Below are 60948 nucleotides of genomic sequence, written 5' to 3' on the forward strand. Positions count from 1 at the left end.
CTTTTTTCTCTTCAACACTCTCCTAAGGAGAGATTTACGAGGATTGGTGATACGGTTATATGGGGTGCCTCAAGCCTCAGAACTTAAAATTTTTAGAATAAGAAACTGGCAACAAGATGTTTTGTCCAGGGAGGAGTCTCTTGAATGGCCCAGCCCCTCTTAGGTAAAATAGACTGCTTGCAATGCCAGAACAAGCCCAGATGGTCCCTCTGTGCAAATTAGGAGAAAGCACACTCTCTAAGCAGCTTCAGACCTGCAGCAGAGTCTTGCTGTGGGGAGAGCGAGGGCTGAATTTCCGATCCCAGACATCCCCTCAGTCAGGCAGCTTTGCACAGTAGACAACCTATACAACAATTCACTGCGACCCTAAAATGCATGGTGGGTAGCAGCCCATTTTTCCAGGAAAAGAGTGTTCAGGATAATTATCTCTTTACCTGAAAAGAGGGTGCAGATTGTCTTTGAAGTCCCCTGGAGACCTAGACCAAAGGGAATGCTGGCATTACTTCCTGTTAGTTCCTAAGAGCCAACTGCTGATTTTTCAGGACTTGTAGAAGCTGGTTACTAAACATTAAAAAAAAAATTAAGTTATATAAACTTACAATGAAAATATACTGATAACAAATGTAATAAATACTCAAAATTCTTTCCTTTCTAGTTACTGACTTCATTTTCCTACCGACTATGCTTTTCACGTTATTACGTCTCTTGCATGTGTTTGGTGGGAGCACTGTACACCCATGTGCTACGGCCCTTCTTTTCTAAGCCAGTGCTCTGTGTCGTCACAGCAGTCTCTTGAAATCGGCACGGTGGGAGTATTTACACCCAGGAAATGGACAAACGCTATGCATCTGTCTTTCCCAACACCCACCGCCGATGGTTAAACATCAGCCAAAACACCACAGCCCTGACTGTGACCCAGTGGGACCCAGTGTTTCCAGAAACTCTCTGACATGTGGTACTGACTGAGGTCATCTTGTGAGAAATGACATCGAAATCTTCAAAGAAGAACTCACCGTGAGGAAAGGGAGGGAAGACTGGAATGGGGACCCAGGCTCAGCACAAGGTTTGGGGCTTCAGGGGAGGCTGGGCAATACCACATGGTCCCTGGGCCCAGTCACCCTGGGAACCATAGGGAATGTGGAACTTGAACAAACAAGGAGTGGAACCGTGGAGGCTGAATGTGGGATACCCCCATGGGAAGGGCGGGGTAGTACTTCAAAAGTATGTTTAGAGTAAAACCCAAACACCTTACTGTGGCCTGCGAGGTCCTGTTTCATTTGGGCCCTGAACACCCCACTGACCACCCCTTGCTCTGTCCTCCCTCATGAGACAGCATCAACCACTGGCTGTTCAGGGGTCCCTCGGCTACCCCTGTTCTTCTGTATGTCATCCCCACATGCTCTGTGCCCCAAACTCTTCCTGCTTAATGTATGGGTGGTTCTTCCCGTCCCTTAGTCTCTCCTGAGAGAGGCTTCCCCTGCTGCCCATGTAAAGAAATTTCCTGCTCCCTCCCTCCCAGCCCAGCCCCCATCACCACCCACCTCAGGCTCCAGTTTCTTTCTTTCATTTCTGGCTTTATAATCCGTACTCATTTTCTGATTGGGTTTGTATACTTGACAATTATTTGTCTCCCCACAAACTAGAAGAAGTACCATAAGGGCAGGATGAGATGTGAGGGGCTCACCCTGGGACCCTGACCACCCAGCACGTGCCTGGTCCATGGCAGGCTCTCGGTCCAGGCTCATTACATGATTGGAAATAGGAACTGGCCAGTTGTCCTTTAGCCCTTTGGACTTGAGAGCCTGAGTCCTGGTGAGGGGTGGGGCTGAAAAGAAATGACAAAGGGCTGTTGCCTCCAGTCTCCATCAGGCCCCAGAAGTCCAGGTTATGGAGTGCCACCTGTGCAGCAGGAGGAAGTGGAATGTGTGTCTGTTTGTGCATGTGCATGTGTGCAGGAGGGCATTTTGCCTATTTGATGGGATTGAGGCCCATGTAGGGTCCCAGCAACCCAAGCAGAAGAAATAGGAGAGTTAGAAGCCAGAAACGACTAAGAACGTGAGTGGCCAATGCCACTCCAAGAGGCTCATGGGAGCAGTGTCCCACCCTGGCCCTTGGGGTCCTGCCCTGGCCCACTCTGGAGAATACCCCAACACCTTCCTTTGCTAGGCCCCTCCCCCGGGTTGGGAAGTCTCTGGGGTCCAGGAGATGAGCCACTTGTGGTTTGGATACCCTTTTCTTGACCTAGCTCCAGGAACCTGAGACTTCAAAATGCCCTGCCCTGAGCCCTGAGTTGGCTTCCAAGGTTGCTGTGGGTCTCTTCACAGGGTCCATAGCAGGTTGTGAAAAGAAGTTGGCTGAGTGGGCCGAGTTGTCCTCATAGGACCCTCCCAGTTCAGGACAGAGACAGAAGCTGAAGAGATGTGCTGAACCCACACATTTTAGGGGTGGGCCTCCATGGGGAAGCCACTTGGAAGCTTCAGTGCTACTGAGAGGAATCTGTGGAGGGCCGAAGCTCCCAAAGTAAGTTGTGGGACACCCTTGTCTCCTGGGGTGGGGTCGGGGGACTTTCAGCTTCTTCTATGGTTCACCCAGGCCAGCTCCCCAGAATCTATTCACCCACAAAACCCAGGTGACTCGTTGTGAATGAGCAATAGTGTGGAGCCCAGTTAGGGCCTGGCACAGAATTTCATGGGGAATGGCTTGCCCTGACAGGATACACTCTCCTCTGTGCAGCCCTAGAGATGGGGTTCAGAGCCCCCCACCTACCTAAGCATCTGGGTGGCAGGAGCCGGTGTTCCTCCAGTGGCCCTGGAGGAAGGGGTTAGTAAAAGGAATAGACCTGTGCAGTGGAGAGATGGCGAGATAGTATTGCTCTCCTCTTTCCTTTCTTTCTATTTTATCCTGCCCTTTCCCTCTCTCTACAGGCCGGTGCTACCCTTGAGGCTGGGGACACAGGGAGAGGTCAGAGGGACCTGGGCAGGGTAGGTGTGTGTGGAAGGGAAAAAAAAAAAAAGACATTTCTGAGCTTCTTCCATAGGAGAGGAAGGGTGGGGCATGTCTAGGACAGACCAGATTTCAGGCAAGTACCTAGAAACTGGCTCCAGCTTGCAAGTGATGAGCAATATTGAGCAGCCACAGAAAGGAACCTTGATGTCTTGCTCAGCAAAATTTCAGACAAAAGCACTCATGGACCATGAGCTCGTCCAGCAAAGAGCACAGGCATTAGAAGCAAGACTTGGGTTGAATTCTGGCCCTGGGACTTTCTGTGGGTGAGCTTGAGTAAGTGACCTGGCTTCTCCATCTCATCAGCCTCTGTTTTTCCACCTGTGAAATAACATATTGCTTGTCTCTGCGTTAATTATGGCCATCAACAACCTCAAATTATTTGTTTTTAATAGATCTCTTTTCAGTCCATTGATTTGTTTTTTCTGTCCTTACCATGGGTTCAGATCTGAAGAACTGGTTGTTTTGTTTCTGGCTATAAAGGCAAAGATCATCTTTGGCAACAAATAGGTAAATACAAGTATGTTTTGTTACTGAGCTTGGTTCTAGAAAATAATTTTGTGTGTATTAAAGCTTGTAATGATGGCAATGACTATTAAGTAGATAAACCAGGATGTTGAAGACACTGATGCTTACATAACTTAATATGTCCATCACTGTTTTGTAGCCACTAAAAAGACAATTATGACATCTATCGTTAGACTGATTGGGTTGTTTGTTATATGTTGATCACACCACCAAATGGAGTGAATGGGATTGTGCAACTTAGTAGTGTTGGGCACAGATAATCAGCCGATGAATGATAACTGTAATTATTGGACCAAGGTGTCCAGGTTCTCTGGACAGAGCCCTCTATGTCTAGCAGCCACTAAAGTGATTTCCCAAAGCCCAGTAATGATTCTGTTTCCTATTTAAACATTTCCAGTGACTGCTGTTGCCCAAAGGACCAAACTCATGCTTGGCAGGCAGAACCATGGCTGATGTGGTTCAAACCTATTTTCAGCAGCTGCTTTGCCTGCCTGCGGGGGCCACTCCTTTCTTTCCACATATTTGTGTGCCAGGAGAATGAATTTCACCTCTTCTTGAACATATCCTGCCCACTCATGCTTCTCCAGCCTCTGCTTGTGCCCTTCTTCCTTTATTTTTCTGGAGAGCTTCTATGCATCCTTTAAAACCCGGCACATTTCTCTGATGACCAGTGATGATGAGCATTTTTTCATATGTTTGTTGGCCTCCTGTATGTCTTCTTTTGTAAAGTATCTGTTCATATCCTTCGCCCATTTTTGAATGGGCTTGTTTGTTTTTTTCTTGTAGATCTGCTTTAGTTCTTTGTAAATTCTGGATATCAGCCCCTTGTCAGATGGGTAGGCTGCAAAAATTTTTTCCCATTCTGTTGGTTGCCGATTCACTCTACTGACTGTTTCTTTTGCCATGCAGAAGCTGTGGAGTTTGATTAGGTCCCATTTGTCTATTTTGGCTTTTGTTGCCATTGCTTTTGTCATCAGAGAAATGCAAATCAAAACCACATTGAGATACCATCTCACACCAGTTAGAATGGCGATCATTAAAAAATCGGGAAACAACAGATGCTGGAGAGGATGCGGAGAAATAGGAACACTCTTACACTGTTGGTGGGAATGTAAATTAATTCAACCATTGTGGAAGACAGTGTGGCGATTCCTCAAGGACCTAAAAATAGAAATCCCATTTGACCCAGCAATCCCATTACTGGGTATATATCCAAAGGATTATAAATCATTCTACTATAAGGACACGTGCACACGAATGTTCATTGCAGCATTGTTTACAATAGCAAAGACCTGGAACCAACCCAAATGCCCAATGATGATAGACTGGATAGGGAAAATGTGGTACATATACACCATGGAATATTACGCAGCCATCAAAAACGATGAGTTCACATCCTTTGTAGGGACATGGATGAACCTGGAAACCATCATTCTCAGCAAACTGACACAAGAGCAGAAAATCAAACACCGTATATTCTCACTCATAGGCGGGTGTTGAACAATGAGAACATATGGACACAGGGAAGGGAGCACTACACACTGGGGTCTGTTGGGGGGAAATGGGGGAGGGGCGGGGGGTGGGGAGGTGGGAAGAGATAGCATGGGGAGAAATGACAGATACAGGTGAGGGGACGGAAGGCAGCAAACCACACTGCTATGTGTGTACCTATGCAACAATCTTGCATGTTCATCACATGTACCCCAAAAACCTAAAATGCAATAAAAAAAAAACCCGGCACAAATGCATCTCTGAGAAGCGTTCCCCAGTTTCCCATGCAGAGCTGTGTGTTCTCTCTTCTTGTTTATGGGTAGAGCCCTCTACCTGTTTGATAGAGTTTGATTGTAATTCCCATGTGTGGAGGAAGGGACCTGCTGGGAGGTGATTGGTTCGGGGTGGGGGGAGTTCCTCTATGCCGTTCTTATGATAGTGAGTGAGTTCTCACAAGATCTGATGGTTTAAAAGTGTGGCACTTCCTCCCACCCCCATCTCTCCTGCCACCATGTAAGATGGACTTTGCTTCCCCTTCACCTTCTGCCATGATTGTAAGTTTCCTGAGACCTCCCCAGCCAGGTGGAACTGTGAGTCAATTAAACCTGTTTCCTTTATAAATTCTCCAGTCTCAGGTCATTCTTCATAACAGTGTGAAATTGGACAAATACACTGCTCTTATAAATGCACTTACAGCAGTTTATTGATTAAAAGAGACATTATTGACCTGGGAATGAACTGCCCCAAGGAGATTCAGTGTTCTGCTTATCTTTGTATCCTCAGAGCACAGCACAGTGATTGGCAGATAGTAGAGAATTAAACAGATGAATGAATACAGACCCATTCCCATGTACTTCAAGTGATTTTTGCAAGAAAGGCAGTTAGTAGCACGATTTCTGATGTCAGCCAGCCCTGGATTCAAACGCTAATTGATATGGTTTGGCTCATTGTCCCTACCCAAATCTCATCATGAATTGTAATCAGCATGTGTTAATTGTAATCTCCAGGAGAGACCTGGTGGGAGGTGATTGGATCATAGGTTCAGTGTCCCCCATTCTGTTCTCATCATGGTGAGTGAGCTCTTATGAGATCTGATGGTTTTATAAGGGCATCTTCCCCCCTTCATTTACCACTCTCTCTCTCCTGCTGCCATGTAAGACGTGCCTCTTCCCTTTCCACCATGATTGTAAGTTTCCCTGAGGCCTCCCCAGCCCTGTGGAACTGTGAGTCATGTAAACCTCTTTTCTTTATAACTCGGGTATATCTTTATACAATGTGAAAATGGCACTTGTAAATGAATTTAGATAGGTTACTTAATGTGTCAGTTTCCTCAACTGATAATTGGGAGTAATATTAACCCCAGAGAGCTGTGGGGAGGATTAAGAATGAAATTGTGCTACTCAGTAGTGTCAGGCACAAATAATCAGCCTATAAATGTTAGCTATGATTATTGAGCCAAGGTGTCCAGGTTCTCTGGACAGATCCCTCTATGTCTAACAACATGTGGCTATGAGACTAAAGTCTTGGAAGACAGAATCTGTTGGTGTGAAGCCAGTTCACTTCAGAGGTAGACCATTGTCCTTGATCCTGTTGGCACTTTGCTCAGCCTAATTGTATTTGAAGATCGGAGGGAAGGCTCAAGTGGGTCAAATATCTAGAGAAGAAAACCCAATTAAACTAGGTAGCAGATTAGGGAATTTTATCCCTAGTTACATTTTACAAAGCAAGTGAATTGTTTCCTTATGACTAGCCTTGATTAGTGACCACTAAAAAATGTATGTTTGAATTTCACAAGTCGTATGTTTCCAAGACAAGAGCCCAAACTAATCAAGACAATCCTTGGAAAAGCACTTGATAGGGGCATACGCCACAACTTAAACAATGAGGCTTTGAAATTGAACACAATACACAGAAGGAAAATTAATAAATTGTTTAATTTTGTCTTCCCTGTACATCAGTCATTCAATCTCAATCTAGAGCATACATACCCTTGTGTGATGCATATTCTTCTAAATGTGCCATTAGAAATGCATCATTTTTTCATCAACTGCTGATATCATTTGTGTTTAGAAAGCATCCGGTTACCATGCTAAAGGAAAGTGAAGAGGCAGCCCAGATGCTTGCTAAGCCAGCGTTCAAGGTACCCTGCCCACGCATCTTGACATTGCTGCCCTTAACTTAAACAGCTTGGCCTGGCTGCGCTGCTTAGGCTGCCAAGAAAGTAATCCAGGACTCTTGAGGGTTTTTCGTGCGGGAGTGTCATTTGCAAGTTTGATTTGGAATGGGCTCTTGACAAAGGTGGTTCCATCCTGTGTTCCTGTTACCCTGGCTTGGCTCAATGCAAGAGGGCTACCAGCAGTTTCTGGAAGTCCCCGGAGGTGTCCGAGTGAACCATGTCAGAGAGAGACTTCTGATACTTCTCTTGGAACTTTGCTTTGATCCCCTGAAGGTCCACCTGTAGAAAAATAACAGCAATGGGGACAAGAACGTTTATGGTGTGTTCACAAACAGTGGATATTGTTCTATACACATTAGACTCATTTGCTCATTCATGCCTGAAAACAGCCCCTTGAGATAGTGCTATAATTATTTGCATTTTGTGATCAGGGAATGGAAGGCAGAGGTCAATTCCCCAAAGGTTGCAGAGATGTCCACGTGTGTGTGTGCATGTGTATTCCACTAAAACTTTTGAATTTCACACGGTTTCTATATGTTACAAAATATTATTTTTCTGTTGAGTTTCAACAGTTATTTGGAAACGAATCACCCCAACTAGCAAGACTGTACACAACCTGGCAGTGTGCCTGACTTGACCCCTGGTATAAAGTAAGAAAATTGTCAACACAGAGATGTGAAATTAAGCAATAAAGCGGTTTTCCACTCATACCCTAGTTGGCAAGGAAATTAGTACCAGTCAACACAATTCAAATCACTATCAACTTGCAGGATTTATTCTGAATCTAGTTCATTCAAAGCTTGAAAAACTTAGGTGCTGGAAGTGATGATAGGACTCAGGAGAGAAATGTATTCAAAGATTGCTCCGCCAAAAGACTCTTACAGCCTAGCAAAGGAGATGAGGCTTGTACCAGAAAAGATGTAATTCCAGGTAGAACATAATGGGATTCATAAAAGCAGCAGAGAACTCTTTTTAAACAGTAGTCTTCCTGCCTTTTCTTTTCTCTTCTCTTGTCTTTTCTCTTTTTCTTTTCTTTTCTTCTTTTCTGGCTTAGACCCTACCTTCTACTCCAGACCCAAAGAGCGTGGCTCAGGGATCTGATTCTTTCTTCTTCTGCTTCAGTTACAGGGCTGAGCTGACAGAGTGAGAGAAATGATCAGGACAGGAGAATGTACGGGAGTGAGGGAGGGTTTGCAGTGGATGCTGAGCAGGCAGCAGAGACTGCAGGAGGCAGGTGGTGTCTGTCTCTCCCCCAGCCTGTGTGTCCCCCTGCCCCACTGCTTGGCTCCTTGTCTCGTGCTGGGGGAGGGGCAGAAGGCAGGGGGTGGGTGGGGATGCGGTACACCAGGTCTCTGTTCTAGTGCCATGTGGCTTTAGATTAGGAAATCTGGCCAAACTACTCTATCTAGCTGGACCCGAAGCCTTCTGAGGGAACTGCCAACATGTTAGATGGCCTAGGACATGTGGTTAATTCTGAGCTGGGACGGAGGTTCTTGGAATAAAACACTCCGTGGTCGGAGTGATCATGAAACCCTCACAAGCCCTTTGGATGGATGCAATCTCTCTGGGAGTCTTTTGCAATCCTGGGTTTTCATTGTGTTCAACCTGCCCCTTTTGAGACCTTCAAAATCCCTCATCTCTCAGTGACTTTGGCTGGAGGTTGAGTTCCTAAGAAACAGAGGGACAGACAAGACAGAAGACCTGAAGGGAAAGGGAGGGAGAGGGGTTTGCAGTAATGGGAGAGAGAGGCAGAGGCATGGCAGGAGCAGAGCAGAGAGACCAGCAAAGGGGAAGGGGGTAGAGAGAGAGATGTGGCCTTCAATAGAAAAAGACAAGTCCTGGAGGAGGAGAAGGGAGGAAGGAGAAATTCCAGGAATAGAAGTAAAAATGCAAGAACCGTCTTGTTGCAAAGTTATATTTAAAAACAGTGTCAGATGTTAAGTATTACTTGTTAAGAAGCCATGGCTGAGAATTTGCCTTGGTCTCCCTCCCCCTTCACCTCCTCCTTCATTTAACAACATTTTTTTTTTTTGAGGGAAGATGTCTGTGGTTTTCAAGTGCTTACTTCCACTTCATTCCTTAAGGCTTCTCCTGCTGCTGATGAAATGCTGCTTCCCTTTATTTTGTACCTCCTCTGTCTGTGGCCCCATATCCCAAAGTGACTTTTTTTTTTTTTGAGACCAAGTCTTGCTCTGTTACCCAGACTGGAGTGCAGTGGCGCCGTCTCAGCTCACTGCAACCTCTGCCTTCTGGGTTCAAACAATTCTCATGCCTCAGCCTCCTGAGTAGCTGGGGCTACAGATGAGTGCCATCATGCCAAGCTAATTTTTGTAATTTTAGTAGCAACGGGGTTTCCCCCTGTTGGCCAGGCTGGTCTTGAACTCCTGACCTCAGGTGATCCACCCACCTTGGCCTCTCAAAGTGCTGGGATTACAGGAGTGAGCCACTGCACCCGGCCAGCTGTGATCCTGATGGCTGCTCCCAAGCTGTTGGCTCCTCCTCTCCTTTCTCTTTCTTATACACACACATTCTCCGAGGGCAAACACAAATTGGTTCTTAGGGGGTGAAAAAACCCTTAATATTTTTATGTATAAAGCACTGATATCCATATGGTATATAAACAGATTTATAGTCTTATCTCTGGCGTTAAAATTTCTTGGGTGGAAGGGATGGTAATGAGGAAACACATGTGTCTAAAAAGGCTCCTGAGAGGAGCAACAGTTTTTAAAAAGAGAGAACCATTGCTTTATGCTGATGTGTTTGCTGCTGCAGTGTGACCGTTAAGGAAAGGCCTAGCTCAGGAACTTGGAAATCTTTCTCTTATTGTTCCTGCTGCTGGCTGATCTCTTTCAAGTGTCTTTGTTTTGTCTTCCTTAACGTGGAGCAGTGTGTAGCTGCAGCCCCACAGAAATGCTCTACAAGGTCGCCTCTGCTTCCCTCCATGAGCTCTCCGGGGCCACAGAGGAAAAAAAAGAAGCAACGATCATTACTGTATTTTTATAAAAAGAAACAGATTGAAGTGGAGCACAACGTCTTCTACAAATTCTGGGAAAGCAAGGGCTGTCTCTGTTTTACTTTTTCTGTAAATAAGCCCTTAATAGAAACTATTTGTTGATGACATCAGCGGTGGAAAAAACAGAAGTTGCAGCAGCCTCTTTGGAGTGGGAGTGTGTCTTACCTCGGCCCTGGTCACGATTATACGAATCAATGTCTCCTCATCTGTCCCCACACCCTTCATCGACTTGTATAGACGTTCAGCAAAATAGCCCTCGCAGTCCCGGGCACATCTCACTAAACGGGATAAAGGAGAAGAGAAGGTGAGGCTTTCAAGTTTTGTGGAATGACATGGGGAACCTCCCCGCCGAATGTCACCTGGCTCCCCTTCAAGCTGACTGAATGGTGAGGCAGATTTGAAAGGCACTGACTTGACGTTGTTGTGAAATGAGGTTCGGAAGATTCCCTGGTCAGAGCCCCTGGAATCTTCAAGCAGAGCTCCTCCCCTGTGCCCCGAAGACCCTCCAGAGGAGAGCTGTGGCATCCTTGGGCCTTCCGAGCCACATCCATGATTCTCGTTATTTCCCAGCAGAAATAACTTTCCCTATCTACGTGAAATCTCTGGTGCTGTTGTAGGGTTCTGAAGGGAAACAGATTGGCCAGCAACCGTCTGGAATAAAACATCATCTTGACCGTGTGTCCAGCTGGACAGCCGCCTGCTCTCCTGCTCAACAGCCTCCCCACCCTTTGTTTTTCCTCACTGGGTTTTTTTTTTTAGTGAGCCTCATCTCTGAACCTTTTCCAGGTTCCCCACGATCTTTTGGTTTGCAGTCCGGGATGTGGACTTGATGAAATGTTTGATCCTTTTTAAAGATCACTTTCCTACGATGCTGCTATTTGCTCTTTCCTGGCCTCCCCTTGCCTTCCAGCTTTGATCTATCCACAGCTTAATGAAGTGTGGTCTGTATTTATCAAGCAGGTGATCGGGTGCCTTTCTTTTCCTGGGAATAAATCATTCCTTTCCCTCCTCCCAGGCTCATATGGATCCATCTTGACTAACAGGTTAGAGAAAAAAAGATTTGCTCTTTAGGCTGTTAACATTTCTCTAGAACACTTGATGATGTTAGTGATGAACAGTAAGTGATTATTTCAGCATAAATGTGGAATGTGCAACCCGACTATGTCCCATAATGGGGCTGCTGTTGTCTAGGGGACCGCCTGTGTGACTGACACTTATAAGCAGGGGAGAGGACAGGTGAGGGAAGCAGAGTCTAGGTTGGGGGCCAGTCTCCTGCTCCAGGCCATGTGGCAGCTGCCACAGTTACAATGGGAAAGAAAATCGCACTGGAAAAGAAAAGATGTCTGGCCTCTTTCTGCTGAGGACAACCCAGAAGCAGCTGGATTGGTGGTTCAGGGGGAACTTGTTTGCTACTTTTGGGGAGTGGCATATTGAGACTCACTGTGGTCCGCAGACAATCTGAGCTAATGAGCGCCACAAAGTTTTCCCAAAAATCTTCTTCCATGTAGCACAACTTAATGTGGGGATCACTGTCTGCCTAAAGTCACTGTGTTCTGCTCCTGCATAGGGTTCTTCTTCTTTAACATTTTTTCTACCTGATATTTTGGGAAGAAAACTCTCAACATTTCTCCTGTCTGGAATCTATGCATGGGAACAACCTCTGTTGTTAGCAGCAGCAGGAATCCCTCAAAAGGCTGGGCAGGGATAGCCAGAGAAGATGTGGAATAAAACACCTTCTGGGCGCAGTGGCTCACACCTGTAATCCCAGCACTTTGGGAGGTGGAGGTGGGTGGATCAAGAGGTTGGGAAATTGGGACCATCCTGGCAAACACGGTGAAACCCCGTCTATACTAAAAATACAAAAAATTAGCGGGGCATGGTGGTGCGTGCCTATAGTCCCAGCTACTTGGGAGGCTGAGGCAGGAGAATGGCTTGAACCCAGGAGGCAGAGGTTATGGTGAGCCAAGATTGTGCCACTGCACTCCAGCCTGGTGTCAGAGTGAGACTCTCTCTTAAAAAAAAAATGTGGCTTCCTGGGCTCCCTTCCTGGAGGTTCTCAAAGGGAACTTGGAGTGGGGCCCAGGAACCTGCATTGTAACAGGTGATTCTGAGGCAGGGGGTCCCTGGACCTCACTTTGAGAAATGCTGCTCCAGACGCTGCATGTGGTGTGAGTCATTTGGCCTCAGCCCCCTGCTCCTAGATGTTAGTCATAAACTGGCATAGCTATAAGTTAGCTGGGAGAGGGGTGGGAGGTGTCTAGAAAGTAGTCATGAAGCCGTATTCTGTTGTGTGGCTAATTCTCAAGGTCTTTTCTAATCACTTTGGCTTTCACTAGCACTGGGGCACAACCCACTCTGAGAGTGTGTGGTCCCCAAACCCAGGGACTTGGCTTTTCCTTCATCCGTACCCACTTTGCCCTTCATTTTTTTATCTTTAACTTTAGCCTAATCTGTTGATTTTTTGAACCCACCAGATTATAATTCACCATAAGCTTTAAGCTCCCTGAAGAGCAAGAACTGGTCTTATATACCTCTTATCCCCACACCCAGTGCAAACTCTGGGCCCAGGCAGGTGTTGGGTAAATGTTAAATCGCTGAGTAGTTGTAATACCATCTCCTGACTGTACTCTGGTGTTTTTCTGATTCTCCGCACTGCAAGTACAGCATAGCAAGGACGTAGAGCCTTAGAACCAGGCCATGAGGAGATCCTATTATCTACCTGAGACTCTTCTTAATTATGTCTAGTGTTCCATTATTGGAATGATAAGCATGTGGGGGTTATTTATATCCTACTGCTCAAGGTCATCACCAGGGTCTAATTTTTCACATATGTCTGCAGTTCAAAAAATTGGCATCAATGGGTTAAGGCCTTAAGTACAGTTACTTGAACCAGGGCTCCTATATATACCCAGTGTGGGTCGTGAGCAACACCAGGGATTTTTAGGCCTCGGGATATCACAGCAGAGGTCTTGTTTATTGAATGCAAAATGAGGATGGATTAAAAAAAATCAATTGCTGACATTGTTCAAAAAAAAAAAAAAAAAAAAAAACCCAAAGAAACCAAACAAAAGAGTTTGGCAACTGGAGCACATTTTTTAACTTCCAGGGCCGCTTATTCGGTCCTTCCTCTTCTGAGGACAGGTCTCTCCATTGCTTCTGCCATTTGGGATGCTGCCCTGGATTCCTCAGCACAGGAGCATGGACAATGGACAATGCCTTCATTCCAGGGCTTGCAGAAAGCAAAAAAGGAGCCTGCCAGACATAGCTCCATGCCCATCTCTCTGCTATTTCCTGCCTTTGGGCAACACCTGGAGAGGAGGTCCTGGGGTTTGGTTGGCACAATCAAGATCTGATCTCCATCCCATCTCTTTCCAAACAGAATTCATTCTTTGAAAACATTGAAAGGAACCCAATGGAAAAGGAAACCTATGAGCCTTCGGGCTGCCTGAAACTGGATAATGGTCCCAGGTTGTTGACAGGTTCCCTCAGGGACCCATGGTCTTAGTGGGTGATATGGTGTGGCTGCGTCCCCACCCAAATCTCATCTTAAATTATAGCTCCCACAATTCTCACATTTTGTGGAAGGGATCCAGTGGGAGATAATTCAGTCATGGGGGTGATTTCCCCTCATACCGTTCTCGTGGTAGTGAGTAAGTCTCACGAGATCTGATTATTTTATAAGGGGTTTCCCCTTTCGCTTTGGTCTTATTCTGCCTTGTCTGCCATCATGTAAGATGTGCCTTCTGTCTTCTGCCACGATTGTGAGGTCTCCCTAGTCACATGGAACTGTGAGTCCATTAAACCTCTTTTTCTTTATAAATTACCCCATCTTGGGTATGTCTTTATCAGCAGCATGAAAACGGACTAATACAGCGGGACTGCAATGGATGCTGTGGTGTGCCGCTCAGATGCCCTGTTCAGGATTGAGGTAGTCATTCACAGCTGAGTCTCTCCCCAGGAATCTCCCTCCAAGGGAGAAGCTGGCTTGCCCAAAGTTGCACATGTTCCCCTGGTACAGCCAGTGTCCCATGACTGGTTGATGTGGGATGCAAAAGCCTGGGCCCCTTGCTCCACTTTGGACATCCCAGCGTCAGAGCTTCCCGTGGGACCAGCAAAGCCCCTGTTGCAACTACGTCACAGTCACTCTCCCTCTTGCTCAGTGCTGCTTAGATGTGTTGACACCCAAAACCTATTGCCTCAAATCTTCTGACACACAAACCTCTGTCTGCATCTGGTTCCAGGCAGCCCAACCTCAGACAAGAATTCTCCTAACTTTACTTTACCAAGAGTCAAATAGGCCTTCTGCAAATCTCCTGATGTTTCTTCTTCAATGGCTTCTTCTATGTCTTTGCCAATGAGCTGCAGAGAAAGCCAAAATCAGCTGTTATTCCAGGTTTGCCTTTGACCTTGGTACTCTTGGGGTTGCTCCTCTATAAAAAGCACTAAATGTTTCCAGATTTAGTCCTGTGGCTTCAGGGAACTCCTATCGCGTCTCTTGCCTTGTAGGATTGGGGTGTTTGCCACCCATTAGAGAGTGGGCTCTCATTGCTGAGGATTCAGTCTGGATATGATTCCTAATGGACTTGACTCTAGTCAGTGCCACTCCCTCAACCTCAATTTCCTCATCTGTAAAATCGGAGAGTGGAGAGACAATTAATATGTCATAATCATAGACATTTTTTACACTGATGTGTGGGTTAGTTCCAATGTCTTCTTCACCCTTTCCAGTTTCAGTTTCCCTGGAGGCTGTGGTTATGATCATCTGACCTGCACCTCCAACCTCTCCCTTACTTCGGAACCAGGGACTTAGCCCCAGTTTGGGTGAAATAAGTAGGGAGGATGAAGTTCATGATAACAACTTGATCTAAAGTTCCCGATAGGGTGGGTCTGCAAGGGCTGGAAGCTGGGGTGGGGGTGGGGGTTGCTGACCACATCAAAATGCCACTTGTCTTCACTCTGGGGTAATTCTAAATGATGCTATATTCACCACTGGCTCACATATCGTTCTACACAGCATTACACATTAGGTTTCTTTCTAAATATTTACAGAAGCTGAAGCTCAGAGTAAATTGTGACTATCCTTAATACAAATACGGCCTGGGCCAAGCTCAGGGCAGGCACATAAAGAGAAAGGAGAATGCTTTGCTGGGTTTGGGGAAATGCAATTAAGCACCAGAAATACTGAAACTTCTTTCTCAGAAAATATCTTTTGAGCATATGACACAATCGATTCTATAAATAATTGGGGTCTTTGAGTATGCACCAGTGGAGTTTATGTGGTTTATTTTGAAAATACAGGTAAACAAAATGTTCTTTGTGATGTAAGCACAATATATGTGTGGGGGGAGGACCCGTGTCCAGATTTAATGAAGCCCTGCTGCTCGATCTCCTAGTCATTGTTTGCATATCTGGAGGCCTTGGTGTGTGGCAATAGAAACAAGATTAGAAGATTGGGGGAACTGTCCCTTACTTAGCTGCCCCTAGTCTTTCTTGGTTTTGATGTGGGAGTCATTATTTTGGGAGGGACGGGTATCCCTTTCCCAGAAACAAGGTTCTTGTTCTGTAGACTGAGATCATACTGCAAGAGAACATTTTGTTCACACAGGTCTTGTTTACTTTAAAAAAATCCTCACATTAAACCATTTTCCATTTCTATTGTTAATACCAGGCTAGAACAGGGATTTTAAATTTTCTGTAGAATCTCAGCCGACAAAACAAATGAAAGCAGAAAGCACAGCTGTGGTGGGAGGCAGGAGGTGGGCTCGTTTCCCTAGCCTTTGGTATCAATACCATGTTTTTGCCCTCACAGGTTTTTTTCCTTGCACAACTCCAGGAGGCGCTATTCATATACTCCAACAAGAAGGTACATGTCTGTCTGCTTCCTGTACCACCTCATTCCTGGTAGCTGCTGAGGCACCTCCACGGGACGCAATCTGAAACAATGGTCTGGCCCAAGCTCTTGGGACTGTACTTTGCATACTTCTTACTTTAGTGTCTAGAACATGATTCTTAGGGGCTCTTTGTATAGGAGCAGATTTTCTGATCTCAGTAGCAAAACACATTATGAGATTAGATTCCAAACAAGTCTCTAAGACTCTATTTAGACAGGTAGCAATGCCTGTCGGGAGGTTATTAGAAGAGCAGGAGAGACATTTCTTTCCTTAAAATTGGTTGCCCCAAATGGACGGCACCTGACGACAGAATCCTATGCACTCTGGCTTTGACTATAGCAGTTAGAGGCTGAAGCCTCTGGCATGGGCTGAGGAACATGTACAGGGGAGGAACAAGGGGCGAGGCACGTGGTGGGGAGGCAGCAAAGTGGGCTACGAGTGTGCGTACCTACCGTTTATACTGAGCCCTGTTCGGGGACTTGACTTTGGCTTTATAACTGTATGAGTCTTTCATATTTGGTAACACTGGGGACTGTAATAATCTTGCATGATGCAGCAGTTTGGGAAACTCCGTTGTTTGGCCTGGGATGGCTGGGAGTGTCAGAAGTTAAGACTCAGGCTTAGAGCAAAATAAATGGCAAAACCCTGAGTTTTTGTGCCAAAAATTAAAATTCAACTCTAAGCCAGGACCACTCAGGCCACATAAGAAACTCCAGATGCTGATCTCAGACTAGCATCTCTGTGCTTTTGATCAGAAGCCATCAGAAAACTCATAGAACCAGGGTCTAAGAGCAGACTGAACTCTAAAAACATCAGCAATAAATACCAAGATGAATGATGCTTGAGCAAGGCTTTTGAAATGGATGAATAGATAGCATTTTAGAGCTAGTTTCATGTAATGAATCATGAAATCCACAGATTACCTTATTTTACTTTTAAGCTTCTGCTCTGATTTATGACATTGTTTGTTCATCCAGGGAGACTCCTGACAATTGCTAATGTTTATTGAATGCCTGTTGCCTGCCAGGTACTAAGTGCTTATTTCTGTTAATTCATTTAATCCTTATTAACCCTATGAAGTAGGTACTATTATCCCTTTTTTCCAGTTTGGGTAACTGAGGCACAGAACCCTTAATAACTTGCACAAGAACCATACAGCTATAGCCTAAAGTGGATTTCTTAAATTGTAATATACATTAGAATCACCTGGAGCACCTGCTCTAACACAGATAGTAAGACCCCAGCCCCATGGAATCTGATTCAACAGATCTGATGGGGACAGAGAATTCTCATAACAAATTTTCAAGTGATGCTGATGCTGCTGTTTCAGGATCAACTTGGAGATACTAGCCTGGAGAGTGTACTTTCAGGTGGTCAGTTCATACACACACACATGCATGTACCCAGAAACTTCATCTGTGGTCTCCATAGTGTGGAAAGAGGATCTCAGTCATAGAGAAGTCCTCCAGCTCAGAGGCTACACAGCTCCAGGAACAAGAGACCAGGGGAGTGCAGGTCAGCTGTCTTTGATCATGACTCTGGGCATGATTTGAAAGCAGTGGGCCCTAAAGGCTTATATACAGTCATGATAAAATTTCAGAGCTTTATTGTCTTTTTATCTGCTGGCAACATGTAGGAAATGCAACTTGGAGTGAGGAGCGGCCAGCTTTAGCTGAGGTAGGAGCTCAGGCCGGAGATTCTTGGAGTTCTCATCCACTCTCTGCTACCGACTTGCTGTGTGGTCCTGAGAAGTTCCAGATGGTTCCTCACTCAGCAGACTTTCCTTGTCCAGCAGTTGTGGGTCACAATAGCTATTCAGCCTATGTTGTAGTTATGGTGTTGTTGTGAAATTGAATGAAGCACATGACACAGAAGTGCTTTGAATAGGTAAAAGCACTACACATATAAAATAGGATGTCAAAAAAAAAAATCTGATATTCCACTCCAGGCTTTCTGCAATTAAAGACTGCTTTTCAGGGAAGGACTTAACTGCTAAGCGCCTTGAAATAACTAACTCACCTTGTGGGCTGAAATTTATCCTGGGATTAAAAAATAATTTATGTGCATCTTTTCAGGAGCCTGTCTTTGAGATACATCATATCTGTCTTGACTAAGGTAGGCACCGCAGCCAACTGTAAACTGGAGTAATAATAGCAAATATTTGTATGCTTGCTGTATGCCAACTACTGTTCTGAGTCTTTTTTTTTTTTTTCTTTAAGATGGAGTCTTGCTCTGTTGCCCAGGCTGGAGTGTGGTGGTGCCATCTCAGCTCACTGTAAACTCCCCCTCCTGGGTTCAAACAATTATCTGCTTCAGCCTCCCGAGTAGCTGGGATTACAGGTGCCCACCACCACAGCTGGTTAATTTTTATATTTTTAGTAGAAATGGGGCCAAGCTGGTCTTGAACTCCTGACCTCATGATCCCCCCTCCTTGGCCTCCCAAAGTGCTGGGATTACAGGTATGAGCCCCCACTCCTGGCTTGTTCTGAGTCTTCATCTTATTTAACCTTAAAATCAGTCTGAGGGTGTGAAGATGATGTTCATGGTCTCTGTTTTACAAAAGAGGATGGAGAGATTTGGTCACTTGCCAGTGGCAGACCCAGGATTTGCACCTGGGCTCTTGGACTCTAGAGCTTTGTCCCTGGATGGGACACTTGCTTCCCTGGCCTCTGTTGTGAAGCCAGTGTCCGGCCTGGGTACTGCATCTGGGTCTAGATGATTCTTTGGGGATTCTTTGTCCTGTGCACTGTAGGCTGTTCAGCAGCATCCCAGGCCTCTGTTCACTAGATGTCAGGGCCACCACCCCCAGCTGTGACAACTTCAAATCATCTTAGATATTATCAAATATTCCCGGGGTAGGAAAATCACCCCCAATTGAGAACCACTGTTGTAAAGGAACCCCAATTCTTTATTGCAGATCTTGGCTTCTTTGGGAAATAAGTTAAGGCACTTTCAGAGTGAACTCTTTGGCCCCAATACTTTATTACTTACAATCTGGTAGGCTTGAAAGGTGGCTCGTAACTGCTTGTAGCTCCTCTTGGCCAGGACTTCATTGAAGGCAAGCTCATCCGTGCCCCAGCGGCCTTCCCCTGCCTCAAGAGTCAAATTACAAACATTTTGAAAAAGGCTTTTGTGAAAAGACTGATTATACAGTGCTGTGACTAGGCCTCGCTTACAGGAAATTATAAACCAAGCACTGAATAGAAGTCAAACGGACTAAGCACTTTCAGCTTCTAACCTACAAATATATTTCGCATACTTATTTATATTGTTTATACCATTCTTTGCTCCAAAACGGATCTGACGTGGTCAACCCCAGAGTATAAGAATAGGAACCATTCATTTAGATTCGTGGAGACTCTATATGTGTTCTATAAAGATCTAAGCATATCTTTGTTTCTTAAAGGTCATACTTATTTCCCAAGTAACTCCTCTTTGAATGAAATAAACATTTGTTAAAAATAATGCTAATAAATTTAAAAAAAGAGTTTTCAGAGACGGGCATGTCTGCGTACATACATCGTACAGATCTTTGGCATCCTGGCCAGCTAGATCTTTGTCCACGTCACGTCCTTCATTGCGATTAGCCTAGAAAAATCGACACATTGTTATTAACTTGCATTCCTGCTTGACCACGGAAAACAGAAAGACAAAGTCCTGGAGAAAGAGGTGAGTTCTTTCTCAGCTCAGCTCAGCTCAGTTCAGCCTGGCAAGGAGGCGACACCTGCTCTTTGCTGCCATCTTTTGGGCTCAAGGGATAAACAGAGTAGCTTCTGTGGCAACACTTGGTTTTTCGCCTTTTATTTTGGAGAAACCTGTCCACTTACAAACCCCACTGACCTCTGAGCAGAGTGAGTGCGATCTCTGAGTTCCCTAGAGTGAGTCCGTCGGAAAGCAAGTCATCTTTGTTTCAAAACATCAGATTTCACCACTCAAGGTCCCCGTGCTAAAGAACCCTGAGAGTTGGTCATGGAAGTCTAACTTGAGCTCTCTGCGGTGGGCAGAATTCTAAGATGACCCAATGGCCCACATTCTTGCATAATCCCCTTCCCCTGAGTGTGGGTGAGAGCTATGAAGGTGAGGAGATGTCACTGCTGTGATTGTGTTATGTTCAATGGCAAAGGGGAATTTTGCAGATATAATTCAGGTCTCAAATCAGTTGAGTTTATCAAACAAGAGATTATCCTTGGTTGCCCTGACCCAATCGAGTGAACTCTTCTTAAAAGGTCAGAGATGGAAGAAGTCAAAAACGAGCTGCTGCTGGAGTGGAAGAAACCAAACAGCCATGTGGTGCTCTGCCTTGGGGGACCATGTGGCAGGAAGCTGCCAGCAGTCTCTAGGACATGATAGTAGCTTCTGGTCAACAGGAAGAAAATGGGGACATCAGGAACACAGCCGTAAGAAAATGAATTCTGCCCACAACTAATGAGCCTGGAGGAAGACTCCGAGCCTCAGATGAGATGGCAGCCCTGGCCAACACCTCGATTTCAGCCTGTTGAGACCCTGACCAAATGACTCAGTGAAACCAAGATATTACTCAGCTGGATCTCCAAGATATTACTTTGACTCCTGACCCATGGAAACTGTGAGATGATAGATCTAAATCGTTTTGAGGTGCTAAGTTTGTGGCAGTTGGTTATGCAGCAAGAGAAAACTTAAACACCTTTCCTGTTACAGCGGAAGTCTCTCTCTTTTGTTCTCTGCTGTCCATCTATCCCACTGGGAGAAACAAAACAGAGAAAACGCACAGAGCTCATAAAGATGTGTGTGTCCATGAGAATACAGATGTGTCTGTCTGGAGGTCCTGGTGGGGGTGCGTGTGTCCCAGCAGGGCCTGATTTCCTGGCTGAGTTTCTTGCAGGCCTAGGCTGCAGTGAATCCTGGGAGTAACTGCAGAGCTGTGTTGTGGGAGCGGCCCCGCTTGGGGTCAGATGGTCTGGTTCTTGCTTTGGGTTGTGTCTTACTGGCTGCATGAACCAGGGCAGGTTACCCACTCTCTCATGGCCAACATTTCCTCCTAGGCAAAATGAGAAAGTGATGCTTAATGAGCTGATTTGTTTACAAAAAGGAATTGTAAACTGCAAAAAATTGGGCAGATTGTTTTTATGGAAGAAATCCCATTTGGATATAATTTCACCAGAGCTGGGCCAATGGAGCATGGGTTGATGATCCTTAGATAACATTTTTAATGAAAGAAAGAAATGTTTATCTACCTTACCCTTTTCATCATGGTGCCACGTTGCCAAGGATTCTTTCCTAAGATGATAAAACAGGTGATATCTCTTTACTCTTACCTGTAGCAGGGACACCAGGATTTGTTTTAGGTTTCCACTTGTATCACCTTTGACATCTGATTCGAGGCTCCTGTCAAATACTTTGAAGGAAGCAAAAAAGGAGGGAAGAAAGCAGACGATTTAGTTTCCCAGAGGTATTTTGAAAGAAACATACTTTATCCAAAGCCAGGATGAAAGGTCACTTACGCCTTTGGTAGGCCTCTTTTATGGCGATGATTTCCTAGGGAAGGTAATTAAAAAAAAAATCAATACTCCAAGGAGGGATTAATCAATAAGAGACACCAAAACATACAGAGAGAAGAGGTGGGAGACTGTCTGGACACAGGGTGCCTTCATGACTTCCTCTTAAGACAATCATTCCTATGGGTCCAGGGCGCAGGCCTGGAGTGAGTCCCTGGGGTTGTGAAGGGCCCCTCTCTCTGCAAATATCTCAAACACACAAGTAACACATGCATACATTCTCCTTTGTTAAAAGTGAAATGTTTACAACTAGGCTAACCAACACCTGCTTTCACCACCTCCTCGCCTGGTCTCCCTCTCTCATCCCCATCCAGGTAACCCATGTTAGAAGTTCAGTGTGTATCAGAAAGATACACAGATTTTTTTGCATTTGTATACATATATATGTGCTATTAAAAACAGAATTGTATAGGTGTCGAGTGTTTAGCAGGTGGAATACTGTACCTATCATTCTTTGACTTAATTTTTCTCTCAATTATAACATCCTGGAGATCCAGCTGTGCTTGGACATGGATAGTCACCTAGAGTTTTTTTAAAGGGACACAAAATGTTCCATACTACAATAAGCTATGGTTTGCTTAGCCAGCCTCCTGTGGATGGAGGCTTAGGTCGTTTCCAAGTTTTCCAGTTTGCACTTGACTCAGCAGCATGTAAGAGCAGACTTCCTGCTGTCCCCCACCCCCCTGTCCCCACAAGCTGGTTAAAATGAAAGGGGTGGGGAACTGAGCCTTGCTGCTGCGCTCCTGGGTGGAGGGAGGGGCAGGCCAGATCCCCAGGAGGATCTGGCTTGTGCCTGTGCAGCTCCCTCCCCTTTCTCCTTCCAACCCATGACCAGGATCTGCCTGAACCTGGCACCTGCTCTCTGCGGGTTTTTCTTCTCATCCCATCAGATCTATTTGATTGAAAGATTGAAGTTCTTTAAGGTCCTGACTGGCTGAAGTCAGGACCTTAAAGAACTTGGATGAGGGAGAAAAAGCTATGGTCAAATAAGAAAAATATGCATGGGTATATTTTTTGAGATGGAGTCTCTCTCTGTTGCCCAGGCTGGAGTGTAGTGGTGTGACCTTGGCTCACTGCAACCTCTGCCTCCCAGGTTCAAGTGGTTCTCCTGCCTCAGCCTCCCAAGTAGCTGGGATTTCAGGTGCATGCCACTGCACCTGGCTAATTTTTGTATTTTTAGTAGAGACGAGGTTTCATCATGTTGGCCAGGCTGGTCTGAAACTCTGCCTGACCTCAAGTGATCTGCCTGCCTCGGCCTCCCAAACTGTTGAGATTATAGTGTGAGCCACTGCACCTGGCCTGAAAAATATTATTGAAATTAACCTTTACACAAAGGCGGGTGCTGACCACCCTGGCGTTGGCTGCCTCCCTGCTGGGACCTTGGTGCTTCAGTGGAGGATGGGTGCTGAGTGGGGGAAGCTGGTGTCACCTGACCTCGACTCACACGCCGGGGGGCCTGTGTTAACCCTCCTCCAAAGCACCATCCCAACCTGAGACTCCTTGAAATGGAGGATTTTTTATTATCTTGTGGGGAGAAAAGAAGTCCAGGGATGCCTGGAAAAGGTTTGCAGCTGTAGCCTGGACCCGAGCCACCCTTCGGGAAGCAGCTGAGCAGCGTGAGCAGGGCCAAGTGTCCAGGCCTTCTCCAGCCATTTTTGCATCAGGGCGCTATTTCCATTTAGCCTTCTGTCTGCTCCAACCTCTACTTCTACTTCCTGCTGAGAGGCCTCAAGTATGTTAGGCTCTTCTGGCATTTTCCTTGCTGGGCTGCCCCATTCCGCTGTCACGGGTGGGAGCTGAAGAAGGAGGGGTCTCTCCTGTGAATTATTCGTGGACCTTCTTGACCCTTGATGAATCCCTTGGTTCTCCTGGCTTCTGGATCCAGAGACAAATAGGCCTCCACTGGGGCCTCAACAGATGCTCTCTTCAGCCCCCGAAAGGGCGGCATATGCTCGAGGGACATGACTTTGTCTGATGACAGAAGGACACAACCCTTCAGGGTAGTACTAGAAGCCACTGGGGTATTCACTGGCATCCCCCAGCGCCATTCAGCTCTCTTCCTCATCATAGTCTTTTTTGTACCCTACACTAGGTGCCAGGTGACAGCCGTGGCCCAGGCAGCGACACAGACATGCTTGGGCTGCTTGTTGATTTTTCATGCCGTAAGAGCCACAAAGTCAGGCTGGGTAGGGGAAAGTAGAATTGTGCCTCCTGCATATAAAAGCATCAGTTTAGAAAAGCAGAAGCTCACTGGACACAGCTCTTCTGGAAAGATCTATTCTATCAAGGGGCAGCAACCCCAAGACTGACCTCTGGAGGACTGGAAGAGATGTCCTCCCACATGGACCAAGCACACACATTTCTGCCCAGACACCTGCTCACTCCATGGATAGAACGCTGGGAAGTAGGGTCCCTTCTGGGGGCTGCATCCATCTCTACTGGGTATGTGATGCTCCCTTGCGAGCTCAGCTGGGACTGACCTTATTGGTCCTCGTGCACAGGACCTCAATGAGCACAGACTCATCTGTGCCCAGACCTTTCATAGCCTTCTGCAGCTGCCGGGCGGCATACTCGCTGGGGAGGTCCAGAAGGGCCAAGGCTGTCTTCTCGAAGTTTCCACTCAGCTCACTCTTGAGTACCTCCTCCAGGTCCTGCAGAAAGACAGTGAGAGACCTGCTGGGAACAGCCCAGGAGGAGAGGGGCAGGTATCTGCTTGCACTATTGCAAGTGCTTATGGTTGACAAGAAAGATGCTGTGGACATGTGGGGAGTGATCCGGCACATGCCACCTGCTCTCAGCTGCCCGTCCACCTTCCCCCTGGGGCTGTGGCAGAGAGGTGGAGAGGAGCTCACTGCTCAGGAGACCTCACAGATGAATCACAGTAACAACAGTATCTGTGGAACATTTCAGAGCTCAGAGAGCTTTTTCAGCCAATCCCCAAGAGTGCTGAAAAGCCCTCAAGATCTGTTGAACCTCAGAAGATGAAGAATTTTCCCCAAGTATTCAACTAGGAAGGACAGAAATACAGGGCTGCTATCTCTAGAAGGACCAGAGAATTTGTCATCCAAATTGGGATGCTTTTCAGTGTGAAAGGGGCACTATTAGCAATTGCAGAGGACAACAGGAATAAAGAGGATTGTCGTGGAAAAACCGACAGCCCGTACCGTCACTCCAGTTATCTCGCTAAATCCTGGAAGAGACACAAGCGAGGAAGAATGCAGGTATGCAGAAGGGGAAGTGCATGGAATTCTTACTGGCATCTGCTTATTCTTTATTTGAGACATGGTCTCACTGTGTCACCCAGGCTGGAGTGCATGGTGCAATCATGGCTCACCGCAGCCTCTACCTCCTGGGCTCAGATAATCCTCCCATCTCAGCCTCTCAAGTAGCTGAGACTACAGGTGCACACTACCGTGCTCAGCTAATTTTTAAATTTTTTGTGTGTAGAGACGGGGTTTTGCCATATTGCCCAGGCTAATCTCAAACTGCTAGGCTCAAGTGATTCTCTCACTTCAGCCTCCCAAAGTGCTGGGATTATAGGCATGAGCCACCACGACCCCCAGCCTGGCGTCTATTCTGACAAGTGAGCTAACTCCCTTCTCCCTATCTCCCTCTGACAACGTGGTTTAACAGGGGAAATGGGCTGGGTGTGGTGGCTCGTGCCTGTAATCCCAGCACTCTGGGAGGCTGAGGCGGGGGGATCATGAGTTCAAGAGATAGAGACCATCCTGCCAATATGGTGAAACCCTGTCTCTACTAAAAATACAAAAATTAGGTGGGCATGGTGGTGCACCCCTGTAGTCCCAGCTACTTGGGAGGCTGAGGCAGGAGAATCATTTGAACCTGGGAGGCGGAGGTTGCAGTGAGCTGAGATCATGCCACTGCACTCCAGCCTGGCGACAGAGCAAGACTCCATCTTGGAAAAAACAAAAACAAAAACAAAATCAGGGGAAATGGTCAAGAATGGGCATCAGCCTACCTAGAGTGGTTAATGCCCCAACTTAAACCAAAAGCCTTCACGTAGAGGGACAGCCCAGGGTGGCTCAGATTGGAGGCCCACAGACCAGCTGGCATTTCAAGGACACAGACTATACCCAGGAGGCAGAGGTTGCAGTGAGCCAAAATCGCGCCACTGCACTCCAGCCTGGGTGAAAGAGCGAGGCACTGTCTGAAACAAAAAATCAGCTTCATCCATTTAATTAAATGTAATTGAACTGAAGATGCACTTACTCTCATCAAAAATTATGTTGGTGAGCCTAACAGTAAGGAGAGGAGAAAAAGCACAGCCATTGGGGACATTGAGTGTGTGTGTAAATAGCTCTACTTATGGGTATTTGGGTCCTTCAGGAATGGACAATGTTCTTGAAGTCAGAAGACTTGGGTGTGAGACTTGGATATGAGTCCTGGTTCTTCTTCTTTTTTTTTTTTTTTGGTTAGATGTATGATTTTCCATAAGTCATTTATACATATAAGCTTTCCTTTTCCTGTCTGTAAAATGGAAACAATCATAGCTATCATAGCTTTTCAGTGTTGGTGCATACTGGCATTATCTTGACTGATTCTCCCAGCAACCTGAGAAGGGAGCTAAGTTATTATCTCCATTATATCCATGAAAAGACCAAGGCCTGAAGCAATTGTTACCTGCTCAATATCAAATAAGTAGGAAAACCCATCTCCATCTTTCTAGATATCTATTTATATATATAGTGATTGAAATGGTAAAGGTTTGATAAATATAAATGAGAATACAGCATAATAATTGATATTCATTCTGCATAATAATAATTCTAATGACATTGAGAAAAGGTTGTGTCCATTATGTATTAATAAAGAAATAAGAAAGCCTAATGCATAACTAAAGACTTCTCTAGATAACATTATTTTCAACAATAACAAGAATGAAAGAAAAGAGAGAAAATGTAAAGAAAAAAAGGTGTTGATTGCTTAATAAAATGGAGTTTTTTTTTTCTGTTTTCTGTAACAATCACGTATGAAAAATTCCTGTATAAAGATCGACCTGTGGAAACTGATTTTCAAATGACTGATCTATCTACGTATATACAATTAGTCCAAATTAAGTGAAGAAAAGACTAGGGTCTTAATAGAAAAATGAAGTCGATTTAAGAAATAATGAGTTTGAGAGTATTGATCTTACAGACTATTAAGTTAACAGAACAATTTCAGTTTTTCTGAACTTCATTAATGCTGTTAAGTGGTTATTTCAGTTTTCCTCCTGGGCTGACTCGATAAAGCTATAAAGGTACTCTGCGTGGCTGTGGGGACGTGGGGAAGCCGAGACCGCCTGGGCCACAGCTGGGTGCACGCTTGCTCACCACCCCGGAATCACCTTGCCATACGTTGCCTTGTACTTCTGCTTGATTTGTTGCCTCTCCTCTGATGTCCTGCCCGACAAGATTTCAATGATAGCTGCTTCATTGGTTCCTAAAATACAGGAGAAACAAAGCCACAGTGAACAAGAAATAAGGTGGAAGTTTGTTTTAGTCCTGGGTGAGGAAGCCAGGACTCACAGCTTAAGGGTGGTTGGAGGCGTCTATGGAACCAAATGGACCCTCAGCTTTGATGCCTTGTGCTGCAAACTGTATTCTTTTCACTCACTTAGACAAATAGCCATTGAGGCCTCACAGCGCATGGCACACAGTGCTAGGCGTCGCTGTGGAAAGAGAAACAAGTATGACCGGTTCTCTAATTTTATTCCTAAGGAAATGAAAACCTATGTCCACACAACACTTGTATGTGAATGTTCGTAGCAGCATTACTCATAGTAGCTGCAAAGTGGAAACAAACCCAATGTTCATCACCTGAAGAATGAATAAACAAAATGTGGAGTCTCCATCCAGTGGAATGTTATTTGGCTAGAAAAAGGAATACATTACTGACAGATGAACCTGGAACACATGATGCTAAGTGAAAGAAGTCAATCATCGCAGATCACATGTTACATAATTCCATTCATAGGGAAGTCCAGAATAGGAGAATATACAGAGACTGGCAGTATACTAGTGGTTGGGGGTGGATGGACTGCCTAGGGGGATGGTAGCTGGAGTCCAGGGCTTCTTTTTGAAGTGATGAAATTGTCCTAAAATCGACTCTAGGGGCGGTTGCTCGTGTCTGTGAGTATTAACAAAAACTGTTGAATTAAACACTTTAAAGGGTGAATTATATGGTGCATGAATTATATCTCAAGAAAAACGTTTAAAAAAACAACAAGGAAAAGTATAGGCTGTTTCCTGGCCTCTGGATGCTTACAATTGCATGAACAAGATTAAGATACAGGCTCAAATTGTTACAATATTAATCCCTCCCATGTACTTGTTAATTTCAGGAGAGAAGTCCTGATTGAAACCATGAAGAGGGGTTGCCCCTTTTAGCTCCTATTACCTCGGAATTATGCTATTTTTAAAAAAGATTTTTCCCTGATGCTCAAAGTAATGCAAGCTCATGGCAGCAATTTTATCAGTACTGAAAACTATAGTGAATAGAAAGAAGGGGAGAAAATCCTTGTTAGAACCAGGAACCAGGATCGGAAAGGTGACCCAGGTACTGCCAGTGTGGGAAGGAGAAGGACTGTTTCAATATCAAACCCCACATTAGATTTCTTCAGACTGGATTCAAATCATGGCTCCACCCTGTACAGACTACATAACACTGGATTTGCCTTGCCAAGTCTCAGTTTTCCCACCTGTAAGATGGGGGTAATAGTATACAAGGCTATTGTGAGAATGAAATGTGAGGATCCAAGTATGGGTCCAATCCATGGTGGTCCTAAGAGTGCACCTGGGAAAGCTGGGACACCAGGGGATGTAAATGATCAGGTGCCTGGCACTGCCTCACATCCATGCAGGGCTTGCACAGGGACCAGCCTCCATGAATTGCTCACCCCAGTGACTGAGCTCACTGGGATCAAGGCACAGCACTCAGCAGTTGCAGGAGCTGGAGGAAGCGTCAGAGGCGGTCTAGTCCAAGATCTTATTTACAGATGAGGAAGCCGAGGCACAACACAGCGCCTCTTCTCCGTTCCTGCGTATACCTGACCGTTCTGCAGCATTTAAAATCTGCAGCTGGGAATTCTTTTCTTTGAGACAGGGTCTGGCTATGTCACCCCGGCTAGAGTATAGTGGCATGATCACTGCAACCTCCACCTCCTGGATTCAAACAATTCTCCTGCCTCAGCCTCCCGGGTAACTGGGATTACAGGCATGCACCACCATGCCCAGCTAATTTTTGTGTTTTTGGTAGAGATGGGGTTTCATCATGTTGGTCAAGCTGGTCTCAAACTCCTAGCCTCAGGTGGTCTGCCTGCCTCAGCCTCCCAAAGTGCTGGGATTATTTGTGTGAACCACCATGTCCTGCCTGCAGTTGACAATTCTTTGTGTGAAACACCTTCCTAGATGGCTTTGAACCTCCTTTCCTGGTTCTTCCTTTCTCCTCTCCATCACCTCCCTCTCAGCATCCTTGATTGGCCTTTCTTCTTCCATTTGCCTTTTGAACTCTGTTTTCAGTTCTCCCCTTTAGCTGGAGTCACTCCTTTCCCAGACCACTATCACCCTTTCACTGATGAAGCCAAGATCAGTGCCTCTAGCCCTAACTTCTCCTCTGAGTTCAGACCTTATTTTCAGTTGCCTGTAGCCAACTTCCCATGGATTTCCCAAGGCATCTCAACTTTCATCATAGCTTAAACTGAACTCATTTTGTCTATCCTTAAATCTACTCCCCACCCTGTTCCTTTGTCTCAGCACCTGGCATGACCTGTATTAGAGAAAATCCGAAGTCACCTTTGAGGGCCCACCTGTCTCTTTTACTCTCAAATACTACAAAGTCCCGTCTGTCTCACCTATGAGACACTCATTGACCTGTTCCTCTCCTTCACTGCTACTGTCCCTGCCTAACAAGCCCTAAGTGTTTTTAGCCCCCACCCCAATATCAGGCTTTGTTTTCTGCCATCCACCTTGGGACGCTCGCATGTCTTCATTTCATGCCTTACTTCAGATGCCTTTAGTGATTCCTCTTGACTCCTAGAATTAAATCAGAAGCCCTTACGGTGAAATTGAGGCTGCCTGAAGTTTGGTGTCATACTACTCTTCTGGACCCATCTCTGTGCACAGCAGCCCAAGGCTTGTTCATCTAATCTCGGCCATATTTAAGTTTCTGCTTCCTCTGTTCTTCCACAGCACGTTATGTACATGGATATTTGTAGGATCACTGCAGTGAGTATCTAAGACTGCAGTACGGAGAGTCTGAGCCCGGCACCTGGGCGGGAGGGGCCGCTGAATGGCAATTTGTCCTGTTACGGTGCCACTTCCTGCCATCTTGCTCTGGTTGGTGGATGGACCGGGATGATGGCTGCTACCCAGCTGAGCCATCGGGATCCTGAGGAAACAAGATTGTGCAGATGCTTTTTGATGGAAGGATTGAGAGCAGGAAAAGTCTAGGCCATGGGAATGGCAAATGAATGGAGGAAACCTGGCTGGAGATGGGGAAGAGAAAAAAAGGGAGCCCCGGAAAAAAAAATGTGAGTTGTTTTACCCTCCCTCCGCTCTGGCACCAGCCCTCAGAGTCGGCTTTGGAATGACAGAGACGGGACTTAGAAAGAGAGTTCTGAGCAGGAATCTGATTGGAGAACTGGGTTCCAAACCTTTGGGTCCTGGAACTGTTCACTTAACCTCAAGGAGTATTTTCACCTCCACAGCTCTGGGAACGTTTAGCTGTTTGGTTCCAACTGGAGAAACAGAAAATTCTAGGATGAACTCACTTGCAAAAATAGCAGGAGTGAGTTGTCTGCCTGGTGCTGGCTTGGTTCCCACACCAGGATTTACGTTGTTCCCCTTCATTTCCTTCCGGAGCTTCGCCTCCATCATGGGTATCCAATTACTCATTCTATGACGCTATTGTGATTTTTTTTTTTTAAACTTCTGAGTGCCAGATATCTCACTTTAAAAGGGATTTCTTTTTCTTGTAAATATGTCTTGAACCTATTCGTTTCTTTTCATTCAAGCTGCTCCTGTCCCAGAGAAGGGCCTTGGCCTCTTGGTCCTGGATCCTGGCAGGTGCCAGGCTGGGAAGGAGCCTTTCTGCCTGCAGGAGGCCCATTCACTGCACTGGGCCAGCCAGGAAGCTGGGGCTCAAGCCTGGCTCTCCCTTTTCCCTCACCCCACATTCGCTCAGACTAAGGCCTCTCCAGCCCACCTCCTTAGTGCCCCTCAGATGCACACATTTCTCTCCATCCTCACCTCCACCCCATCACTCAGCAGAACGATGGATACCACCCACATGCGGGTTCTTCTCTTGCTCTCACTTTTTCCAATCAGCATTCACCGCCCCCAGAACAACCGTTCTGAAGTGCGGATTGGCCTGCTCACCCCTCTGCTCCAGACTTTTCAGTATAGGCCCTTTCAAATGCAGAATGAGGCTTCAACTCTCCAGTGGGGCCTATGGGGTCTTTCGGCCTCTCAAAGTCTCATCCTTCTACCTGTTCTCTCCCAAGCTACTTTCCACCCACCTTGTAGACGATTTGCAGCTCCTAGAACAAACAACACTTTCTCTCTCCCCTCTAGGCCTTTGCATAGGCTGTTCTCCCATCTGGAACACACTGATCCTCACCTCCACTCCCACTTCTTCAGGTCTCAACTGCCTGCACACTTCCGGACGGATGAGGCTTCTCTCCCTCTGTGTCCCTCGTGCTGCCTGCTCTTCCTGTCTCTACCGGGACACACTCCAAGTTCCAAGGGAGCAGACTGTTTTGTTTACCACCGTATTCCAACAGAAGGCTGTCAGTATTTATCAGATGACTTGCTGAATGAATGGATGCTTAAACGTGCATCTATGAATGAATGAGGAAGTTTGCATGTCATCACAATGGAACCTTGTCTCTGCAGTGGTGTAGGCTGCATGTGATACTCAGATGGGTCTGCACAGCAAGGACCAATAGAAATCCTCTCTGCTCTGATGTCACATAAAGCCCACATCTGGATAATCAGGAAAATGAAATTAATATTAAAAATAATAGTGTTTTTTAGACATTCTTTCTGGGAATCCTTTACAAAAAGCGAGAGACCAACCCAAATGCTTGTCAATGATAGATTGGATAAAGAAAATGTGGCACATATACACCATGGAATATTATGCAGCCATAAGAAAGGATGAGTTCATGTCCTTTGCAGGGACATGGATGAAGCTGGAAACCATCATTCTCAGCAAACTGACACAGTAACAGAAAACCAAACACTGCATATTCTCACTCACAAGTGGGAGTTGAACAATGAGAACACATGGACACAGGGAGGGGAACATCACACACCAGGCCCTGTAGGGGGATGGAGAGCGTTAGGAGAAATAGCTAATGTAGATGACGGGTTGATGGGTACAGCAAACCACCACGGCACGAATATACTGATCTAACAAACCTGCATGTTCAGCACATGTATCCCAGAACTTAAAGTATAATAATAATAACAACCTAATAAAAGTCTATGAAATTTTAAAGCTAAAAAAAGAAAGCGAGAAGCCGGATTGCAAAACAGTCCTGAGGTGGCCCAGCGACAACCTGGAGGTGGGGGAGGCTGTGAAAACGACACTGGATTCCCCCAAAGTCCTCTCTGAGTCCAGGTTTCAGGCTGTTCCGGGGATGTTTCTATACCCGGCCACTGAACAGTGACCTAACTCTACATTTCACAATATGTGTATCATATAAGCAGTGCTGCTGAATGATTTCCTGTAAATACTTAACAATGGTTTGAGGCACGAGCACTAGTCCCCAGTAGTTCTGGGAAAGGCCTTTTTTTAAAATGAGAAAAGAAGGAGCCACACGCTGGACACTGTAATTTCACAGCAGAGGTCACAGCCGGGGCGAGAATCAGCCTCAGGAAGTGCCTCCTGGCCTCCTTGGTTTTGCTTTTCCCAGAAATTTTCTGGGATGACACCAAGTCACATTTCAGCAGGAACGGGGGCCAGAGACAGGGTGGGAAGCCCCCCAGGCCCATGAGCCAGAGCAGTGATCGGGGCTGTGGTAGAGGCTCAGCTTTCCCTTGGGCTCCAATGCCAGCCCAGTCTGCCTTGCTGAGCCCAGGAGGCTGCAGCCCCCACTCTGGTGCTCAAGGGCCATTCTCTTCTGCTAGCACTGCTGGGCCGCAACGTCCCTCATTTCTCCTTGGGAAGTGGGAGTGCAGGGGAGAAAGATGAAGTAATGAATGGCACAGTCCTGCCTGCCTGAGCAGGTCACTGCTTCCCGCTCATCCTCTGTCTCAGTTTCCTGAGGCTGCTGATTCAATGACCACAAACTTGGTGGCTTGAAACAACAGCAGCCTATTCCCGCACAGTGCTGGAGCGTGGCAGTCTGAAATCCTGGTGTCAGCAGGCCCACAGTCCCATCAGCTGCCCCGCGGCAGAGTCTGTTCCTTGCCGCTCCTGGCTTCTGCTGGGAACCCTTAGCATTCTTGGGTTTGTGGCCATATCTCTCTAATCTCTGTCTCCATCTTCCCATGGCCTTCTCTCTGTGTGTCTCCTCCTCTGTCTCTTCTAAGGACGCTAGTCATTAGATTTGCGTCCTACCCAGGTAATCCAGGATAGTCTCATCTCAGGATCCTTAACTTAATTATCTCTGCAAGGACTCTTTTTCCAAATAGTCATGTTCACAGGTTCTGGGGGGATATATTTTTGGGGAGCCCCCATTCAACCCAGTTCACCCTCAGTAATGGAGAACAAGGGTGTACCTACTTGATGCTCATACGAATCTCATTGGCTTTGTGCAGATTTTAGATCCCAGAACAATATTGTTCCAAAGGAGGCAATCCACATATGATGAGGGCCACTGAGGTGCTGGGCTCATTGTTCAACTCCCACATATGAGTGAGAACATGTGGCGTCTGGTTTTCTGTTCCAGTGTTAGTTTGCTGAGAATGATGGTTTCCAGCTTCATCCATGTCCCTGCAAAGGACATGAACTCATTCTTTTTTATGGCTGGGTGGTATTCCATGGTGTATATGTGCCACGTTTTCTTTATCCAGTCTATCAATAATGGGCATTTGGGTTGCGCTCTTTTTTAAAGCATTCTCAGGAAGAAAGTAAAAAAAATATTATTATTATTATTTTGAGACAGAGTTTTGCTTTTGTTGCCCAGGCTGGAGTGCAATGGTGCAATCTCAGCTCACTGCAACCTCTGCCTCCCACGTTCAAGCGATTCTTCTACCTCGGCTTCCCATAGCAGGGATTACTGGCATGCCCAACTTTTCCTGGATAATTTTGTATTTCTAGTAGAGATGGAAATATTAATTGCATTTTCCTGATTATCCAGATGTGGGCTGCATGTGGCCTCAGAGTAGGAGGATTTCTATTGGTTCTTGCTACACAGACCCATCTGAGTATCACATACAGCCTACACCACTTCAGAGACAAGGTTCTGTCATGATGACATACAAACTTCCTCATTCATTCATTCATTCTTTGATACATACACATTCATTCATATAGGCTCTGCTGGGCTCTGTGTATATGCACAATGAGGTGCTGGCCTCTGCATAATGATTTCCTGGAGCTGAAGAGAGGGAGGGGCTGCTAATAGGTGTGGGGTTTATTTCTGGGGTGATGAAATGTTCTGGAATTAGTGGCGATGGTTGCAAAATCCTGTGAATATACTAAAACTCTGAATTGCATGCTGCAAAAGCGTGAATTTTGTGGTTTGCAAATTATATCACAATAAGCAGAAAAATTAATAAAACATTCTGTGGACTGAGATGGCTCCTACCTGTTGTTAATAATACTGAGCAATGTCTTCTCAGTCTGTCCCCATCCCCTCCAGGACTGCAGCCATGTGGCTGAGGTGCCCTAGGTAGGATGTCTCTAAATTGGTGGCATTTGAAGTGAGTGTTGAGAATAGGTTCACTCCCAGCGTTCCCCACTTACTGGCTTGGTGACTTTGACTGTCTTACTTAACATGGCAGATCCTTAGTTTCCGCAGCTGGAAAATTGATTTTTGTAAGAACTTGTTGAGATTATGTATATGAAGTGCTTAGCCCAATGCCTGAGAGCTTAACAGTTTCTCAATAATGTAAAAAAGAAAATCTGGGAAATGAATCCACTTTGCCCTTTGACCCCTCTGTCCCTTTCAGTGATTTCACTTGCTTGTTGTTCTGGAACTCCTGATCAGCAAACCTGGGTCAATCAATTTCTCATTTTACCTTCAAGGCTGCAAAATCACACAACCACATGGGCTGGAGCCACGAGAAACCATGATCTCCCTACTCAGCATGCCACACAGTGTGCATCAGTTGTCTTCTGTTGATGGTCTATCCCTTCTCTGCTACTCAAGGGCTATTTCAAGCCACCACTCAAGCCCCATACTCCATTGTCAAACCCTTCTCTTCAGCAGATAACCTCACCTCCCACTCACTGAGCAACGTCAGGTTACCAGGCATGGGTGCCTTCCATTTCTCCCCCAACAACACCATGAAGGTATCTACTCCAGCTGTCAGTCTCAGTGCCTTCCCTCCCTTTCCTGTTCAAGGGAAATCCTTGCATCTGTGCTTTGAATCTTACCCTCTCCCAGGCTTCTGGGACTAGACCTTGTGTCATGAGCAGCTTCCTTGAATCACAGGACCTCTCTTCACGGCCCTAGACTGAGATGCTCTCTCCCTCATCCCACCCTGGTCCCTGATCTGCCTTAGTTTTGACTTCTTGCTGAGTTCCCCACTCTTGGCCATGCACTGACCCTTAGGATATAAACAGCTTCTCCATTTTCAACTCTTGATTGTTGCTCTTGACCAATTTTGCACTCGTTTGATCTACTTCTACATGCCGCTTCGAGGTCCCTAATCCAGCTCTCATCAGACTCAATTTCCCCGTCATCTCCCAGGGAAGGGATCAGAGGGGTTTAGATCATATCAGGTGAGATGGATAATTCCCACATGTTGTGAGAGGTACCCAGTGGGAGATAATTAAATCATGCGGGTGGTTTTCCCCCTACTGTTCTCATGGTAGTGAATAAGTCTCACATGATCAGGTGGTTTCATAAGGGAAAACCCCTTTCACTTGGTTCCCAATTCTCTCTTGCCTGCTGCCGTGTAAGAAGTTCCTGTGCTCTTGCTTCATCTTCTGTCATGCTTTTGAGGCCTCCTCAGCCATGTGGAATTGTGAGTCCATTATCTCTCTCTCTCTCTCTCTCTTTTTTTTTTTTTGAGGCAGTTTTGCTCTTGTTGCCCAGGCTGCAGTACAATGGTGCGATCTTGGCTCACCACAACCTCTGCCTCCCAGATTCAAGCGATTCTCCTGCCTCAACCTCCCGAGTAGCTGGGATTACAGGCATGCACCACTATGCCTGGCTAATTTTGTCTTTTTAGTAGAGACAGGGTTCTCCATGTTGATCAGGCTGTTCTTGAACTTCCAGTCTCAGGTGATCTGCCTGCCTTGGCCTTCCAAAGTGCTGAGGTTACAGGTGTGAGCCACCACACCCAGCCTATAAACCTCTTTTTCTTTATAAATTACCCTGTCTCGGATATGTCTTTATTAGCAGCGTGAGAACAGACTAATACACCAGGATTGTATGAACTGTACTTCTCATGAGGGTTCTCTCACCTCAAGGTCGAATTAAATATCACACTATCCAACTCCTAACTCTTATATAGAATCCTGAAAAGTAACAGGATCTGACCATAATTTCGAGAACTTTAATAAAGAGGTCAGTGGAAGTGATTGACTTGAGTTAGCTTGGAATACACAGGACGGTGAGATGTCCCCTTCCTAACATCATGGGAAAGTTGGACAGGAGACCAAGTTTAATCAACTTCAGAAGTAAATTAGCAACAAAATATCTCTCATACCCATTCCTTTGCAGGCTTTGTTCAGCTTTTTGGCATCTCGATCCACATCAAAACCCTGAGGACTGCTTGCTTTAGCCTGGAAAAATAATTGAAAAGGTGAGATGACAATATAGACATGCCTAAATGATCTCTGGGTAAAATCAGTAGCAAACTAGAGGACCAAGCAGTCATCCTAACTAGGGACCAGCTATCACTTCACACACTGGCACATGTAGAAATCAGCTGTGGAGACTCTGGCCCCAGAGAGGTGACTGGTACTCCTTGGGGCCAGCTGGCCTTGGATGACCAAGAGAATGGGCCCCTCTGTTCTCAAAGATAATCATCCTGGCCAGCTCTGCAATGAGGGATTTTCATATCAACCTCACCTTTGTGTGTCTGCCTCTGATACAAAGAATAATACTGTGGGCCAATGTCCTGGATTAATGGTTCTCCCTGCTTGCCATGAGACACAGCTATGTCTAAGGAATAGGTCAGAAGCTGAGGGTTCTAGGATCTTACTACAGGTTCATTTGGTGACTTGTATGCCATCCATTCAAGGAGAGACATATGTTTTGGTTTGTTGGAGATACTATAGAACATAGTTTTGGTTTTAGTGCTCCTTAGGAAGATAAAGTCATGTTTATACACCATGCTGAGCTGTTTCTCATACTTTGGTAATTGGCATAATACATGCACTATTGCACCCACAGTTACCTGTGTCTAAATAATAAGCAAATTATTATTTGCTTATTTTCCTTTCAATTGACATTCATTTTTACTTAAAGTTTCTTAAAAAGGAAATTTTTGGAAGCACAAAAATGGAAACTCACTATTTCTTGCGTAAATGAAAGGTAACCATAAATACAAACACATAGCGATTAAAACCTGCAATTAACCTGTGAGGTTAATTGCAGTTATGCAGCTGGTAGCTAGAAACACACCCTGAGTTTCCTGTCTTTGCCTTTCCTCACAGAGCTTCTCCTAAGTGCTACGTGTCCATATATTTTCTTTTCTTTCTTTTTTTAAAATTTGAGACAGAGTCCCACTGTGTCATCCAGGCTGGAGTGAAATGATGTGATCTCAGCTCGCTACAACCTCTGCCTCCTGGGTTCAAGTGATCTCATGCCTCAGCCTCCCTAGTAGTTGGGATTGTAGGTGCATGCCACCACACCTGGCTAATTTTTTGTATTTTTAGTAGAGACGAGGTTTTGCCATGTTTCCCAGGCTGGTCTTGAACTCCTGAGCTCAGGCAATCTGCCTGCCTCAGCCTCCCAAAGTGCTGAGATTACAGGCATGAGCCACCATGCCCAGAGTGTCCACATCTTTTTTATCCTTGCGTGAAGGCTGGTTTAAGCGCTGCTGGTGGTACCACCGTGATTCAGCTCTCCCCGGCCTCATTTCCTTCGGCACCTAGTGGAAGCTAACAGTAAACTGCATGCGGCTCAGTGAGGATGTTGCCTTTCTCTGCACGGCATCCTTATTTTCCTTATTTCCCCTTCCCTCATTGTATGGCCTCTTGGAGGCTGCCAGTCGTGAGGCTCGAACCTCTTTGCCCACCCTTGGTCACCCATGTGGGCACGTGCCCTGTGACTCTGGCAGTCAGGATTGGTTCAGCAGTGTAGATGTAATCCAAGCAGGATTGGAGTCAATTAGAGTCTTTCCCTTGGCTGATATATAGATACTGAGAAAGATACACGTCTCTCTCCTACTGGGTCTGCTAGGGTGAAAGTGAGTGAGTGTAGGGCTCCTAGTGGCATTTTGTCCACTACATAAAATGGGTGGGGAGAGAGAAAGGAGGGGGGGGAGAGAGAGAGAGAGAGAGAATATAACACTGTACAAATCCGCAGACAGAGCAGTGTCTGTGTCCTTGGGCTTCCCAGTTTCATTAACGAACTTCCCTGGTCTAAGTTAATATGAGTTGGGTGTCCGTCCTTGTGATCCAAAGTATCCTGGCTAATATCTGTGGACTGAAGGCGAGCTGGCTTGAGGCTTTGGTTAATGAAGAATCACAGACTCCTAGAGCCAAAAGGATCTTCAGGGTCACCTATCACCTCCCTGCCTTTTGGAATATGAGGGCATCTTGAAGCATCTGTCCCTGACACAAGCCAGGAAGGGGACTGGCATTGTTGTACACCTTCTGTGTGCCAGGCAGTTTATAGCTCTTTCTTCATTATGCATAGGGAAGAGTGGGCATTACTAGTCTACCTGCCACATAAGGAAACCTGGGTTCAGGCAGGTTAGATCATTTGTTTGAGATCTTGCAGGATGCAGGACTGCACCCAGCTCAATTTGCCTCCTAAAGCCTTTGCTCCGAGCAGTACTCAATACCACCTTGCATTCTATGACTAGAGCTTCCATGATCCGACAGAGGGGTCGGATGACTCTGGAGTTGCAGAATGACACCTGCTGTTTTCCTTATCCAAATCTTTTGTGAGATATAAGAAAGCTATATGGTGCTTTTGAAGTCTTGTTGATGGGACTAGCTACATAATTTGCTGGGCTTAGTACAAAATGAAGTGCAGGGTTCCTTGCTCAAAAACGAGGAAGAATTTCAATAGGGTAACATGAGAGTATTAAACCAAGCACAGAGCCCTTCCGAGCATGGGGTCCTGTGCAGTTGCACAGGCTGCACACTTATAAAGCCCACCCTACTTTTGATCAAATTCTGAAGGCGCTGGTCCTCTGAGTGTGGAAGTAGTAACTTCAAAATCATAACAATGTCTTTGCTTTTCATCCAGAGTATTATGGAGTGCCCAGGAAGTGAGGCCAAATTGAACCAGGGCAACAGAAGTCTCTGATCAATAGGCTAATTCAGAAGCTGTTCTCTATGTCCTGTTAGCCTCATCAGTGCAGAGAATTTGGTGGGGCACATGATCTGTCCCACTTCACAACTAACACGCTGAAACAGAGACAAGGAGCTCTGCCAATGGCTGTGCGGGTTATGCCCTGGCTGAGGGGCTGGGGCAGAACCGAGCTGGGGGCACACATGCCAAGCCTGGTGCTGGCAGGACTGCTTCCCCTTGAGGGTCACCTTTTCCTCATTTGCACAAAGGAGCTGGGAGGGCTTGTGGAGGCTGTGTGGAGACTTGTCTAAGGCCACTTGGCCAGGCAGGTTGAGTGGGAGCTGGGGCTAGAATCTGATTCTGCCAGATCTAACACGACATGCCTGTCCCTCATCCCCTTCCTGTTTTAGGGAGGCCGTTCCATGATACAAATATCACAGAGTTATAGGAGCTCAGGGGTGAGACAAAAGGATGCTGTCAACATGCCCAAGACCAAAAAACCTAGTAAATCAGTGTCATTTGATCCAAAATAACGCTGGTATCTGGGAGGTGCAGCAGGAGAATGTTGAGTCGTGTTATGAACGAAGATAAAATTGGGACTTAATTTTTTCTTTTTTTACTTCTTAAAAAAATTTTTTTTGAGACAGGGTTTTACTCTTTCACCCAAGCTGGAGTGCAGTGGTACAATTTCAGCTCACTGCAGCCTCTGCTTCCCAGATTCAAGCTATTCTCCTGCCTCAGCCATCCAAGTAACTGGGATTACTGGCACATACCACCATGCCTGGCTAATTTTTGTATTTTTAGTAGAGACAGGGTTTCACCATGTTGCCCAGGCTGGTCTCAAACTCCTGAGCTCAAGTGATCCATTCGCCTCGGCCTCCCAAAGTGCTGGGATTACAGGTATGAGCCACCACACCTGGCCTTCTTTTTATTTTTTCTTTACAAATAATGTGGGTAGGACTCTGTATCAGAGGCACCACCATCAGCAGGACAGACTGAGGTCCCAGTCCCCTGACTCCCTACAGGAACCACTGATTGTCTTTCCTAATCAGCTTGAGAAGATAATTCAGACTTGTTCCTTGTAACAGCAGGATATTTGATGTCGAAGTGAAGGAATCATGTGATGTGATTTTAAAAGAGAAAGAGAAAGAAAACAGTCCATTTGGCGCTGTCCCCTCTGAATGGTGAGGCTGCCTCCACAATGGCCGCATTCAGAAGTGATGCTCAGTGCTGGTGCAACTGGTGTCCAGTGGCTTGTCCCCAGGAGCTGGGTACCGAACTTCTTCTCGGGGATGTATATGGAGCAGACATACCCCATCCATTGTTCATTGTTAGTGGGATAGACAGCTGATGATGGGGCCTCAGGCCTGTTTGCTTATCAGGAGATGTAGTTTTTGAAACCTGGAGCAACTGAGCAGAACTTCTGCATAGAGTGAGAATGCAAGTCAGGTACAGAACGGACTGCAGGGGCTCCAGGATGGGCTCAGACATGCTTGTGAGGCTTCAGGAGACCACACGGATGTTCCACTTGTTTTCAACTATGAGACCCTGAAGAGGCAGGGCAACCTTCCTTGTTCTGTTTTCTTTCCATTTGTTTATTTTTTAACAGTGCTTGCACTGACACTCAGGAGACAGATAAAAAGAGCACAAGATATTAAATGTCAGTAAAAATGATTTTAGAAGTCTGGGCTTTGGGCCCACAGGAATCCTGGTTTGGATGGATCTGCCTCTTAGCAGAGGATGTGGATCTGCCTCTTAGCAGCTGTGTGAACTTGGGCCATGAACCTCTAAGCCACCATTTCCTCATCTGTAAAATGGGGGCAGTCTCTGCATTGCAAGTCTTGAGGCTTGTGTCAAATAATTTCAAATGCCAGATATGCAGGGAACCACATCAACGTTAGTCCTTTCCCTGCCTCTCTGCATTTCTTGGCTTTTTGCCTTGTGATATTTATAAGATTTCACAAAAGTGATATTTGTGGAGATTTCAATTCTGCATATTTAGATTTAACAGGTTTGGAAGATATGTATACAAAGATATTTATATACACACACGTACCATATGTAGATATATAGGTTTCTAATTCATACATTTTGATCTCAGATGGATAGATGTCTCCCAAACTTGTCAAATGTTTATCTTATAATGCCCCAAGCAGCATCATTATTTATAATAGGTGGCCATTGAAGATATAATAGTAAAGTTGAAGAATGTGGCTTTATTGTCAGAGTGAATTTGAGTCCCAGCATAATTGCTTAGTAGCTGTGTGACTTCGGGCAAATTACAGAACCTCTCTGTGATGTGCTTTCTTTATGGGCATAAGGGAGATGGCTGCCTTTAGTCGGGAGTAGATGAGGTGGCTTTCCGACGCAGCATGTCTTAGAGGGTTTGGAGTGCAGACGCACAACTCCGCACTTTACGTAACCACGCCATGTGAGGCACATTAAGTAACCTCTCACATGCACCACTCACATGTGCTAGTGCTTGGCTGGCAGCTACTATTGTCTGTAGAATGTATAATTACCCTGCTAACGCTGTACCTATGGCTTGGGGCTCCAGGCTCGCTTGAGCCCAGAGAGAGTAAAGCCACATTGAAATTCCCTGCGATTCCTGGAGTGTTTTTCCAGCTACCTGCCACCCTACTGACTTTTCCCGGCCTTCAGTTAGAACCTAAGAGTGGTAAATGGGGATAATCACAGTGCCTCCCTTGTAAGGCTCCTGGAAGAGTTTAAATAAAGTTATTCATGCAAAGCATCTATAACGAAGCCTGGCTGACAGCATGGGTTTAGTAAATGTGAACAATTGATTATTTGTTGAAGACAAATCAGCAATAAACTTTCCAGAATATTTCAAACTCCTTTCCTGCTTGAGGAGTTTCCACCTTGTAAATGGCACTCTAAAGATCAGTTTCTCACTGGTCACCTGCAGTTTGGATCTGAAGTTCCAGACATATATGTCACATGGGGCAGTCATGCTGTGGAGTCCAGGTGGCCTGGCATGATGTCCCAACATCACACCTTGTTAGCTGTCTCATTTGACAAGTGTGATAATTCACACCTCATGGGGTGTGAGGCTCTCCCTGGGATACCACTCTGGTGACATGCTGGTTCCTCAGGTCCAGAATGGAAGCAAGGGCTGTCAGCTCTATGAAACGCACTGCCTGATACATGAATAAGGCACCCTTGGGGCTGGGGGGAATTCCTACCTTGGTTTTTCTTCCTTCTAGTAGATCTACATGTCCTTCTCTGTGTATCTATATTCCTGTGTTCCCTTACCTAAAACAAGAGCGTGAATGATCTCCATTTTTCTTAAAGGAGGAAGCATAGAATATAAACTGAGATGCTCTGATCCTAGGAAGCAGTGTCACCTTGGCAGAAAGAATGCAGAAAACACCCACGCAGAGAAATAACTCAGGGATGTGCCTGCTGCCACAGAGCAGATTGCCTAGGAGGGAGGTCAGCTCTCTTGAATCAAGATTCTGATGCCCCCAGCCAGAAGAACCAGAATGGAAAAACAGACCCCTGATCACATGCCTTCTGTCCCTGTCCAATTCAAGGAAGTCTTAACTCTTATAATAGCAGTGGAACATTCTAGGAACATCTTCCAGGTTGCAGCAAATTCTGGGGATGGAGTGTGTGAAGGAGTTTGCTGAGGGTTGTGATTTGCAAATCGGTTGTTCTATGTATTATATAGTAACCAGCATCTTCCAGAACACCGCCAAAAATACACTCATTTAAGCACATTCATACTTGTCAGTCCTCGTGTCCTGGTTTTCTATTTGAATAGCTTCAAGTCTGGATAATAAGAATAGACTGTCTCATGAGAGGCATGTGAATTAATTAAGAAGAAATATGTTGCAGGCAAATTAGACTCTCCTCTAAATTATTCTTCCTTCTCTTTCTCCTTTGTCTCCTCCTCTTTTTCTTCTTCCCTTCTTTCCTCCCTTATCTTCCTTCAACAAACAAGTATTGAAAATCTATTGTATGCTAAGCACTACCCCAGATCCCTGTTCCCAGGGAAATAAACATGTCGATTTACACCTGACAATTGCATTATGATACAGTAAGCACTTTTAGGTGCAAATAGCTGAGAGGAGAAAGGAATTTTTATGGAGGAGTTGACATTTGTGCTGGTTCTTGAAGGGCAGTAGGAATTAGGCAAGCAATTAAATCAAAGGGAGAGGTGGAGGTGGAAGGAAGACATGCCAGGGAGAGACGGCAGCCTGATGCTTTCAGAGTCTGTGTACGTGCGTGCTTACTATGACCTATGAATGTGCTAACATGATTGCAGCTAATAATGACACAATAGTCCACATAGTGTGGACTTGGGAGTCAGACCTACTCTGTTCAATTGCTGCTTCGCCCTTTGCTGGTTGTACCACCTTGGGCAAGCTGATCCACGTCTATGAGCCTTAGTTGTGTCACCTTTAAAGTGGAGATGCACCTGCTTTTGTGGTTGTGTGAGGTGTTTGGGATGTAGTAGCACAGTGCTGGATTACCGTAAGCACTCAGGAGCTGGCACGTAGGAGGTGGGATGCTGAGTGACATAGGATGTAAGGGTCATTTGTAAACTCTGAGAGTATTATCAAAATGCAGTGGGAGTGGCATTTGGACTGTTTGGTATTTCCAGTGCTGCTCCTCCGAAGTCTTGGCTGGCTGCACTCTGCTCAGTAAATATTTGACAATAGTTGCTTGGTATCTGGGCTGTGAGCCAGGAGGGCCCCCAGGAAGAGCCAGGGAGCAGAGGGCAGAGGGTTTGCTGTACATTGATCTACAGAGAGGTGCTATTTGAGCTGGCATGAAATGAGATCAAAATACAAGGGCCAAATTGGAACCGGGTGGTGGCCTGAGCTTGTTAAGCAGGAGCAAAATGGAGGCAGGCGAAGGGTGTGCTGGAGAGAGCCTAGGACACACCTGACTCTCCTCAGTTTCAGTTATTAACATTGCCACTGCTGGCTAATGGCACCTTGCACCAATATTGGCGATTCTGGTTAAGCTTGCCTTGTATAGATTTTTTTTTTTTCAAAATTCCTGAAAAAAGTTTTAAACAGCTTTACTGAGATATAATTTCTATATACTACATTGTATATTTAATTATACAATTTGGCAAATTTCAACATAGGCGGACACTCATAACACCATCACCACCATCAAGGTAATAAATATTTCATCAGCTATGAAAGTTTCTGTGTGTGTGTGTGTGTGTGTGTGTGTGTGTGTGTAAGAACACTTAACTTGAAATCAACCCATTAAACAATATTTTGTATTTTAAAATTTTTGTACAGAGAGGGTCTCACTATGTTGCCCAGGCTGGTCTTGAACTTCTGGCCTCAAGTAATCCTCTCGCCTCATGCAATCCTTTAGCCTTGGCCTCTCAAAGTGTTAGGATTACAGGCATGAGCTACTGCACTTGACCTTAACAATTTTTAAGTGCATAATAAAGTATAGGGTACAGTGTGCCTTACCCCAGATCTATAGAACAAATTCATCTTGCATAACCAAAACTTCGTACCAGTTGAATAGTGCTTTATTTCCCCTCCCTCTGGTCCCTGGTAAGTACAGTTCTATTCTTTACTTCCATGAGTTTGACTATTTTAGGTACCTCATGTAAGTAGAATCATGCAGTATTTATTTTTCTGGCTTATTTTACTTAGCATAATGTTCTCCCAGTTTGTTCAAGTTGTCACAAATGGCAGAATTTCCTTCTTTTTTGAGGCTGAATAATATTCCATTGTAAACTTGCCTAGTATAGATTTTAAGAACACTACAGAGTTAGGGAAACTGAGGCCAGTTTGGGAAGGGACTTCTTTGAGATCACATAAGTTCTGCCTCCTCTCTCACAGACATCTACCTTTGAACTAGGCATGATGCTATTTTTTCCTCCTTATCTTTTCCAAGACTGTTTTCCCATCTGAAAGATGGTAATAATAGTACCCACCTCGTATGGGTTGTTAGAAGAATATGTATCAAGAGCGCTTGGCAGGATATTCAACACGTGGTGAGTGCTGAGTGTTATTTTTATTCCTTTCTTCCATCTTGACCTGATTCCTGCTGAGTGTTGAGTGAGTCCTTTGCATGGTGCTTTGTGTAGTGCCTTTAAAACTGGAAGTTTACTATAGGAAGCTCAAAATGACTGTTTACGTAGCTTGTCCTAAAGTAGAAACAGCTTTGTACTCATAGATAAGCAGTAGCAGGGGCCAAAGGTCTAATAGAGATGTATGGGAGGAAAACTTAAAATTGAGAATGACAGCAAAATATAGAGCACTTAATATGAGCCAGGCATGGGTCCAGACAGTTTACAAATGACTAACTCATTTAATTCTCCTGACAACCCTATGGAGTAGGTATTATTACCTCCTGTTTTGCACATAAGAAAACCAAGACACACAAGTATGATGAGATAGGGATTCAAACCCATGCAGTCTGGATTCGGAAACTCTACTCTTGACTTCTCATTTATGGATTTTGGGGCTTCTTGTCTAACAGGGATTCAAACCCACACAGTCTGTATTCAGAAACTCTACTCTTGACTTCTCATTAATGGATTTTGGGGGGTTCTTGTCTAATAGGGATTCAAACCCACACAGTCTGGATTCAGAAACTCTACTCTTGACTTCTCATTAATGGATTTTGGGGGGTTCTTGTCTAATAGGGATTCAAACACACACAGTCTGGATTCGGAAACTCGACTTCTCATTAATGGATTTTTTGGGTTCTTGTCTAAATAATTATTTTTTTAAATTTAATAATAGAAAAGCTGGGCCAGGTACGGTGGCTCATGCCTATAATTCCAGCACTTCGGGAGGCCAAGGTGGGAGGATTGCTTGAGCCCTGGAGTTCAAGATCAGCCAGGGCAACACAGTGAGACCCTGTCTCTACAAAAATTCAAAAAAAATTTATCTTGGCGTGGTGGTGTGTGCCTGTAGTCCCAGCTACTTGGGAGGCTGAGGCTAAAGCAGCAGAATCATTTGAGGCCAGGAAGCTGAGGTTGCAGGGAGCCGTGGTTGTACTACTGCACTCCAGCCTGGGTGACAGAGTGAGAACCTGTCTCAAAAAAAAAAAAAAAAAAAAAAAAAAAAAAAGGCGGGGCGGTGGGGGAAAGAAAGAAAAGCTCAGTTCAACTCTTAGACTGATAATCTTTTACAGAAACACTAGTTGAGACCTGAGACTTGTCAATGACCAGGGAAGCCAAGAACCCTTTGTATAGCTGTAGGATCAATAAATGTTCTTGATAATGAGAAACTAGAAAGTAAAATGAAAAACGAAGTTACCACTATTTGCAAGGCAAAACACACAGCCATCTCCCGTGGAGCAAAGTGTGTATGCAGTACAGGCACTATTGTCAAATTCTGCTCACAATATTCCTTCCAGTGCTGATGGAATCATGCTTTCTGCCTCTCATTTGTAAACTGGTACTAATACCTGCCCTCCCTGAAGCATCTCAGGAAGATTAAATAAGACAATGTCAGAGCGCTGGACAGGGAGGTTTCATTATGATGACTCAGGGCTGGCAGGGGAGGAAGCAGCCTTTCTGCCCTTCAAAGGCCCATAGGAATCTTCTTTCTTCTCTTCCCCTCCTCATTTCACACCAAGCCTTCCAGTTCTCCCTTTCCTAAAGTATCTTTCCTTTCAGGTAGAGGAGGGATCATAGCTAAAGGACAACAGTGTGCCAGGGGACTGAATTTTAGGAGACATGTTTTGAAGACTGAAAAGAGATGGAGCCAGTAGGATGGCCAAGGTTTCCAATATGCTTACCTCTTTGTTTTTGTTTTGTTTTGTTTTTTGAGATGGAGTTTCACTCTTTTTGCCCAGGCTGGAGTGCAATGGCATGATCTCGGCTCACTGCAACCTCTGCCTCCTGCGTTCAAGAGATTCTCCTGCCTCAGCCTCACAAGTAGCTGGGATTACAGGCATGCACCACCACGCCAGGCTAATTTTTTGTATTTTTAGTAGAGAGATGGGGGTTCCTCCATGTTGGTCAGGCTGATCTCGAACTCCCGACCTCAGGTGATCCACCCACCTCGGCTTCCCAAAGTGCTGGGATTACAGGCATGAGCCACTGTGCCCGGCTTCAATATGCTTACTTCTTATGGGTGCCTGCTTTTCAGCCTGATAAATTGCCAAATATATTTGTAGGTAAAACATCACTTCTCCCTGCCTGACAGAATCTATGCAAATGGATTGGTGAGTTGTTTTATTCCCAAGGTGCCTATTAGTGTGAGGTAGGGGAGGAAAAAAGGGGTGCTCCAAGTGGATTCCTCCCTGCCACTTCCTGAGTCCTCAGAGAACCAAAGAAATTTGAGATTGACAGCACAGAGCCCTGTGACCCTCCACTTTTTTTAAACATTTGGTTTCCATTGATTCCATTGGCAACTGTGGAGAATGTTTCTACTTAAGCAAATAAGCTGAAGCCTCCCCTTTCTGAAACCATTCCTATCCTCTTGGGAAGAATTAAACTGTTTGATTGCCCAGGACAGAGGGGTTCCCTGGAATGTGCGTCTTTAAGTGCTAAAACTGAGACAGTTCCAGGTAAACCAGGATGGCTGGCCCCGCTAGCTGGAGCTGACTTTGCAAGCTGGCGAGAGCCAATTGTGTGATCTCTTCCCAACTCCATTCAGGGAGGTCATGCTGATAACTTGAAATCAGCCAAGGTGAAAGTATTTACACCACGGAAATTGGCAAGTACCACAAATTAGGCTTTTGTTTTCTCCTAGGGAGCTGGTGGTGAGACATTTTCTAGCACACCACTGACTTTCTTTTTTGTGCCACACTACATTCTAGAGTGTTCTCTCAGATCCTTTTATAGATACATTAGCATATGTTTTTACTAGTCTATTTCCTTCCCTAGACTGTAAACCTTTTGGAGGTTAGGTGTATGTCATGTTCACTCTCATATCCCTAGCACCTAGCACAGTGCCTGACACATTGTAGATACTTGGGAAATGTTCTCTTCCCTTCCAGGGGACGAGGAATCTTCTTTCTTTGTATGTTACAGAATACGCTGAATGCCTTTCCCTTTGCATCCTGGTCTTGTGCCAGTTTGTATTAATGTCAAGGTCAGCGGCAGTGGTAGGGACAGAAGGATGGAACAGGAGACTTATTTGGCTAGAAATCTTGAGCTGAGGATAGTGTCAAGTCTTCTCGGGTGATGAAGCAGAGAGAATGAAAAGAGGAACAGTACATTTAACCAAGGTGTCTGGGAGGGCTCAATCAGACCTCAGCTGGAGAAATAACAGGACTCACAAATGAAAGTAAAGTCCTAAGACCTTCAGATGTGAAACAGTTTGAGCTAAATAGTTTGGGGTTCTTAGAATTTAATACCAAATAGAGGAAATAATGGACTCTGAGGAAGGTGACCTGGCCAAGATATAAGTTAGTAGCCTTTCAACCCTGGTTGCACTCAAAATTATTTGGGATCCCAATCTGATTCTACAAAATCAGAATCTCTGAGGTATAGGGATATATCAGGCATAAATAGTTCTAAAACTCCCCAGACCATTCTAACAAACTACCAGGATTGGGAACCTTTAGTGTGAGAAAAATTAGACACTTTCCCCGTTGACATCCCAGTAAAGGAGGAAGACAACTTAAAAATGTGTTGAGGGTTTACACAAGTAAGAAATCCTTGACCTTATCCAAGATGCTAAAGGTAAAGAGAAGAGGTTTAGCATGAAATCTTAGAGTGAAAATTCAACCCGGGTTTTCCCAAATGGGTGACGTGGAATGCTGAAAGCCATTGGCCCTTCAACTGGGAAAGGAACTCCTTTTACAATTCTCTCTCAACTCTCCTGATTAAGTCTTTGCTTAGTGATAGTGTGTCTTTCATACTCATCTAATCCAGGGCTTGGCAAACTACAGACTGAGGGCCATATCTGGTCCATTACTTATTTTTGTAAATAAAGCTTTATTGGAACACAGCTCACTCATTCGTTTACATTTGGCCTATGGCTGCTTTTACACTACAATGGCAGGGTTACCTACTTGCGCCAGAGGCTCTGTGGCCCACAAAGCCTCATTATGTACTTTGTGGACTTTCACTGTATCCCATGTAGATGATGTAGATAGGTCCCTTTTTAGTCAGAGAATAGGACCTTAGTCATCAACTGGCAACATGAAATTTAGTTAGAATTTAATACATTCTTTTGCTTTCGTTTAGTTATCTACATTTATGTCAACTGATATTAATTTTTTATTTATAGTACCAGTATAGAATTTCCTTTTAAGATAAATTTATATTAAAAAGAGGATATTTTAAAATAATTAATAGAATAATGAGTAGAAGAGGTGGCACATATATTTGGCAACCCTCATGAAGATTATACTTAAATCTGAAGTTTGGAAAACATTGAATGTATCCAATCTCCTCATTTACAAAGAAAGAACCTGAAGCTTTGCTGTTAAGTCACCTACCCAGGGTCACTGTATGGAAAAACCCGTCTCCTGTCTCTCTCAGAACAATGTTTTTACCTCTAACTGGTTACTCATTTGCATTTTGAAGCCAGTTAGTATGAATGGAAATTATTGTACTTTTAACGGTCACAAATTCAGAGCCAGAAAATATCTTGGTGACATTTCTACAGACATGGTTACAGAGATTGATGAGCAATTTGAAAAAAAATAGAGGGGTCATTCACATCTTACATGTGAATCTTGGGTGATCAGTGACATATTGGTTTCATTAAGTTGATTCCTTCTTGGGCATGATTTCCTTGGAACAATAAATTTGATTTTTAAAAAGGCTTGCTTTTTTTTTTTATATAAAAATCCACTTAAATGTTTGCCAGGGCAAAAAGCAAAACTGCTCAACAGAAAAAGACATATTTTGCAGTATGCTCTGTTGGGTGTATTTAAGCACAGTTTGAATCTTATAAGAACATTTGGTATTTCATCATGTAGTTATTGCTGTTTTCATTAAGATTCTCCATGATCTCATACCAACTAAAAGTAAAGCTAATTCCTTCCTGCCTAGAACCTCTTCCCATATTAGAAGTTTATTAATCTGTGGGGGTTGACCAGAGAGCTCCTGGGAAAGTGTGTTAGGAAACTTGAGCTCTGCCCACCTTAGTAGGGTGCTGGAATGTTACAGAGTTATTCGTTGCTGTTAACACCACCTTTCCAAGATGCAGATTTACAGTGACATACATGATGATTAAGTGTTTGGCTATCACTCTGCATGGGCAGAAATATTTGTATACTTTGACAAAACTAAAGCTAGAAAAACATCCATTTGGATCATAGCTCAACATGATTTGCTTACATATGCTGACTATATGTTCTGAAAAAATCAGTGTAATTTTTTAGATTAAAAAATGACCTTTCTCTTACATTTAGGATTGTTTCCATGTTGGCATTTTAGTGCCTTTTAATGAAGATTGGTATAGTTAGGTCATTTTCCAGAAAGACAAGCTTCCTTAGGCTATGCTGCCTGGGTTACACGTGTTGATTTGATATTTACCTGTCAAAGGTGACTGCAGGGCTGGGTAGAAGCTGGGAGACCTGACTTGAAGGCCCTTCAATATGTTGTGCCTTAAAGGTGGGCACCATTGTCCCTGAAGGTACTGATGGCATCTTCAGGAGTATAAACAATGTGGTCATCCTGCCATGCTCTGGGCTCTGGTATAGGGAGTCCAAGTGGGGTAACCCTTTTGGGGGCTATGCCCAATCAGAGGAGAGGTGAGCCAATCAGCTCCTGATGGTTCCAACCTATGTCTTTCCAGGGGAGTACTGCTCATCTAGGAGGAAATTCAGTAGCACAGCACCTCAGCAGCCTTGTTACTGAGGGTTTCTGCAGTGAAACCCTTGTCACTCTGATATCAGAACTACCATTTGATCCAGCAATCTCACTACTGAGTATTCACCCAGAGGAAAAGAAGTCATTGTAAGAAAAAGATACTTGCACACGCATATTTATAGCAGCACAATTCACAACTACAAAAATGTGGAACCAACCCAAATGCCCATCAATCAATGAATGGATGAAGAAACTGTGGTATATAATATATGTACAATAGAATACTACTCAGTCATAACAAGGAATGAATTAATGGTGTGTGCAGCAACCTGGATGGGATTGGAGACAACTATTCTAAGTGAAGTAACTCAGGAATGGAAAACCAAACATCATATGTCTTCACTCATAAGTGGGAGCTAAGCTATGAGGAGGCAAAGGCATAAGAATGACACGATGGATTTTGGGGACTCGGGGGAAAGAGTGGGAGAGGGTGAGGTATAAAAAACTACAAATAGGGTTCAGTGTCTACTGTTTGGGTGATGAGTGCAACAAAATCTCACAAATCACCACTGAAGAACTTACTCATGTAACCAAATACCACTGGTTCCCCAAAAACCTATGGAAATAAATAATTTTTTTTAAAAAAGAAGTTGTTTGTGGGCTACCACTTTTGAGAAAAACTTCTGCCTCTTGGCTGCTGCTGTCATCAACAGGAGGACAAGGGTCAATTCTCAAGAGAAGCTGACTTTCCCTTGTTATTAGAGAGGGAATCAGTGTTGGGACGTGCCTGGGCCAGAAGGACAGGAATGGTGATCGCTGGTGGAGATCCAGAGACATGAAGACACTCTGAGGACATCTGCCCTCCAGCCTTGTCTTCCCATTTAAGCATTGGTTGTTAATCAACCAGGAGCAATTTTTATCTCCCAGGAGACAGCTGGCAATGTCTGGAGACATTTTCAGTTGGCACGAGTAGGGGAGTGTTACTGGAATATCTAGTGATAGAGGCCAGGATTCTGCTAAACATCCTGCAATAATGCACAGAGCAGACAGCACCCCTCCCCGCCGCAACAAAGAATTACCTGGCCCAAATGTCAGCAGTGCTAAGGACAATGTGCCGAGGGTCTACAACCCTGACTAAATGGTTGTAACAATTCTGTTGACAGGTCTCTTTAAAAAGTGTGGAGAAGGCCAAGCCTCTGGTGGTAAACAGCACATAGGTATGGACCAAAGCAAGGCCTCCAGTCACCAAGGGCAAACTGCCGTGGTGACTTAAAAGGGAAGATTAGAAGTGGACCATGATGTCTTACTTCCTTTATTATTATTATTACTTTTTGCAAAGTAACCCAGATGACAAATCTGAAAGATGAGTGCTGGGATAAGGTAACTAGCAGGAAGAATGTGAGCTGAGGTCAATTCAAAGTGAGAAACCTGTTGTCACTTCCTGCTTCTTTGTCTGCATCAAGATTGTTGTGAACATCCCAGCTTACCCTAGCAGGGCAACGTGGCTAAGTAACATCTCTCTGTTGCCTCATTCTTAGGGGCCTTTGAGCGCTATGCTGGGCTGGAGAACTTGGAGTTTCTAGTAGAGGCGGAATAACATTCATTATCTGGAAACAAGATTTTGTGTCCTGGGGAAAATGACTGTCTGCTTTGAGGTTGTCCACAGATTGTTTGGGGAGTTAGAGACCTCTGAAGAGTGCTAAACTTCCAGATATCCAATTACTGCTGTATTGCATCAACAAAAGAGAACTTGGAGGATAAAGTGGTTGTGGGGAGATGATGGCTATTTCTCAACCGTGAAAGGAACCATGCCTTCAGGAGTTTTGAAAAATGAAGCACATTTCTCACTAGAAAAGAATTATCCATTTCCTTCTTATATTGCCAAAGGTCGTCTTTTGCCAATTCAACGAGAGTATGAATTTGGGATTCAATACTTGCAGGAAAAAAAGTGGCAAATGTGCTCTGGGATCCTCAAGAGTCAGTATTAAGTGGGAAGATGGAATTGAAAAGTGAAAATACTGGGGGCTGAGCGGGGCCTTCATGGCATCAAAAGTGCAATTAACAGAATGTGGACAAGTTCTGATTTGCTGAAAAGGAAACAAGGTGAAATAGCTCAATTTGCTTTGAGCAAATTTCTGTCTCAATCGGTATCAAAACAATGAATGTTATTCTTTACCCTGGTAAAAGAGTTTAAATATGCACTGGATCAAAACCTATTAATTCCTTCTTTAAAATTCTCTTTAACATTTTTATCTTCCTTTTCGATCCTACGATAGCCATCTAAGCCCCCATTATTTGGAAAGAGAATTATTTTTCTGCCTCTCTATCTGATCTTGAAGTTTGCATTCTGTTTCTATTTCAGTCCATCTAGTAGTATTAGTATTAGTGATGGTAGTAGTAATGGCAGTAGTAATATTAATAAATATAATAGTTATAGGAAAGTAGTGACGATAAAGCAATATACCCCATCCCCACGGATAGATAAGGCCAGCCTTAATTACTGTGATTATTCATGGGGTAGGTACATGACCGAAGCCAGCTGGAATTCTTCCCTGAAATCTTATGGAAACTTAGGAAAAGAAGAGATTTTCCTTGAGGCTGCTAATCCGAGCTATGTGGGGCGATGCAGCTCTCTTGGTGCCCGAACTATCTCTGGTCATGCCTCCCTCTTACCAACCCCTTTTGCTTCTCATACCATGAAAAGAAAAAGCTTATTTTTAGTAGGAGAGAAAGAGGCCAACACATAGAAAGAAAGAGACAGACAGATAGATAGATACATAGAGAACTGAGAAGATTATTTGCTTAGCCTCAGGGATGAATTATGATTCAAGGCTCTCCTCTTTCTCTTTGCCAGTCTTAGGTTGGGCTTTTGATCAGTTCTGGTTGGTGAGATAGAAAGGGATGTCTGCTGCTTGGAGCCTTGCAGAAAGATTTTCTTCCCTTATAGGGGAGTGGTATATAAGGAGGTGTTTTTTTCCTCTATCTCCTTCCTTCTTGCTTGTGACTACCTTGGGAGATCATTAACTTGAACACATGACCGTTATCTTGCACCTATGAGGGGAGACATTGCTAATACATCCAGGATGGCAGGACAGAAAGTAGATATAGCTTGGGTCCCTAATGATGTGACTGAACTGCTGAACCAACACTGGAATCAGCTCCCTTCAGAGCGCCTGTTAGAATTGACAAATGTCTTTGTTGCTTAAGCTGAAGTGAGTGCTGTGGTGTGCTACTTGTGATCAAACACATACTAATTGTTCAACAAACAAACGAAAACAACTGTGAACTCATATTTCCCAAAGATATCTCAAACTCTATAGATCCCCAAACCAAAGTCAACCTGTCACTGCCTTACGTCCCTGGGATGTGCCACCATCCACCTGGGCACACGAGCTAGACAAGGCACCTGGAGTCACTCTGTCTTCTTCCTTTCCCTTACCGTGCACACCCACTTAACAAGTTATGTTCATTTGACTCTCATCTGTCTCCTTCCCTCCAATGCCACTGTTGCTATCTCAGCTGATGAGGGCGGAGGCGGCAGAGGGTCCTCATTTCTCTCCAGGGCCACTTCTTCCCAAATGCTTGATTTGCCTCTGGTCATGTTTCTCTCCAAGCCCTTCTCCACCAGCTTCCAGCATGGTCTAGCTAAAAGCAGCTCTGAAGTTGTTATTCCTTTGTCTGATCCTGATTAGCGTTTTCCTATGCCGAAGGAAGCAGTTCTCAAAGTGTGGTTCCTAGACTGGCAGTATCAACATCACCAGGGAACTCAGAAATGAAAATTCTCAGGCTCCACCTTGGAGTGTTTACTGAATCAACAATTTGGGGGTTGGATCCAGCTCTCTATGTAAGTAAGTCTTCCAAGGAAATCTAATGTGCTAGTTTAAAATCACTACTGGCCTTAGGTAATAAAACCTTATTTCCTTATCGTAATTTGAACAGTACCACCCCCACCCACTTATCCCAACTCATGTCTACTCACAGCTTCAGAATTCACCTTATTTGGAAAGAGAGTCTTAGCAGATGGTAATTACTTAAGGATTTCAAAATGAAATCATCCTGGATTTAGAGTGTCTCCTAAATCCAATGATTGGTGTCTGTATTGGCTTGTTATGCTGCTAATAAAGACATACCCCAGACTGGGTAATTTATAAAGAAAAAGAGGTTTAACGGACTCACAGTTCCACATGTCTGCGGAGGTCTCACAATCATGGCAGAAGGTGAAAGAGGAGCGAAGGCACGTCTTACATGACAGCAGGCAAGAGAGTGTGTGCAGGGGAAATTCCCTTTACAAAACCATCAGCTCTCCTGAGACTGTCACTATCATGAGAACAGCACGGGAAAAACCCACCCGTATTATTCAATTACCTCCCACCAAGTCCCTCCCATGACATTGGAAATTCTGAGAGCTACAATTCGAGATGAGCTTTGGGTGGGGACACAGCCAAACCATATCAATATCCTTCTAAGAAAAGAACCTAGAGACACACACAGAGGAGAAGGCCATGTGAAGATGGAGGCGGAGGTTGGTTATGCTGCCACATGCCAAGGAACACCTGGAGCCACCAGAAGCTGGAAGAGGCAAGAAAGGATACTTTCCAAAAACCTGCAGAGGGAGCCTGGCTCTGCCAACACCTTGGTTTGGAACTCCTAGACTTCAGAACTTTGAGAATATATGTTTCTTTGGTTTAAGCTATCCAGTTTGTGGTATTTTGTATGGTAGCCCTAGGAAACCAATACACTTGGCATAGCATACAAGGGTTTTTGGGTCTCACCCCTGTGCACCTGTCTACTAGTCTATCTCCTTGTTCATAGATCTTTCTATCAACAATATTTATGACATCCCTGTTATGTATCAAGCCCAAAGGATGCAGCAATGACTAAGGCACAGTGTCTGCCCTGTAGACACTTTCAGCCTAGCAGGAGAGGATAACAGCTGCATAGGCAATTGCCCTGTGATGTACTAAGTGCTCAAAGATACACATGCCAGCAGCTCTTGTCTTCTTGTAGCTCTCTGAATGTACTTGCTTCTCTATATTTCCTTTGCAACTCTTCCTGCTCTGCAAACAATCCACTGTAAGAATCTGTTTCTACTCATTTCTCCTGTGCAGAATCACCCCCTCCACTGTCCTATTTCTGAACTATGTGATGATGGCCATGTTTCTATGAGAGCATCCATTACACATCATTGTAATGATGTATGGGCCTTCCTCTCTCGTAAGACTGAGATATTTTGAGAGCATGAACCATGGCCTTTTGTCTAATTATCCTTCTTATTTGCAGATCCCCAAAGAGCATCTGGCTTGAGGCAGTTTCTCTAAAAGAATACTGAACTGAACTTTTGAAGTGGTGTTCTGAAGGACTAACTTTCTGGGATAAAAGATTTCCTGAGGTCAAGTGCAATGGCTCACACCCGTAATCCCAGAATTTTGGGAGGCTAAGGTGGGAGGATCACTTGAGCCCAGGAATTTGAGACCAGCCTGAGCAACATAGGAAGACCTGTTGTTACAAAAAACTAGCTGGGCATGGTGGCACATGCCTGTAGTCCCACCTACTTGGAAGTCTGAGGTGGAAGGATTGCTTGAGTCAGGGAGGTCGAGGCTGCAGTGAGCCATGACTGTGCCACTGCACTCCAGCTGGGCAACAGAGTAAGACTCTGTCTCAAAAAGAAAAGTAATATTTCCTGATCGTATTTATTTATTTAAGAGGAGGTATGACTGCATGATCTAGACTACTTTCTGCTAAGGCTTGACCATGGGTCCTCTGGATTTGGGATCACAGTTTAATGCACATCCTTGGTTAAGAGCATACTTATTTTAATTTCAAATTCCCAGCCATATTTTACCTGCCTTCAGAGCCTCTCTTCTTTTCTCAGGAACCCCACCTGTCATGCAGGGTGTTCTTGGTCCACCTTCATCTGAGCTCATCTGGTATTTACCTGCCACAAGTCCCAAACTATTTTCCACTGGAGACAATATACATGTTGGCTAAATATTGGCACAAGCAAGTCATAAACTTGACATGTTCGCAAACAACGTGGCAGACCGCTGAACAGATGTTCCAACATTTACAAATTGGTTTTCAGTTATGAGCATGTGCAATGACCATCTGCCTTTGTCCCCAGTGTGCTGAGCTCTTCTTGTAAGGTTAGCCGTATTCTCCACTTCAGTGCTTCTCAAACTCTGCTGCACATTAGAGCCACCTGTGAAGCATTTACAAACCCTGATGCCCAGGACAGCCACCAGACCAATTAATTCAGACTCTAGGGGTGGGACCCAGGCATTGGTGGCTTTGAGAACTCCTCAGGTGATCTCAATGCAGGCAAGCTTGAGAACATATTCCCTAGCCCAATGCTTCTAAGATTTACTACTGTGCTTGAAAATCCCTTGAAGAGTCTGTTAAAATGCAGACTATGATTCCATAGATCTGAGTGGGCTAAACATCTGCATTTCTAACAAGTGCCCAGGCAATATGGATGCTGCTATGAGTCCAGGGACCATACTTTGAGTAGCAAGGCTGTAGTCCTTTCTAGTGCCTATTCATTAGCCTTGCAAGTAATTTCCCAGAAATCATGAGTCCATTTGAGTTTGTGATTATGTCCACATTTGTTAATGGCTCCACAAGTTCTCGCTCCCTCTTTGTTCTGCCCATATCCTATAGCCACACTCCCGTGGTAATCTTAATATCAATCTCACTTTTCTGTTTTTCTCTAGATAGTGATTCTTATTAGAACAACTCAGACAGTAGAAGAGTCATCTAGCTAAACCTAAGCAGATTTTTCCACTGATCTGATCTTTCTCTCTAGGTACACTCCATCTGCAAAGCTCATTGAACACAAGGACATGTCCTCCAGGATAAGGAAATTCTTTGAACATTGTGTGATTTGGCAAATGATAATGACCCAGTATCTTGGTTACTGCTGCTCCAAATAGGTTACTCACAAACACTAGGTCTTCAGTTCAAAAAAATCATTAATAATGACCAAAGGTTAGAGGATAGCAGAACAGTAATTTTTGTTTCAGGATTGGTTACGATTTTAGATGACAGTACCTTGAAAAATGCAATTTCCTGGCCAATATTCTACTGGCTCTGTGATAATATTTGTCAGTTATCATGGGCCCTGGTCTGTGGACATATTCTTGGCAAATCAAAACTTTTCTAGGAGTCTTTCGAAATAGTGTATTTCATGCTGATAACAACTTAAAAATTAATATAAAGCATACTAGATTATCAAGATGAATAAGTCTTGGCTCATGATTTCAATGTCTGCGTTTCTGTTTGTGTTTATGATTGTTTATATGCCAAATAGCCATACTTCAATTATTTCAGGCTGATGATGAAAGAAGAGAGAACAGAGGGAGATTTAATAGAAACATCATGTGTGTGAGCCAAAAGAAGATCCCATGGCATTACAGGGAGCCTTAAACACAAAAGTTTCTCAGTAGGTTCAATAAGAGAAATATGATAGATTAACTCAGAGGTCACATACCACATCATATTTTAGATTTGCTGAGACTCAGAAAACAAAACAAAAACCCAATAAAACTCTAAAATCCCAGCATTATAGCGACTGGGACCATTTCATGTTGAGCATAGCCTTTTAATCTCAACAAAATAATGTTGTCTATTATACTATGATGATAACTTACATTTAAACAGCATTGACTTGTATTTTATTATCATTTAATTTATATGTTTGTTTTGGTTGTATAGTTGTTTCAAAACCACCAGCATTCTAGTTTTATGTCTAGTTTTATATTCTTTAATAAGTTGCATTAGTAACTTTCTAATGCAAATAAGTGAAGCCATTACTGGAATAATTTTTGGTTCTTTGAAAATATTTTGTATTGACTTTTTAGCATGTATTCATTCCTCACGCACACGTTAAGTTCCTTTCCTATTCTCTGAAATGTCATAGTGATCCTGGTCTAGCCTCATGTGCTTGATCTCAAGAGGTTGTTAATGAGACACTGTTGGGCACAGAAACAAAGCCCATAGGTAAGATTTCATTTTTACATTACCTGCAAATACAGTAACAAACATTTTGCGGGGAAAATTTCCCTGCTTGAAAGTCATGCCTGATGATGGCTGGTGGCAGGTGGAGGCTCCAACATGACAGGTCACTGGGGACTTATATTGCGCCCATGAGAGAGCAGGGGTCATACCTACGATTTGGAGGGAAAATAAAGTGCTTACAGGCTGTGGGGCCTCTGGCTCTCCATTTCCTGATGGGTGGCTGAGAGGCGGCACGGCTGTCGAGGGTTGGGTGTCCCCTTTGGGCAATTGCTGACTGCCTTCTGAGAGGGTATACGACTGGCTCTGAGGATTAAAAAACAAACAAACATAAAAATGCTGGTCTCCTTCTAAAGGCCAGCTGCCCCCTGGGGTTGACTTTCAAAAGACAAAATTGTCCTCCTCAGCTGTGAAGGTAGGGGCCAATTATTATTCCTAGGGTCCTCTGCACCTATCAGAATTATCTGAAAAATAGGCTTCAGTTTCTCTGACAGATACACTGAATGGATGGTACATAATTTCTGCTAATATTCAAATGCTATTTGTAGATGATTTTAAAAACAACGCCTTTTCTAAGACTTTATTTGTAAGTTTGTAAACATCTGAGTGCAGCTTTAATATATAGCAAAGGAAAAACGGTATAGACAAAGTAACAGTTTTCAGAACATTTTAGAGTTTTATTCTTTGCCTGTAGAGTGCATGAAATGTATCATTCTTGCTGTGGGAAGTTACAGCAGGTGCCTAAAACCTTATTAAGATTTGTATTGGAATAGCTTTAGATATACTTCAATGCAAAAAAAAAAAAAAAAAAAAAAATCGGGATTCAACTCTGATCTGTCTTGTGCGTAGTTGGTTCCAAAAGGTAGTGTTTTAGTCATTAACAACTTACAGACACACCATTCAGGAGCCTAAACATATTAAGTCCATTCCATGGATATTTGCAAATATCTGGATGTTTAGAAACAATACTGGAATATTTTCACCTTTCAATCCAAGTTTTATGGATTTATAGAAGTATTTACCTTGGTCTATTAATATTTGCAACATGAACCTAACTTTCCCACATAACTCTGATTTTGCTCAGTTTATGAAGTTTTGTACAAATTTGCTACAAACTAACAGCTTTAGTTACACATTCTACAGGTATATATTAACCATTTTCTCTCTGCAAGGCGCTATTTACTGCCTTATTATATATACTTCTTTCTCTTTAGCCCCTCTTAAGAGATTTTTGGCCGATGAGGAAGAAATATATTCCCAATGCACATTTTTTTTTTTTTTTTTTTTTTGAGACAGAGTTTCACTCTTGCAGCCCACACTGAAGTGAAGTGGTGCAATCTCAGCTCATTGCAACTTCCGCCTCCTAGGTTCAAATTATTCTCCTGCCTCAGCCTCCTGAGTAGCTGGGACTACAGTCATGTGCCACCAAGGCTGGCTAATTTTTGTATTTTTTTTTTTTTTAGCTGTCCTCCCAAAGTGCTGGGATTACAGGTGTGAGCCACTGCGCCTGGCCTCAATATATTTAAAAGCATGGTATGCTGTATCTAAAACCAATATTACAGGGTAATCATAATGATAAAGTATACAAGTATCAATCATGATTTTATAATTTAAATTCTTCCACATGCTAACCAAAATTAAAGCCAATTTCCAAAGGCAATGAATACTTACATGACGATTGCCCATTTTCCTTTTTCTGAGATGGTTTTTCTGTATTTTATTAAGAGATTAGTTCTCCTACAGGCAAAGTTTACAATGGTTTTCCCAGGGCATAATATCTCTTGTGTTTAATAAGTAACTTTTGGCATTGAATTTGAATACATTGTTGGGGATGGGTAGGGAGTGGCTCTGGCTACAGATGGTCTTAGACTGCACAAGTTTCCTTGTTAGCCACGTTTTTAAAATAGTATACTTTTAAATAAATAAAGTTTAGGCTTTTAAAGTTGAATAGCTTCTTACCACCTAAAAGACTAAACCTGCCTCA

General features: G+C 44.5%; 1 protein-coding gene across 2 annotated transcripts; it reads right to left on the reverse strand.

Annotated features, from left to right (window-relative positions):
- Window positions 1-6951: 6951 nt before the first annotated feature.
- On the reverse strand, window positions 6952-60722 carry ANXA13 (annexin A13). 2 transcript variants are annotated; one of them, XM_003933730.3, is made up of 12 exons: window positions 60636-60722; window positions 59148-59270; window positions 36465-36540; window positions 26984-27078; window positions 24117-24287; window positions 21583-21616; window positions 21397-21476; window positions 19622-19690; window positions 19094-19195; window positions 14495-14570; window positions 10377-10489; window positions 6952-7477 (listed from the first exon to the last, which is right to left on the reverse strand). In XM_003933730.3, exons 1-12 carry the CDS (start codon window positions 60648-60650, stop codon window positions 7358-7360), a joined length of 1074 nt encoding a protein of 357 aa, XP_003933779.2. In that variant the 5' UTR covers window positions 60651-60722; the 3' UTR covers window positions 6952-7357. The 2 variants fall into 2 exon arrangements, with proteins under 2 accessions (XP_003933779.2, XP_003933781.2); XM_003933732.3 differs by lacking the exon at window positions 59148-59270.
- Window positions 60723-60948: the final 226 nt, after the last annotated feature.

This window comes from Saimiri boliviensis, chromosome 15 (genome assembly GCF_048565385.1).
Source record: "Saimiri boliviensis isolate mSaiBol1 chromosome 15, mSaiBol1.pri, whole genome shotgun sequence".
Classification (NCBI taxonomy): Eukaryota; Metazoa; Chordata; class Mammalia; order Primates; family Cebidae; genus Saimiri; species Saimiri boliviensis.

Excerpts from the sequence above, each read along its gene's own strand:
- ANXA13 (XM_003933730.3), bottom strand. Across the intron at positions 36,541-59,147 it reads AGCCAGAGGCCCCACAGCCT|GCTAAAGCAAGCAGTCCTCA; the intron begins GTAAGCACTTTA and ends TTATTTTTCCAG. Across the intron at positions 10,490-14,494 it reads GAAGGCCTATTTGACTCTTG|TGAGATGTGCCCGGGACTGC; the intron begins GTAAAGTAAAGT and ends TATCCCGTTTAG.